Source organism: Oncorhynchus tshawytscha, linkage group LG16 (assembly GCF_018296145.1).
Source record: "Oncorhynchus tshawytscha isolate Ot180627B linkage group LG16, Otsh_v2.0, whole genome shotgun sequence".
In the NCBI taxonomy this organism is placed as follows: domain Eukaryota; kingdom Metazoa; phylum Chordata; class Actinopteri; order Salmoniformes; family Salmonidae; genus Oncorhynchus; species Oncorhynchus tshawytscha.
In genome coordinates, this window is record NC_056444.1 from 64,883,624 (window position 1) to 64,955,524 (window position 71,901).

Genomic DNA, 71,901 nt, shown 5'->3' on the forward strand with positions numbered 1-71,901 from the left:
CGAAGTGAGTAAGACATTTAAACGTGTTAACCCTCGCAAGGCTGCAGGCCCAGACGGCATCCCCAGCCGCGCCCTCAGAGCATGCGCAGACCAGCTGGCCGGTGTGTTTACGGACATATTCAACCAATCCCTACACCAGTCTGCTGTTCCTGTTACATGCTACATGCTACATGTTACATGCTTCAAGAGGGCCACCATTGTTCCTGTTCCCAAGAAAGCTAAGGTAACTGAGCTAAACGACTACCGCCCCGTAGCACTCACATCCGTCATCATGAAGTGCTTTGAGAGACTAGTCAAGGACCATATCACCTCCACCCTACCTGACACCCTTGACCCACTCCAATTTGCTTACCGCCCAAATAGGTCCACAGACGATGCAATCTCAACCACACTGCACACTGCCCTAACCCATCTGGACAAGAGGAATACCTATGTGAGAATGCTGTTCATCGACTACAGCTCGGCATTCAACACCATAGTACCCTCCAAGCTCGTCATCAAGCTCGAGACCCTGGGTCTCGACCCCGCCCTGTGCAACTGGGTACTGGACTTCCTGACGGGCCGCCCCCAGGTGGTGAGGGTAGGCAACAACATCTCCTCCCCGCTGATCCTCAACACTGGGGCCCCACAAGGGTGCGTTCTGAGCCCTCTCCTGTACTCCCTGTTCACCCACGACTGCGTGGCCACGCACGCCTCCAACTCAATCATCAAGTTTGCGGACGACACAACAGTGGTAGGCTTGATTACCAACAACGACGAGACGGCCTACAGGGAGGAGGTGAGGGCCCTCGGAGTGTGGTGTCAGGAAAATAACCTCACACTCAACGTCAACAAAACTAAGGAGATGATTGTGGACTTCAGGAAACAGCAGAGGGAACACCCCCATCCACATCGATGGAACAGTAGTGGAGAGGGTAGCAAGTTTTAAGTTCCTCGGCATACACATCACAGACAAACTGAATTGGTCCACTCACACAGACAGCATCGTGAGGAAGGCGCAGCAGCGCCTCTTCAACCTCAGGAGGCTGAAGAAATTCGGCTTGTCACCAAAAGCACTCACAAACTTCTACAGATGCACAATCGAGAGCATCCTGGCGGGCTGTATCACCGCCTGGTATGGCAACTGCACCGCCCTCAACCGTAAGGCTCTCCAGAGGGTAGTGAGGTCTGCACAACGCATCACCGGGGGCAAACTACCTGCCCTCCAGGACACCTACACCACCCGATGCTACAGAAAGGCCATAAAGATCATCAAGGACATCAACCACCCGAGCCACTGCCTGTTCACCCCGCTGTCATCCAGAAGGCGAGGTCAGTACAGGTGCATCAAAGCTGGGACCGAGAGACTGAAAAACAGCTTCTATCTCAAGGCCATCAGACTGTTAAACAGCCACCACTAACATTGAGTGGCTACTGCCAACACACTGTCAATGACACTGACTCTACTCCAGCCACTTTAATCATGGGAATTGATGGGAAATGATGTAAATATATCACTAGCCACTTTAAACAATGCTACCTTATATAGTGTTGCTTACCCTACATTATTCATCTCATATGCATACGTAGATACTGTGCTCTATATCATCGACTGCATCCTTATGTAATACATGTATCACTAGCCACTTTAACTATGCCACTTGGTTTACATACTCATCTCATATGTATATACTGTACTCGATATCATCTACTGTATCTTGCCTATGCTGCTCTGTACCATCACTCATTCATATATCCTTATGTACATATTCTTTATCCCCTTACACTGTGTATAAGACAGTAGTTTTTTTTTTTTTTTTTTTTGTGTGTTTTTTTTTTGGAATTGTTAGTTAGATTACTTGTTCGTTATTACTGCATTGTCGGAACTAGAAGCACAAGCATTTCGCTACACTCGCATTAACATCTGCTAACCATGTGTATGTGACAAATAAAATTTGATTTGATTTGATTGATTTGATTGATACCCCCCCTACACCACTGCTACTCTTATCTATTCATAGTCACTTTAAAAGCTCTACTTACATGTACATGTACATGTACATACAATTACCTCAACTAACAAGTGCCCCTGCACATTGGCTTTGTATCGGTACCCCCTGTCTCTATTGTTATTTTACTGCTGCTCTTTAATTATTTGTAATTTTTTTATTACTTATTCTTTTTTAGCTATTTTTTATTTTTTAAAATTGCTTTGTTGGTTAGGGCTTGTAAGTAAGCATTTCACTGTAAGGTGATGTTGTAGTCGGCACATTTTGATTTGGGAAGTTTCTCCTATTCTTCTCTGCAGATCCTCTCAATCTCTGTCAGGTTGGATGAGGAGTGTCTCTGCACATCTAGGTCTCAGGTCTCCAGAGATGTTTGATCAGGTTGAAGTTCGTTCTATGGCTGTGTCAATCAAGGACATTCAGAGAAGCTACTCCTGCGTTGTCTTGGCTGTGTGTTTAGGGTCGTTGTCCTGTTGTAAGGTGAAACTTCACCCCAGTCTGAGGTCCTGAGTCACCTGGAGCAGATTTTCATCAAGGATCTCTCTGTACTTTGCTCCGTTCATCTTTGCCTCGATCCTGACAAGTCGCATGATGCTGCCACCACCATGATTCACCATAGGGATGGTGCCAGGTTTCCTCCAGACGTGACGCTTGGCATTCAGACCAAAGAGTTCTATCTTGGTTTCATCAGACCAGAGAATCTTGTTTCTCATGGTCTGAGAGTCTTTAGCTACCTTTTTGGCAAAAGCCAAGCAGGCTGTCATGTGACTTTTACTGAGGAATGGCTTCCGTCTGGCCACTCTACAATGAAGGCCTAATTTGTTGGAGTGCTGCATAGATCGTTGTCCTTCTGAAAAGTTCTCCCATCTCCACAGAGGAACATCTCCACAGAGGAACTCTAGAGCTCTGTCAGAGTGACCATCAAGTTCTTGGTCACCTCCTTGACCAAGGCCCTTCTCCCTGATTGCTCAGTTTGGCTGGGGGGGCCAGCTCTAGGAAAAGTCTTGGAGGTTCCAAACTTCTTCCATTTAAGAATAATGGAGGCCACTGTGTTCTTGGGGACCTTCAATGCTGCAGACATTTTTTGGTACCCTTCCCCAGATCTGTGCCTCGACACAATCCTGTCTCGGAGCTCTACAGACAATTCCTTCAACCTCATGGCTTGGTTTTTGCTCTGACATAAACCGTGGGACCTTATATAGACGGGTGTTTGCCTTTCCAAATCATGTCCAATCAATTGTATTTACCACAGGTGGACTCCAATCAAATTGGAAAACATCTCAAGGATGACCAATGGAAACAGGATGCACCGTAGCTCAATTTCAAGACTCAAAGCAAAGTGTCTGAATACATGTAAATAAGGTATTTCTGTTATAATTTTTTTATACATTTGTATACAAATGTCTAAAAACCTGTTTTTTGCTTCATCATTATGGGGTATTGTGTGTAGATTGATTTGAATCCATTTTAGAATAATTGTGGAAAAAGTCAAGGGGTCTGAATACTTTCCGAAGGCACTTTCCGAAGGCACTCAAGATTTTATGCTCATATATACAGATGGATCAAAAGATCCATGGACATGTCACACTGGGTCAGCCTTTGCTGTACAGGGAAGTGGTTTTGCAGTAAGGAAACGTAATACAGACCACCTGGCTGTATGCATTGCAAAACTGATGGCTGTACTGTTGGCCTTGCAGTGAGTGGTGGAAGTCAAGACAAACATAATGGATATATGCTCTGATTCATGTACTGTGCTGATGAGTATGCAAACACAGCTCATATAACTTATAAGTTTTTGCTTGGGTCCCAGCCCATGTGGGGGTGAAAGGAAATGAGGAAGTAGATGTGCTAGGTAAACAGACCTTTAGGAGAAAGGATGTGGAGTAAAACATATTAAGAGTGTCTCAACATTTTTAAGAGAACCGGAACTACGGATTTACTTCCTCCCTGTCTCTGGCCCACATTCCAGTACAGTAGGTGGCGGTAATATACCATAAAGTTGGATGCCAACCGCAGATAAACACCACAGAAATAGTATGCGCGCGCACCACCTTGTTTCGGTCACGTGAGACGATTACGAATATGGTGGAAGTGTATTTCTTGAAGTGAACCCTCAAAAGAACCAAAACAGACCGGGATATTAAGGAAAGTTGCCTGTCACGTCTTGAACTTCTTCTGCCCTTGGATTCGGGTAAGCATAACATCCGAGGTGGAAAGTCCTCAACCACAATATTTAGCCTAAACACTGGGTCAGTCAGCCACGACACAGGCTAACCTGCCAGCTTTTTATTTAATTTATTTTTTGTATTTCGTGCTCTTGTGTTGTCACGAGCAGTTGTGAGTAACCCATTCATAGATGGTATAACTATTCATAAGTTGCCAGCTGATATGTAACACGTAAACAACACAAATATTGCATCCAAGCTCTGTATCCCGGAGCAGAACGTAAATAACATTTCGCTAGCTAGCAGATAGCGGAGTCTCAAGGTTGTAATTTCACTCGTTTTGACTTAGACTACATCTAATTTAGCCACTCAGCTAACTAGGCTAAACGCGTTAGCCTTCTTCATTGTCAAACATGTCGGAGATACCTACACTTTGCCTTTTGCTAATGTCATGCGACTGATGGTTAACATCTAATCCTAGCGATTGCAAACAAAATGCTATCAAAGTTAGCTATGTTTATGTTCTCCAGACATATTGTTATTGCGTAAAATGACGTTGGGGTTCTCTTGCTGTCATCCAGTCACATGTGTTCATAAAGCATACTGTCATTTCAACAACTCCACCCTTCCAATTTGTTTGAACTGAGGGGTGGGGCTGGGTAAATGTAGCTAACCTTTCTCAATGCATTGTGGTTAATGATTGGTAAGGAAGTTATTTGGCATTTATAAGTTGTATTCTTCAAGAAACAAAGCTCTTCCTGGAATGTTGCACTCTAACCAATACTTTAAAAACAAGTTAAACATGCCTGTGTGTATATTATACTAAACAACAATATAAACTCAACAATTTAAAAGATTTTACTGAGTTACAGTTTATATAAGGAAGTCATTCAATTGAAATACATCCATTAGGACCTCATCTATGGATTTCACATGACTGGGCAGGGGTGAGGCCTGGGTGGGCATAGGCCCACCCACTGGGGATCTAAGCCCAGCCAATCAGAATGAGTTTTTCCCCCCACAAAAGGGCTTTTATTACAGACAGAAATATTTCTCCGTTTCATCAGCTGGCGTGTGGCAGGTCTCAGTCGATCCCGCAAGTGAAAAAGCCATATCGGTAGGTCCTGGGCTGGCGTGGATACAAGTGGTCTGCGGTTGTGAGGCTAGTTGGACGTACTGACAAATTCTCTAAAGCAAATATTTGATTTCAGCCCATGAAACATGGGACCAACAATTATATTTGTGTACAGTATAGTTGATTTTGTCAGTTCTTATGTTAACTATTAACTTGGTAGTCGTTAGCTAAACCCAAAGACATAACCTAACCCAAACAGTAGTTTATGTGGAAAGATAGTAGCCTACTAGCCTTGTCAACAAGAACCTCGGCGGCAGAGCTTTCCTGAGGTCGTGTACAGTTGCGTAAACTGCTATTTAGCCTTTAATCAGGATCTTTTCGTCTAACCTTGGCAATACTTAATTCGTTCTCGATTTGGACGTCACCGGTATCTAAACTCCCAAGGCTAGCTTTAGGGGGAAAGTTGGAATTTATTTATGCTCAGTTATTAAATATGTTTTTGCTGCATGAAGTAATCCAACAAGACTAGATGGCGGTGTATACCTTGTTGGATTATTTCATGGAGAAAAGGATTTTAATTTAATTAAGGAGCATTTTCTAATTTCCAACTTTCCCCCTGCAACTAGCCATGGGAGTTTAGAAGACATTTGTTGTTAGAAAATCTCTTTTGAATAATTCAACATACCAGCTACAACAGCAAATGTTACATAGCTGTATTATCTAGTTAGCCTTGCATTGTGTAACAATGTAACATGATGTAGATACAAAAATGGTTGAACTGCAGCTTTTAACACTGACAAGGGCCTTGTGACTCGAGTATAAAGGACTGACTCGTACTTGAAACCTAGGGACTTGATTAGGATTTATGGTTTATTGACTTGACTACTGCCATCCGCTAGCCTACTTCTAGCCCTGAAGCAGGACTAGATTGAAACATTACAAATAGGCCTATCCTGTGGTGTAGGCATTCCAAAATTCACAACCACCTGTAATCAACTCTAATGGCCTAGGCTGTGTTTCCACTTTTTTTTATTCATTTGTGCATTATCTGATATTTAGCTGAGGGATGTAATCATTGCCTTAAGGTGAGCCTGATCCTGGTCGTAGCTGATGAGTTTCTGACTAGTGAGTTACCTGGCACACAAAGCAGTCGCTCACTGTATGCCCAGGATCAGCAGTAATAAATTATTGACTCCGGGTACAACCAAAGTTAGTTGGTCAAGAGCTTTTTCCTCTCATTTGCATAGGGGAGAAAGGCAAGGAACATACTTTTGTGTAATATAGTGTATGTAGACACTGCTTCAAATGAGTGGATTCTGCTATTTCAGCTGCACCGGTTGCTGACAGGTGTATAAAATTGAGCACGCAGCCATGCAATCTCCATAGACAAACATCGACAGTAGAATGGCCTTACTGAAGAGCTCAGTGGCTTTCAACGTGGCACTGTCACCTTTCATCGGTTTGTCAAATTTCTGCCCCGGTCAACTAAGTGCTGTTATTGTGATGTGAAAACGTCCAAGAGCAACATCGGCTCAGCCGCGAAGTGTTAGGCCACAGAAGCTCACAGAACGGGAACTGCGAGTGCTGATGCGTGTAAAAATCGTCTGTCCTCGTTTACAACACTCACTACCAAGTTCCAAACTGCCCCTGGAAGCTACATTAGCATAATAACTGTTTTGTCAGGAGCTTTATGAATTGGGCTTCCATGGCCGAGCAGCCGCACGCAAGCCTAAGATCACCATGCACAATGCCAAGTGTCGGCTGGAGTGATGTAAAGCTTGTCGCCATTGGGCTCTGGAGCAGTGGAAATGCGTTCTCTGGAGTGATGAATCACGCTTCACCATCTGGCAGTCCGAAGGACAAATCTGGGTTTGGCGGATGTCAGGAGAACCCTACCTGCCCCAATGCATAGCGCCAACTGTAAAGTTTGGGAGGAGGAATAATGGTCTGGGGCTGTTTTTCATGGTTTGGCCTAGGCCCCTTAGTTCCAATTAAGGGAAATCTTAACGCTAAGGCATACAATGACATTCTAGACGATTCTGTGCTTCCAACTTTGTGGCAACAGTTTGGGGAAGTCCCTTTCCTGTTTCAGCATGACAATGCCCCTGTACACAACACAAGTTCCATACAGAAACGGTTTGTTGATCGGTGTGGAAGAACTTGGAATGGCCTGCACAGAGCTTTGACCTCAACCCCATCAAACACCGTTGGGATGAATTTGTACGCCGACTGTGAGCCAGGTCTAATCGCCCATAATTTTGTAATGATATGTTCGAGCAGGTGTCCACATACTTTTGGTCATGTACTGTGCATTTTGAAAGTATTCAGACCCCTCGACTTTTTCAAAATTTTGAAATAAAACATTTACATAAGTATTCAGACCCTTTACTCAGTACTTTGTTAAAGCACCTTTGGCAGCAATTACACCCCAAGTCTTTTTGGATATGACGCTACAAGATTATTTATTTGGGGAGTTTCTCCAATGCTTCTCTGCAGCTCCTCTCAAGCTCTGTCAGGTTGGATGAGAAGCGTCACCGCACAGCTATTTTCAGGTCTCTCCAAAGATGTTGGATCGTGTTCAAGTCTCGGCTCTGGCTCAGGCACTCAAGGACATTGAGACTTGTCCCAGAGCCACTCCTGCCTTGTCTTGGCTGTGTGCTTAGGGTCTATGTCCTGTTGGAAGGGGAACCTTTGCCCCGTACTACTGTCCTGAGCGCTCTGGAGTGTTAATCTTTTCCTCAATCGTGACTAGTTTCCCAATCCCTGCCACTGAAAACATCCCCACAGCATGATGCTGCCTCCATGCTTCATCGTAGGGATGGAGCCTGGTTTCCTCCAGACGCTTGGCATTCAGGCCAAATAGTTCAATCTTGGTTTCATCAGACCAGAGAAACCTTTTTTCTCCTGGTTTGTTTTGAAAACTTCAAGATGGCTGTCATGTGCCTTTTACCGTGGAGTGGCTTCCGTCCGGCCAATCTACCCTAAAGGTCTGATTGGTGGAGTGCTGCAGAGATGGAAGATTCTCCCATCTCCACAGAGGAACTCTAGTGCTCAGTCAGAGGGACAGTTCTTGGTCACCACCCTGACCAAGGCCCTTCTCCCCCGTTTGCTCAGTTTGGCTGGAGCAGCCAGGTCTAGGATGAGTCTTGGTGGTTCCAAATCTCTTCCATTTCAGAATGATGGAGGCCACTGTGTTCTTGGTCACCATCAATGCTGCAGAAATGTTTTGGTACCCTTCCCCAAATCTGGGCCTCAACACAATCCTGTCAACTGTGGGACCTTTTTATATAGACAAGTGTGCCTTTCCAAATCATGTCCAATCAATTGAATTTACCACAGGTGGACTCCAATCAAGGATGTTTAATGGAAACATGATGCTGAGCTCAATTTCGAGTATCATAGCAAATGTAAATAAGATATTACTGTTTTTTATTTTTAGTTAATCTTCAACAATTAAAAAAAAAACTGTTTTTGCTTTGTCATTATGGGGTATTGTGTGTAGATTGAAGAGGAAATAAAATACTTTAAGAATAAGGCCGTAACGTAGCAATATGAAAAAAGCCAAGGTGTCTGAATGCACTTTAGTGTACATTATGCACAATGAGGTAACCACAAACCAGGAATGAGGACTAGGTTATGATTCCTGGTGGTACTTTCACCAGTTTGATTTTCCCTAGAAAGTTACTTGTGGGATGGTATCACACGCGAGGCATTTTCCAGAGAACAGTTATTTGTAAATGGGCAATTCCACAGTAACAGACTGACACTGGGACTTTTTCACTTTAAAATAAATTTCAAACAAACCACTGATTGCCAAGTTAAACAAACCATACTATGCATAAGGACTAGCTTCAACAATTTCCACTGAGATTTTTACAAAAACACATTCACTTCAAGAACAGTGCAGATGCAACGTTGGGTAATAGAATGAGGACACAAACAGCACAAACCTTCATTCTGTTAAGAACAGTTGGATCTGCACTGTTCTTCAAAGTAGTCCTTGTGCATGGATTTGTATGGTTTCTTTAACTTTGCAATTGTTTTTGTTTGACATGCATTTTAAAGTGACACATCTGAATCTGTTACTGTGGAATTACCTAAATGACTCTTAGGAATCTTATAAATATACATCTGAGCTCGGTAAGTTTGACACCGACTTCCATGTACTTATAGAGAAGTCTAGCCTCGTCAGAGAATGGTAGGTACAAGCATAACCGTATTACACCTTTTTAACTAACTTTCATTACCATTCAAAAGAGGTCTGTGTTAGTTGCTGGGTGGTAATAGTGTAACTAACAGAATGCTGACCATGATATTTTGTTTCATTACAATCAGATAACATCACATTTTAGATAAGCTCACTGTAATATCATAAAGCGTCTCTCACAATGCAGTGAGACAGAGGATAGAAAGGCTGTAACTTGCATTGCATGGAATGTACGTTGGTTGACCGAGTGTGGTGTTTTGTTGCAGGTATGTCATGGCCTCCAGCATTGCTAAACCAGGCCCTGGGAATGGCTACCCCATGAAGGCACAACTGCAAATTATGGGTAGGTTCTTAATCCTGATCCTTGTCATTTATTTTGGGTGTTGAAGGGCTTAATCCATACCAAACATAGGAAACGCTCTCTCAGGGTGTGGGCGATGTTCATAAAACAGAATTGACCTGAAGTGACCTATAATATAGTCAAATATGTCATTTAGTCATGTGTGCATACATTTGTATGTATGGGTGGCAAAATCGAACCCACTACCCAGGCATTGCAAGCACCGTGACTACTAACTGAGCTGCTGTCAAACTTCCAACAGACAGTTTTCCTTCTAGCTCTGCCCTAATTCACAACACTCTTCATCTCCTCAGTGCTATCAGCAAAACTGAAAGAGAACAAGAAGAACTGGTTTGGCCCCAGTCCATATGTTGAAGTTGCAGTTGACGGCCAGTCCAAAAAGACCGAAAAATGCAACAACACCCACAGTCCCAAATGGAAGCAGCTGCTCACTGTGTAAGTTGTCATCGTGTTATTGTTGAGAACAAGGAACAGCCGCCTATTAATTTAACGAGTACAAATTCTCTCGCAAGTGTATAGGGTTGACTGAGGATCCACTCATGATTTAGTAGTGCCAAGTGCCAACACATCTACACAATCAATCCCTTCTTTATATAGCTCTGGAGTCTTACTCTGCAGTCCCTTCTTAATTTAAAGTCCCTCTCCAATTTCAGTATGTCTTGGTGTGGAGAATTCAGAGCAGTTATACTATGGTTGAGTAAGCTGATGCGCTTCCATAACTGTCTTTTCATGCAAATATTCAGGGTTTAAATAGGCAGCTGTAATAGTGGGTATGGACACTTGCTTCTATTTGTCTCCATGCTAACGCTGTTTGTTTTGTCTTCAGATATTTGATAATAATTATCTTTGACTATTTCATGTCTGATCAACTCTCACCTAAAATGTATGATATATTCCCAGTGAATTAACCAATGTGATCTTCATTGTATGTTTTTCTTTTATCTCGGCAATAGAATTGTCACTCCTTTCAGCAAGCTCATCTTCCGGGTATGGAGTCACCAGACCTTGAAGTCGGACGTATTGTTAGGCATGGCAACTCTGGAGGTCAGCGACACACTCAAATCCAACGACATGAATAGTGAGTGCCTTCCTTGTATCATGTTATGCATACCTTGCTTGGCTGTATGATAAGGTCCTGTACTGTGTCTGTGCTCTCTCTTACATAACACAGCCACAAGCACCTCCCTCTGCTTTGACTGTGTGATGTCACAGATGAGATTACTTCCCCTTCATAAAGAGTTCATTCAGTCCCCTGCCAATTTTCTAAATACAGTTTAAGACAAACCAGATTGAACATGTCACACCAGTCTCCTATTTTGACAAAGCAGTAAACAATGACAGCTTAGTTTTAGAGTAGGGTAATTACTCTGTTTCTTATGGCTGTATATTTGTTTGACTCTCCTTGTATTCCTTTTATGGGAATGATCTCTCCATGACTTTTTTTCCACTAGTTTGTTGAAGATATATTTCATAAGGTGACAACCGAGATAATCATTGGGCATAGCCTATGCGGTATACTATCCAAGCAGTTCGTTAATGTCCCTCTTGTGTCTCAAACTCAAGGTTATCATCCTGGTGCAAAGTGGCAGGATGACTCAAAGTGCTGATAAAGGCTTTTGACAGACAAGGAACTGAGTGGAAGGAGGCTTTTTATTACATAACCAATAGTGCTGGGAATTGCCAGGGACCTCACGATACGACATTATCATGATACTTAGGTGCTGATATGTATTGCGATTGGATAATGTGATTTTATTGCAACTCGATATTCCAAACATATTGCTCACCATATGTCTGCTGCAGAGGGACAAGAGAGAGACATGAGAAAATAAGTTTTGATCAGTCATGGAAATTAAAGTGCTGAAAACAAATTGGCTCCTTATTTAAAAAGATGGAGAACAAGCTATGAAGGAAAAATACTATAGTTTTGGTGCAGATACAGCCAAATAGCGCAAACATAATATTCAGCTTATTGACAATACGATATTTTGTGAAAAATAATATCCCGATTTGTAACTAGGTTCTTTCCCCCATCTCTGATAACCAATGATTTTGTTCCATGGTGTTTTTCCCTTCAGTCTCTGAGGTGGTGCAGACCCTGCAGCTGAGTGCAGACAAAGACCAGAACGATGTGGTGGGGGACCTGTCTGTCTGTCTGGACGGCATGCAAGTCGACCCAGAGATGTTTGCCTCTGCTGTCGAGGCCAACAGCCGAAGTGTGTCTGCTCTGTGCAATGTTATCTGTATTGATTTATGGGAGAGTTATGGTTTTCCCAACCTGCCCAGAAAATAAGCTCCAGCTTCCCGTCAGTATGTTCAGTTCACAACTCTGTTTGTGTTTCTGATCTCAGGTATGTCAAATGGGGAATCGCAACACAACGGGGATCATGATGTGAGGTAAGCCTATTATTCCTGGTTACTATGGTAATGATGGTCTTGCTTATGAACGGAGTTAATAGTTGACCTTGTGGCAGGAGGAGTAGAGACGGCTCTCCTTCTGTGGATGGTTTGGAGCACAGAGCTTCCCCAACTGGGCATGTGGTCGCAGTGAACGGCACAGGGTCTCCCGCTCTGTCAGCAGGGGGCTCCAAGGGGAATCCTCTACGGCCCCCCAGGCCCTCCCGACCCCCACCACCCACCCCGCGCAGACCAACCTCCTCTCCAGGTGAGTGATTTCTATGGCATGGTGTTTTGCTTTATGCTTCGTTTTGTATGCATTTGTCAGATAATGTGGTAGAAAACAACCATTTAGTGTTGTTTTCTCAAACTCACCCAATCTTTTTTCTCATTCACTGGTTTTCGGCAGCATCCTCTAATAGTTCCATACCAACTGAAGGAAGCGATGGCCCCAGCTCAGAAACCCCAGTCCGTATGCCTGCACCTGCAGTACCAGCCGCAGACCCCAATGCCCCACCCCCTACACACGACCAGAGCCAAGCAATAGCAGCCAGACAAGCAGCCAGTGTTGCTCCAGGCCCCCCCAGAGTCCCCACTGTCGCTGCAGGCCCACTGCTTCCTGGGTAAGGGTCAAGCCATCCATGTTGATCGGTCTGGCAGTAACACTCAGTTAGTCAGTTAGTGGTGTCAATACAACTCAGGAGTTCATCTGACATGTTCTGTTAAACTGAAGATGTGAGCAAGAGAGCTGTTTGAAATATGTCTGCTGTGACTGCTTACCAACTGCAATTACCTGTTATTATTGCTCCAGGGTTACTTAGTCTCATTTTTATACTGTAACTCTACACTACCTGATGTGATTTGGATTCTAGCTTTTTTAGCTGGTGGACTGTTTAAAAAAAAAAGTGTAAACATTTTATTGTGTTGCTGTGAAGATGGGAGCAGAGGGTGGATCAGAACGGAAGGCTGTATTTTGTAGATCATGTGGAAAAGAGGACGACGTGGGAGCGGCCTGAGCCTCTACCTTCTGGGTAACTCCCCTTACATATCCTGTATCTTCAAACTCAACTGATACTCCAACTACAATATACATTCTACATACAGTATTCAAATGCATTTTTCCAACCTCCATACTAACACAGAGAATGGTGTCTTTGTTACTAGAAGATACTAAATGCCAAAGCTCTTATACTGTCTCCCCTGTTCCTCTTTGCCCTGTGTGTAGGTGGGAGCGGCGAGTGGACCCCATGGGCAGGGTCTACTTTGTAGACCACATCACCAGAACTACCACCTGGCAACGGCCCACCATGGAGACGGTACGGAACTATGAACAGTGGCAGCACCAACGCAACCAGCTACAGGGTGCCATGCAGCAGTTCAACCAGCGCTTCATATTTGGGGTGAATGGGGTAAGTGAGAACTCTGACTGATCAAATCAAGTGCTCAGTTCCTTCAATAACAGTACTGAACAGTTGTGAAACACTCAAGAGATGAAGATTTTAAATAAATGGGGAAAGCTGCTATTTGCACTGTGACATGATAATGCCATCAAATGGATTGGGTAATTTACAGGATTTTATTAGGAACTAAAGAACTAAAAGGGGATGCTACCCCATCCCTGGCTTTATTTAGCCAAATGAGCTAGCTGGCAAGCCAGACATGATATTATCTTCCTATAACGGCTCTAACTATGAAATGTAATTAATTGGGCCTTGCTGTTGTGTCCAGACAATCTATTAGTGTTTGTCAGCCTTATCAGATTGTCTGCTTCTCTTAATTCTTTACATATTGTGCCGTAAACAGTTTCCCCTCTTTCAGTTGGTGATATTTAACCAATCTTGATCAGTTGAATATTTTAACTTTGTTCAAATATTATTCCTTATTTTCTCTGGTACACTGAAGCTCCAGGACCAGGTTCCAGCCACTGAGAATAAGCAGTTTGATCCCCTGGGCCCGCTGCCACATGGATGGGGTAAGATCTCACTACCTCACATCGCACAGATTCATTAAATGTTTTCTAGAATTTTTCATGAATTGCTTTACGTCCTCAGAGAAAAGAACTGACAGCAACGAGAGAGTGTACTTTGTCCAACACACCACACGGACTACACAGTGGGAGGACCCTCGCACTCAGGGGTGAGAAGTTCATCTGTGCTACTCTTAGTGCAGATATGTATTCTAACAGCGACTTTTAACCTCCGTGGGGGCTATCCTGGCAAGATTAGCTCAGCCCCTGGTTCTAGTACTCTCCACATGCCCATGTGCTGGATCTGAAGTGTTAATTCAGACATTGTGCAGATCTGTGTCTGACTCTTGGTCCAAGTGATGACAGACACTCTCTCTCTCTCTCTCTCTCTCTCAGGCTGCTGAATGAAAAGCCTCTTCCAGAGGGCTGGGAGATGAGGTTCACTGTCGACGGCATCCCATACTTTGTGGACCACAACAGGAGAGCCACTACATACATCGACCCTCGCACTGGAACATCCTCACTGTACGTCACAAGATTCCATTCACTTGATATAAAAGCATTGGGCTCCCACTCTGACTAAATCATTTTTCTTGAGGCCATATTTTAGAATAAAACTAGGCTGTATGTAGCAAACACGGTTCTGTTTGAGACTAGTTTTGACCTAAAACAGACTGGTGATGGAAGTGTTGCTACTAATAACAGCCCTTTATGTTCTAAAAATGTCAAATAAGGATGACTAAAATGGGCGGAACCGATACTGTACTGTCTATCTTTTAGTATTGTAATGAGCCACACCTGAAGGATGATGGTGTACTGTCAACATGACTGTTCTCTGTGCAGCAGTGACTTTGCTTAGCTCTATTCCCCAACTAACAGGAATTACCTGTTTGGTGCCTTTTCACAGGACTGAGGTTATTGATATTTCCCCTCTAGCTGTTTGTCTGCTCACATGTAGCATGTTTTGGCTGAAACAATTGTCATTATCTAGCCATTTGTTATTTCTGAAGAGTGTAGTGAACACATACCATTGTCTGTCTGGGGTCTATGATTTGACAGTATTGTATAGTTCTCAAACTATAATAAAAGCCAGGTAATCTGACAAGGCTGATTTGTGTTTTGGCCATGATGTGTGACAATGTGTGCCTTGTTCCTTCCCGCTTACTATAAAACAGTGAAAATGGGCCCCAGATTACTTACGTTCGAGACTTTAAAGCCAAAGTCCAGTACTTCAGATTCTGGTGCCAGGTAGGTGGTCATGCCTTCTGAGTTTCAGTGGTTAAACATTGTCATTGTTTTTATGATCAACAGAACCACATGAATTCCAATACAGTGACCCAATTAAATGAAAATGATGACCTGTTATTTCTGTTGGCCCATTCTGAAAAAAGTCACATGCTTCAAAATCACTTATGATTTCCTCTTCTTCTTGTCCAGCAATTGTCAATGCCTCAGCACATCAAGATCACTGTCACCCGCAAAACCCTGTTTGAGGACTCGTTCCAACAAGTGAGTAAACATCCTCCCAAATGATCATGCTGACACTGACATGTTGTCCATATTAATTTGACTCTTTCCGTTGTAGATAATGAGCTTCAATGCACAGGACCTCCGCAGGAGACTATGGATCATATTCCCTGGGGAAGAAGGCCTCGATTATGGTGGGGTGGCAAGGTAAAGCTCTAATGTGCTCTTGTACAGTCATTGCACTCCAATAAATAATATGTCGACGTAGTGATGAAGTTGCCTTTGGTCAAGGTTTCAGCTTTTTGAATCTCCTTGTAAAATATCCTAAATAAGTGGTTGTCTACCAGTTATTTGACCACGTTATAAAGTATGGTGTTAGTTGGATGCTTGCAGAGAGGTATTGTGATGAGTTATCAATTTCTTCCTCTGTAGGGAGTGGTTTTTCCTGCTGTCTCACGAGGTGCTGAACCCCATGTACTGCCTATTTGAATATGCTGGGAAGGACAACTACTGCCTGCAGATCAACCCTGCCTCATACATCAACCCTGACCACCTTAAATACTTTAAATTCATTGGACGCTTCATCGCTATGGTAACTATTTTGAGTCATTAAGTTCAACTTCTACTGCAATGTGATATGTTTGCAAGTGCGAAGATCTGATGCAGTTCTATATTTTTAGATGTTAACCTCCTGATCTCTTTCCCCAGGCTCTTTTCCATGGGAAGTTCATTGACACAGGCTTCTCGCTGCCGTTCTACAAGCGCATGCTGAACAAGCCATGGGCACTGAAAGATCTTGAGTCCATTGACACAGAATTCTACAATTCTCTTATCTGGATTAAGTGAGTCTTCTACGGAAGCTGTACTGATATTAACTTTGGTTGTAACGGATGTTAATGTTTGTTCAATATTTTGGTCCCATTTTTCTTAATGGAAGTTGTTGTTTTCTGTGTTAAGTCGCTGACACATGTCTTTGTCATCTTTTTGTATACTTTAGGGAGAATGACATTGAGGAGTGTGGCCTGGAGATGTACTTCTCTGTGGACAAAGAGATTCTGGGTGAAATCACCACTCATGAGCTCAAGCCGGACGGTGGCGAGGTCCTGGTCACTGAGGAGAACAAGGGAGAGTATATTAGGTCTGTCTCAGCGTATGGCCGCCTTCTCCCCTCTTGGTACCTCTGACCCCTTTTCACTACTGTCCTGGTGTGTGGTGCCTTGATGGTCTGTGTTTCTCCCCCAGGCTTGTAGCAGAGTGGAGGTTGTCCAGAGGTGTGGAGGAGCAGACCCAGGCCTTCTTTGAGGGTTTCAACGAGGTCCTCCCACAGCAGTACCTGCAGTACTTTGACGCCAAAGAACTGGAGGTATGAGTCTTAGTTTAGCATACTTATTTACACCAGATTCCCAATATTCACTCTGGTAAAGATCAGTTGTTCCATTGAACCAATTGTGACGTGTCCACTTCCTGCAGGTGATGCTGTGTGGGATGCAGGAGATCGACCTGACAGACTGGCAGAGGAACACCATCTACAGACACTACGCACGCAGCAGCAAGCAGGTCCTCTGGTTCTGGCAGGTCAGTGTTACTCCTCACCTGTGCTACAGTCAGATGCCACATCTCCTTGGTATCATTCCATTCAGATCACGCACTAAAGAACATGCCTGGACATACTGTACCCTCCTGTACTTTCCTTCCAGCTCATCAAAGAGATGGACAACGAGAAGCGGATGAGACTCCTCCAGTTCGTCACAGGCACCTGTCGCCTTCCTGTTGGAGGCTTTTCTGACCTATTGGGTAAGCTTGAGGCTGTTCCTTCCCCTCATGGGTGGATGACAAATACAATCTGCAGAGGTAAAAGATAATGAAACAACATTGTGCCCTTTTTACCTGTAAGTAGATGGGTTAGTGACTTGCATATTTGGTTTTGTAGGAAGCAATGGCCCGCAGAAGTTCTGCATTGAGAAGGTGGGAAAGGAGAACTGGCTGCCCAGAAGTCACACCTGGTAAGTACTGTATGGAAGAGTCAAGGTTAAAAGGCTTCATTCGACAGATAACGAACCTGCCCCTCTTTCCCCCTTTTCTAGCTTCAATCGATTGGATCTGCCTCCTTACAAAAGCTATGAGCAGCTGAAGGAGAAATTGATGTTTGCGATTGAAGAGACTGAGGGCTTTGGGCAGGAGTGATCTAGCAACTGATCGATAGACACAGGAGTGTGATCTTTGTTTGTCAGTGTTTAAGCCAGGGAGCCTCTCGAAGACTGGCATCTGTGTAAGCGTGTTTGTGCGTGCGTGCTGTTGAAGGGAGAGACCTTGCTCTAAAATATTGGAAGCATATTAGAGGTGGTTATTGATCCACAAGAGTAAACTGCTCCTGTCTCATAGAATGTGTGCCCCTCCCCCATCATGTATTAACGCTGGAAACTCACCCTCAATAACATCATATCATATATGGGACAGGGTTATCAGCAGCATCGGCCCCAACACTATTTCTGACTATCCCAACACTGACTTTGAGGAAAATGTTGAAATAAAATTGTTACGTCTGATAAGACAATGGCCAGATCCAGAAGGTTCTCTGCACATGCTTTAAAATAGAACAGTTCTTCCGTTCAAGGTTCCTTAGCATTTATCTGTGAATCAATAAAATATTGCACGGGACAATATTGGCCCCTATATTTATAAAGGTACATGGATGTGGCTCTACTATGACCCTAGTTTTATAGGGCATTGTGACATGATAAAATGTAATCTCTAAGTATTCTGGGGAATAGGAAGTGTGAAATGTTTGTGTCCAGAATATTGCCTTGATGTCTTGGCTGATTTGCGATTTAACCAAGTTGTGTGCTGAGGTTGTGCCTGTGAAGACTAAACAGGTAGCTTTTAAAAGAGATTTTTAACAAACTGATTTATCCATTTTATATTAATGGGAGATGTTTTTCTGGCCGTGGCAAAGGCATGGGAACGTCGGTGGAATACATTTAGTTTGTTTTTCTGGGTTGATTTTTGAATGGAAATCCTAGGGTAGTTAATGTGTAAATAATGATTTATGGTGCATTGCAAATAAAGTTGGCTCCTATTTTTGTCTCCAGATGTATCCTTAATGCAACTTAAACTGCTCTCCCTGTATATGAAACCATGTTGTAAATTGTGTTAATAACAAATTAATTTCATAAAATAAAAATGGTGTTTAGTAATAAGGGGTGTGTTGTGAAACGCCATTTGAAAGATTTTTTTTCCCCCCTTTTGATTTATATGTACATTATGAATTTGTGTAAAAAAAAAATATATAAAAAAAATATCAAATTAATTCTATGGGTTTAGTGTTTTTCCTTTTGTGGTGTTACTGTGGTAGTGACATCAGTGAAGAAATCTAAACAATCTAGTTAAACGAGTGAAAGGCTTCAAATCATGGCTAATCCATTTAGAATAGTTTCATTTTAGCTAAATGCAGTGTATTATAGAGTACATGTCTTAACATTCATTCATAGAATGTTATGTACAAAAATAGAATTGGTACCTCCAAAGGAAGTCAGGATATCTGCACGATAGATTTACTGTACATGCGGCAGGTGAAAAAAGACATCTGCCCATGGATGAGATGCAGTGCCTTCAGAAAGTATTTTATTTACTTTACCACATTTTGTGTTACAGCCTGAATTCAAAATGTGTCAAATGTTTTTCTTACACATCTACATACAAAGTAAAAACATGTTTTATAGATTTTTTTTATTAAAAATGAAATACAGAAATCAAAATGACCTAAGTATTCAGACCACTGAGTCATTACTTTGTAGAAGCACCTTTAGCAGTGATTACAGTGAGTCTTTATGGGTAAGTCATTAAGAGCTTTTCACACATGATCGTGCAGCGTTTGCCCATTATTCTTTTCAACATACTTCAAGCTCTGTCAAATTGGTTATTGATCATTGCTATACAAACATTTCCAGGTCTTGCCATATTTTCAAGTAGATTTAAGTCAATTGTAACTCAGCCACTCAACATTCACTGTCTTGGTAAGAAACTCAAGTGTAGATTTGGCCTTGTGTGTTAGGTTATCCTGCTGAAAGGTGAATTCATCTTCCAGTGTCTTGGAAAGCAGACTAAACCTGGTTATCCTCTAGGATTTTGCCAGTGCTAAGCTCCATTCTGTCTTTTTAATCCTGAAACTCACCAGTCCTTAACTATTACAAGCAAACACATAACATGCAGCTGAGTGATACTCAGTAATGTGTTATTTGATTTACCCCAAACATACCACTTTATATTCAATGAATTATTCAGACAATTTTTATGCAGTATTACTTTAGTGCCTTGTTGCAGGAAGCATTCATGTTTTGTAATATTTGTATTCTGTACAGGCTTCATTTTCACTGTCAATTAGGTTAGTATTGTGGAGTAACTACATTGATCCATTCCCAGTTTTATCACAGCCATTAAACTCAATTTTTTTAAAGTCACCATTGGCCTCTTGGTGAAATCCCTGAGCAGTTTCCATCTTCTCCGGCAGAGTTAGGAAGTACGCCTGTATCACTGTAGTGACTGGCTGGATTGATACTCCATCCAAAGTGTAATTAATAAGTTCTCCGTGCTCAAAGGGATAGTCAATGTCATCTTTTTGTCCCATCTACCAATAGGTGCCATTCTTTGCTAAGCATTGGCAAACCTCCCTGGTCTTTGTGGTTCAATCTGTGATTGAAATTCACTGCTCGACCTTACAATTATCTATGTGTGGGGTAAAGAGATTTTTTTTGTATGACAACCTCATGTTAAACACTTATTGCACAGAGTCCACGGAACTTGACCTAAGAACATTTTTACTCCTGAACTTATTTAGGCTTGCCATACAAAGCGGTTGAATACTTGACTAAAGTCATTTTAGCTTTTCATTTAAATATTTTTTTAATAAAAAAAAAAAAAATCCACTTTGACAACATGGGGTATTGTGTGTAGGCCAGTCATTTTGACCATTTTTAAACTCAAGCTGTAACACAATATGGAAAAAGTCAAGGGGTGTGTATACTTTCTGAAGACACTAACTCACTGTTCTGAATAACAATCATTAATGAAAGACAAAGTGCCAAGCTTCAATGTTTTAATATAAAACAAATAAACCCCCTTTAATTTAATTGGAAGGATATAGTGAGATTCAAATCCCTTCCATATGCAAAGGTAGTCTCAGGACAATCTTTTCAAGATTCTGCTTGAATAACTCAGGCCTAGTCTTGGCACCAGTCTGTTTAGCTATCATTCTACTCCTGTCATGCAAAACTTTGGCATTTGACAAGGAGACAAGGTGTGGAATGTTAACCTGGGTACCAGTCTGTTTAGCTAACTCAGGCCTCAATCCACTGTCTCTATGAACATGGGTGCTCTGCTGTAACCAGCCAGTCTCACTCAGCAGTCTCCAAAGTGTTCCTCTAGCTCTGCCTCTCCTCCCACCGACAGATCCTCAACTGGGACAACTGACTGCCTGAGGGTCCTCGATCCTCTCCTCGTCGCCCTCCTTTTCATCCACCTCTCCCCTGCTCTGTTCCATATCTGACTCCTCGTTCCCCTTTGACCCCTCTGTTCCGTGTCCCTGCCTCGTCACTCTTTTCTCTGCCCTGTCCTTCTCCACCGCAGTCCCTGCCATGGGGCACTTGTGGTCTCTGTAATACTTCTGTCGGGTGAAGCCCTTTTTGCAGGTGGCACATCGGAAACGATAGTTGTTTGTGTGGGAGCGTTGGTGCTCAAGCATGTGGGCTCTTCTGCTGAAAGCTTTCTGGCAGTACCCACATTTATAGGGCTTGATACCTTGAGACAACAGAAACAAAAGTATGGCTCTAAATGGTTTTGAATCATCACTTTAAATGGCCGTCAAGAGCTGCAACAAGGTAAATTATGTTTACAGTTGTGACTGGTATAGTAATCATTTACTACAATAGACAGGAAATACTCACCAGAATGAGACAGTATGTGTGCCTTCAGCTTGTCTGGTCTGTTAAACTCTTTAATGCAGCCAACATGTGTCCTGAAAGCACAAAACAATGCTTTGAATACACCAATAAAAACACAACTTTCTGTTACATTGACGTATCCCCAGGTTTCTATTGGAATCTTTTGTGGCTCAGGTTTCCAAATAGGCTCAAATATGATCTGTTAGAAAAATATACACCTCACTTACCTAAATGGACATTTGTATTTCTTAAAGGGCTCATGAATGAGCATGTGCCTCTTCACCTTGTCCTTCCTGTTGAACATGGCCTCACAAACAGAACATTGGTATGGCTTTTCTCCTGCAATGAAATGACAGTGTTGCCATAAGCACAGCAGAGAGAATCGAGTGAAAGTTATTTGCACCATAGGGTAATGTGTCTGCATGCCTCACCTGAGTGGATACGAGTGTGCAGCTTGAGGTAGTGCTCTGTTTTGAAGAACTTTGTACATATCTGACATTTGAACCTTCCTCCGATACCATGTGTGGGCAAGTGCCGCCGGAAATACCTCTCACAAGGAAAAACCTGTTAAAAATAAATGCATTATTTAGAATGACTTATTCTAACATAGCAGCGAGTGACATCCATTTATTTTCTAGAGCATACCTTTTGGCAATGTGGGCAGGGGAAGTTATGTGAGGCGGTTAACAAATGCTGCTCCAAGGCCTCTTGCGTGGAGTACCGGCTTTGGCATTTCATGCACCTGAGTGTGACAGAAACACTGGTGAAACCCATAACCATGGGGTCAAACTAAAGGCCATATAAAACACAGAGAGAAGCTGTGATCACACTGAAAAGAAAGCAACTGACTGAACTTTGTCAGCATTAGTATGACCTAATTAGGAGACTGGAGTTCGTGACGCTAACCTATAGAAAGTTGTCTCCTTGCGTGTGTTCTGCTGGGGACAGAAGCAGTGGGAGTACTGGTGCACCCCCAGCTCAAACAGCGAGGGGAACACCTTGCTACACAGGTGGCAGCGGTAGGTGAGCTGCTCCTGGTGCATCCGGGTGTGCTCCAGGAACAGATCCAGCTTCTGGAACGTCTGGGAACAGGTCTTCACCACACACTTATATACCTGAAACACAGCAGAAAGGAACATTAGAAGGATGAGTGGTGAGGACAGAGCTCTTAAGGAAGACATCTGACAGAATAACATTTCTATTTGAATACCTGTTCAAAGGAGAACAAAAAAGTTTTCCAAATAATATGAACACCGATTGCCCTCTGTGCTTAATAATGCTCGTGCTTCATTATTGTTCTGGGTAGATCCTTCCCTCTGGCCATGTGGACTCACCTGCTCTCCTTTGTGCTGGGTCATGTGAGATTTGAGCTGGAAGTAGGTGCTGAACTTGCCAGCACAGAATTGGCACTGGTAAGAGCTGTCGATCAGGATTATCTGCTTGGTCTGAGCCTGCTGACCATTGTGCTTGCCGTCACCATCACCCAGGCTGTCTACATCAGTCTGGGTTTCACAGTCTCTCTCCTCAGGCTTACCTGGGGCTTCTGAACACACAATCTACATTTATAATACATACTTAGGCCCTTAATAATACATTCATTATGACATACTTCATTGATTTTGGATATTATTATCACTATGTCATCCACAAAAGGTCTGAATGGCCTATAGAGAAAAGGATTCCACAGTGAGATGATTACCTGGCTGCTCCTCCTCCTCCTCCTCATGCTGCTGTTCCTCCTGTTGTTCCATGACCTCCTCTGCACACAGTGGGACCACCTTAACTGTGATGGGCAGTCTGGACACTGTACTGGCCACGCCCGAGGGCCACACTTTGTGTGTCTGCATGTGCTTCTTCACATTAGACTTCTGGGCAAAGGCCCGGCCGCATACGATGCACTGGAAAGGCTTCTCCCCTGTATGACTGTAGAGACATCAAAGATGACAACGCATATGGATATTGCTTTTCTGTTTGGGCTGAATGGTACATTTGGTTTGTTAAGCTCACCTTCTGATATGTTGCTGGAGATCAAAGTTTTTGGAGAAGACTTTGTCACAGAAATTGCACTTCAGCTTCTGCGACTTTCCTTTCATTTGTTCTGCTGAAGAGCCAATGGATATTAACAATGGACAACATTATTTTATTTAGCCAATGATGAGAAAACAATGTAAAAATATATTTGTTAGGGTCAGACCAATATGTACTGTATATTGACATTTGTTTTCAAAATCATACCCACTGCTCCATCCTGGCCTTTCTTTCCATTTTTGGGTCGTTTAGGAATGATCACTTTGTCAAACTCCTCAAGCCCAGTTAGGTTTGCAGCGATGCTGCAGGTCTTGGTCTTGGTGCCTTGCTTCCCAGGGCTGTATATTGGAGGAGTGTTGAATGACTGGCTCTCCACACACTGACTCGGGACCTGTGGGCAGAAAAAATGTATAGTGTTAGTGAACTACTGAGCCAAACTGTTTAGGAAGTTGCCCAAAGACTGCAGAGTACAAGTCTGTCATCCACCTCATTCTCTGCAAATCACAGATTGCATTAATTAAAGCTCACCTGTACAGATTGGAACAGCTGCAAGCCCAAGGTGTGAATCTCTGCACTACCACTCCCAGACATTTGAGGCATTGTGCTGTAGACCTGGACCACTGAGTTGCTGATACTGGGTGGCACCTGGGAGGACAGAGGCTGAGACTGTCCGGGTGGGAGAGAGTGGGAGGACTGCTGATGGTGCTGAAGGTAGGATGCACCTGTGTGCATACTCAGGTTACTCTGAGAAGGAAAGGTAAACACGATATGCAGTGAATAAAGGATAAAGGAATATACTTATTGAGAAGAATAGTTAAATTCGGGATGCAAAGTTACATGAACAATTCCGGGAAAGCATCCAAGTTAGGCAATAAGCAAGGAAATCCAGAATCCTCCAAAAATGGGATTTCTGGAAAACCAGGGAATCTTGGGAAAGTTACTGGAATTGTGCAACCCTATACTTAATTGAATGAAAACAACTTACCTGAATAGGTGGCTGCATTGCTGCCATGGGTTGGTCAATGGATGTGAAGGCGGAGATGGCAGACATCAGAACATCATCGCTCACTAAAACATTGCCTTGGACCAGTGTGTGATTAAGAGGAGATGGAGGCACTGTGATGTATGTGGATACCTGATGTGGATAGCGAAACAAAGAAAAAAGGAAGGCTGCATTATTGCATTTACATTGCAAGTGAATTATTGTTCTGGTGCATGCTATGATACTGTATGGGCTGGGAGTAAGTACAGGAGATAGGTAACTAGTTTATCTTGCCAGACTCATGGTGTGGGAAAAGACTAAGTGACCAACAACAAAAAACATCTTAGTTATCAATCAAAACCATACGTCATAAGCCAGTAGTGCTGCACCCACCTGTCTGTTGGGGGTCTGTGGCACAGAGCTAATGGAGGGCACAGGGGTGTAGGCGTTACTAGATGCCAGTGATACTGTAGACAGGGAAGGGGCATTGGACTGGCACTGCTCTCGCTTGTGGGTCATAAAGGCAGGCAATGTGTTGAACTGTTTCTTGCACTTCCCACAAAGAAAGACATCTTCATCATCTGTAGAGGACAATTGGGAATATACAGTACCTTCAGAAAGTATCCACACCCCTTGACTTTCTCCATATTTTGATTAATTACAGCCTGAATTTAAAATGGATTAAAATGTAGATGTTAAGACACTAGCCTACACACTATACCCCATTATGTCAAAGTGGAATTATGTCCCGGAGTAAAAATATGATTAACAAGTCACATAACAAGTTGCACAGACTCACTGTGTGCAATAATATTGTTTAACATGATTTTTGAATGACTACCTCATCTCTGTACCCCACACATATAACTATCTGTAAGGTCCCCCAGTCAAGCAGTGAATTTCAAACAGATTCAACCACAAAGACCAGGGTGGTTTGCCAAAGCCTCAAAGAAACACACCTATTGGTAGATGTGTAAAAATATATATATATATACCCAACATTTAATATCTCTTTGAGCATGGTAAAGTTATTAATTACATTTTGGATGGTGTATCAATACACCCAGTCACTACAAAGATACAGGCATCCTTCCTAACTCAGTTGCCGGAGAGAAAGGAACCCGCTCAGCCATTTATAGTTTAATGGCTGTGATAGAGGAAAATTGAGGATGGATCAACAACATTGTAGTTACTCCACAATACTAACCCAAATGACAGAGTGAAAATATGGAAGTGTGTACAAGTAACCGATGCGAAATGGCTAGCTAGTTAGCGGTGGTGCGCGCTAATAGCGTTTCAATCAGTGACGTCACTCGCTCTGAGACCTTGAAGTAGTTGTTCCCCTTGCTCTGCAAGGGCCGTGGCTTTTGTGGAGCGATGGGTAACAATGCTTCGAGGGTGGCTGTTGTTGATGTGTGCAGAGGGTCCATGGTTTGAGCCCAGATAGGGTGAGGAGAGGGACAGAAGCTATACTGTTACATACAGAATAAAAAAATATTCCAAAACATACATCCTGTTTGCAATAGGGCACTAAAGTAAAACTGGAAAAAAAACTTGGCTAAGAAATTAACTTTGTCCTGAATACAAAGCATTATGTTTGGGGCAAATCCAACACAACGAGTACCAATCTCCATATTTTCATGGTGGTGGCTGCATCATGTAATAGGTATGCTTGTTATCGGCAAGAACTAGGGAGTTTTTTTATGCTAAAAAGAAACAGAAGAGCTAAGCACAGGCAAAATCCTAGAGGAATAGCTGGTTCAATTTACTTTCCAACAGACATTGTTAGACAATAACCTAAAATACAAGGCTAATTATAAACTGGAGATGACACTAAATGTTCCAGAGGAGCCTAGTTACAGTTTTGACTTAAAATCGTCTTGAAAATCTATGGCAAGAATTGAAAATGGATGTCTAGCAACCAACTTGGCAGAGCTTGAAGAATTTTTAAAAGAATAATGTGCAAATATTGTACAATCCAGGTGTGCAAAGCTCTTAAAGACTTACCTAGAAAGACTCACAGCTGTAAACACTGTCAAATGTGATTCTAACATGTATTGACTCGGAATACTTATGTAAAATGAGATTTCTGTATTTCATTTTCACTTTGTCATTATGGGGTATTGTGTGTAGATGAGTGAGACAAAACATATACTTTGAATTCAAGCTTTAACACAACAAAATGTGGAATCAAGAGTATGAATACTTTCCGAAGGCACTGTATCCACCCTTCCATATTTAAACTGCAATCAGTGGAGACACAGAACAGATCCTTGTTTTGAGTTACTGTAGTACCTAGTTCTCCGATCAACACAATAGAAATTGCAGTGAGACAAAAATTAAGTGGATAAAAGAGAAGTACACACCCATTGCCTGAATGGTAGATGAGCCTGAGATGTTCTGGTTGTTTGGGTCAGGGACACCTCCCTGGCCATCCAACAGAGACTGGACAGCCAGGACTGTCTGGTTGTCCATCCCTAGAAGAGAATAATAGATCTGGAGGTCAGAACGGTGCAGATCATGGTGATGATATACCATAGTACGACAGGAACAAAATAAAATAGGATTGGTGCGCTACTGCTATTTTGACAACAAGCAGCCTCTCAATGGGTTGAAGCTAGCGCAAGTGGCTGTTGTTTCAATGCGACATACTCCCTCTTCTCAAGAAATCCCCAAACAAAAGAAATAGCTATACATTACCATAAGCAAATTTAAAGAACAAATGCAAAATTATCCAAATTTACTCAACGAAATGATAACTAGCTAGCTCTCTGGCATCGATTATTATAATACAAATTGTGCTTTACCATATTACATTACCATAATTACACCTCCCAGATAACCCAAAATAACCTAACTTTTTCGAGAAAAAGTTGTCTTACAACACATTCATATGTTGTTAAATTAAAAGCGTGGTATATGATCAACGTGTCGATACCTTCCAGGACTTCAAATATAGCCTGCGCCATCTTGTAGTTCTTCTGTGTGTAGGCTTTCGATGAATATGACTGCGTAGCCGATAACGTTATGTAGGCGGATTCTCTCTGCCCAACAGCTGGTCCAGGGCCAGTTTCAACAGTTTTTGTCATATTTTTGGTTTTGGATTCGGGTAGGAAAGGCTGATCCCAAGTCAGACGTTAACTCATTCATCACCCCTCTCGATTTTCTTCACAAAATAGTTACCAAAGAAAAAGCTAATCAAATCACTTATGACATATTCAAAGGTACACTTTCTCACAGTTGATCTATTAGCCAAAAACATGTTTTCCCATTCATAACAATGAAAAGCGTGGCATCACAGAGAGTGGCATTTCATGGGAGCCAATGACAAGTCTCGGAAATTCTGACGTTAGAGGGACGCAATTCGCCCAACCAATTGAAATCGTGATTTTCATGCACGTGCATGTTTCGCGGCAAAAATATTTGGCGCGTAAACCTCAACACTTGTTCTGATCAGCTGGAACAATAACAACAATAACACAGTCGGTTTGGCGCTCAGATTATAACTTTTATGGATGGACTTCAGTCAAGGTGATCAACAAGATGATCCATATAATTTGTTTATAGGATATGTAGATTTTTTGTGGGGGAATTATTTGCCATTATTTCGGTTTTGTCGGATTGGTTCCTCGGTATGCTGACCAAACGAGATGGTGAAGAACTGAGTTGGCTGGTAACGTTACTGCAGCAAGCTAGCTGAGCATTCTAAGGTGCCCTAATTGTCATTTGAAAGGATGCGTAATAAATCCAGTTATTCGTCCAAGGTAGCTGAACTAAAAGTTCAGGTTAGTGCAATATTGCGTTAGGAAGAATACAAACTATTTAGGTTCCTGATTTGTTTGTAGCTAATATGTTGCTGGTACATTTAGTCTGAAACTGAATTGGCTTGTGTCTTCTGTCCCATCCTAACCCTGAAGCGAACACAACCACTTTTCTTGGCTAACAATACCAGCTAGGTAGCTAACTAGAGTAGCTAAGTTTTTCTAGGTCGTTGCAGTATTCAAGGAACTCTGCTTGCTAGCAACACAGTAAGCAAATGATGAGTTGTGTTTACAAACGGTACCAAACGAACGTTATTTTGATGTCAACCAACGTTAGGTAGCGAATTAGCAATTAACAAAGGGAAAGTAGTTGATAGATGTGGCCAGGCCTCACCGCACTCTCATTGTAAAGATGAAAACAATAGATTGCATAGAAAAGCTAGCAGCGAGTTAGCACGCTAGCTAACATTGATGCATGTTTATTTCACTTTTGTAAACTATAGATAAATTATTCAATTATAACGATTTATCTTGTATAGCTACGGACTGTAACTACAGTCTGCAGCTGTCAGAAAGCGCAACAACTGTCTCTAAGGTTATTTTATAGCTGGCTAATTGTGAGGAAGCATTACCATGCATTTTTGATTTTGTGAGTTTTAGTTGTTGAAGCTTGACTGTCAGTAAGCTAATGTTAATATTAGACATGCTTAACCTCAGTATTTGTAAACCAACTCTTCTAATACGTTTGCACTATTATTCTCCCAAATTAGAGATGACTTGTGTCAGAAGGTGCTGAAAGTAGCATATCAAGCCTTTGGACTTGAATTCTGCCACAAAAGACAATTTAGGGGACTAGAGCACCCCGGCTGTGTGTGCCATGTCAGAGGCACTGGTATCAGGTCAGACGTCGGAGGATCTTTTGGCAGACTTTGAGTCTCTTTTGAATGCTGGGAGTATTGACCTATCAGAGAACCACCAGATAGTCATAATTTCTACCCCCAGCAATGTGGGCTTAAACTCAGCTGTACCCAGCAACACTGGAGAGATCCTCCTGTTTGCTACCCCCCAAGGCCCTGCGGATGTGGTCCAGGACCAGCGACGGCCAACTCTGGGACGACCTCCGGTAGGTAGCTAGTTGACCATTTTCATATGGGTGTTGGCTGGGGTGGGAATATGATGTAAAGTTATCCCTGTACAATGATTACAGAAAGTGTTCCTGTGTGAGAAAGAATGATCTGTAGCATCCACACTAACTTTTTTCAGGTGAAGAGGAAGCTGGACCTGGACAGTGATCACCAGTATGTCAGCACCTCTCGCCCACCTTCTCTTGGGAGGGCCCCAACGTCCACACCAGCACCACCCAGAGGTACAGACCCCCGGTTCACAATTCAAATAGAACTATTCATTTGAATTCAGTTGAAACTATTATAATTTTGGCCAAAGACTTTTATTTATTGTATTTTCATTATTGTGTCCCGCTCTCAGTTCCAAAGCCTTCGACAGAGAAGTCTCGCTATGACACATCTTTGAACCTGACCACCAAGCGCTTCTTAGACCTGCTAGCCCAGTCTCCTGACGGGGTGGTGGACCTCAACTGGGCCTCACAGGTCCTGGAAGTGCAGAAGAGACGCATCTATGACATCACCAATGTCTTGGAGGGTATCCAGCTCATCTCCAAGAAATCAAAGAACAACATACAATGGCTGTAAGTCTGGATTCTCATACTGTACAGTATGACAATATCAAAAGTGTGTTCTGGCCTTTCTGGCTTATAATCCTTATTGTGCGTGCCTCTACAGATATTATTCAATACATACAATACACCATCATCAGTGATTCCACAGGATATGTGTATTAGCTAAAAAAAACACAAAAAACATTATCCTAACATTCTGTTTGTCACAGGGGGAACCGCATTGATGGAGCATCTGTTTCCCGTTACCAGGACCTACAGAAAGAGGTCTCTGATTTGACACAGGCTGAGGAGAAACTGGATGAGCTTATTACCAAGTGTAACCTCCAGCTCAGACTCCTTACTGAGGATACCCAGAACAAGAAATATCCTTTTGAGGCTTGTCTGTCTTTCTGTTTGTGTTTCTGTGCCTTTTCTATCTACTGTATGTATTTGAATATGCATTATAGGTCAGTGTTTTTTCTTTAACATAATTGCACGCTGGGTTATTTGATGTGCCAGGATCTACGGAAGTCTTTTGACTCTCCTGACCAGCTGGTGATGGTCATCAGAGCCCCTCCAGAGACCCAGATGCAAGTGTCAGAGCCCAGTGAGGTATGTGGGAGGATAATAGACCAATGGACGCTTGCTCAAGACTCTCTTCTGGACCAAATACTGTATTCCAGCTAATGTGGTTTACATACCAACCACAACTATTGAATGGTATCCTCTCTGTTTCAATAAATGATTCCTTTGTTGTCTTCTGGCAGGGCTATCAGGTCTCCCTGAAGAGCACCCAGGGTCCTATTGATGTCTTTCTGTGTCCAGAGGACATTTCTGGTGTCTGCAGCCCAGTGACGGGCATCAGCCCTTCTAAAGCCACATACCAGATAATGCCCCAGCCTGCAGAACAACCACAGTGCAGTTCCACACAGGAAATGACATCGTCAACAGCTGCGTCCCAACAGAACTCCTCTCCACTGCCATTGGTTCGTGAAGTGGGTAAGCTGCTCTCACTAGTGTCACACTGTCACCCTGATAGGTTCAAGAATGTCAGGGATTTCTTTCAAGAAATCCATTAAAGCACAACTCAAGGCAATAAACAACCTATCAATAAATCTGATAGAAAACAGCTTATGGGAATCAATATTGGTCAGAAACACAAGGTGAGACAGACTACCCAGCAGCGTAGCGTATTGTACTTTGTTTACATAAGACAACACGTCGCATTTTTTTACATGAGAAATACTGCACCAAACACCTTAGGTAGATTTCAATTGCCCGACCAAAACCTATGCAATAATGTCAGTTAATTACAGATTTCTTGAGTTGTCTTACAGTGCATTTTGTTACGTTACAGCCTTATTCCCGTTACCAGGACCTTACAGCCTTATTCCCGCTACCAGGACCTTACAGCCTTATTCCCGCTACCAGAACTGTACAGCCTATTTCCCGTTACCAGGACCTTACAGCCTTATTCCCACTACCAGGACCGTACAGCCTATTTCCCGTTACCATTCCTAAAATTGAATATTATTTTTTTCCCCTCATCAATGCCCCAAAATGACAAAGCAAAAACAGGTTTTTAGAAATTTTTGCAAATGTATTAAAAATGCAAAACTGAAATCCCTTATTTTACATAAGCATTCAGACCCTTTGCTATGAGACTCCAAATTGAGCTCAGTTGCAACCTGTTTCCTTTGATCATCCATGAGATGTTTCTATAACTTGATTGGAGTTCACCTGTGGTAAATTAAATTGATTGGACATGACTTGGAAAGGCACACACCGGTCTATGATCCCACAGTTAACAGTGCATGTCAGCGCAAAAACCAAGACATGAGGTCAAAGGAATTGTTCGTAGAGCTCAGAGACAGGATTGTGTCGACTCACAATTCTGGGGAAGGGTACAAAAAAAAAGTCTGCAGCATTGAAGTTTTCCAAGAACAGTGGCCTCCATCATTATTAAATGACTCTTCCTAGAGCTGTCCGCCCAGCCAAACTGAGCAATCGGGAGAAAAGAGCCTTGATCAGGGAGGTGACCAAGAACCCAATGGTCACTCTGAGCTCCAGAATTCCTCTGTGCAGATGGGACAACCTTTGTGTAGCACAACCATCTCTGTAGCACTCCACCAATCAGGCCTTTCTGGTAGAGTGGCCAGACGGAAGCCACTCCTCAGTAAAAGGCACATGACGGCCCGCTTGGAGTTTGCCAAAAGGCACCTAAAGGACTCTGACCATGAAAAACAAGACTCTGGTCTGATGAAACCAAGATGAAACTATTTGGCCTGAATGCCAAGCGTCACGTCTGGAGGAAACCTGGCACCATCGCTACGGTGAAGCGTGATGGTGGCAGCATCATGCTGTGGTGATGTTTTTCAGCGGCAGGTGCTGGGAGACAAGTTGGGACCGAGGGAAAGATGAACGGAGCAAAGTACAGAGAGATCCTTGATGACAACCTATTCCAGAGTGCTCAGGACCTTAGACCGGGGCAAAGGTTCACCTTCCAACAGGACCACGACCCTAAGCACACAGCCAAGATGACGCAGGAGTGGCTTCGGGGCAAGTCTATGAATGTCCTTGAATGGTCTAGCCAGAGCCTGTACTTGAACCCGATCTAACATCTTTGGAGATACCTGAAAATAAGTGTGCAGCGATATTCCCCATCCAACCTGACAGAGCTTGAGAGGATCTGCAGAGAAGAATGGGAGAAACTCCCCAAACACAGGTGGGCCAAGCGTGTAGTGTCCTACCCAAGAAGACTCAAGGCTGTAATCTCTGCCAAAGGTGCTTCAACAAATAACTGAGTAAAGTGTCTGAATACTTATGTAAATGTGGTTTTTCAGTTTTATTTTGAATACGTTTTGTCATTTTGGGGTATTTTCTGTAGATTTGAGGGACGACGACTATTGAATCAACTTTAGAATAGGGCTGTAACAAAATGTGGAAAAAGTCAAGGCGTCTGAATACTTTCCAAATGCACTGTCGATTCATTCAGACTATTTTGAGAAAGTGATACTGGCTTTGTTCCTATTGTGTCTCATGGGGGACAAACATCACTAACTGCCACATCGAACCATACCCCCAAAGACTGAAATCTTGTTTTTCTTAATGAGCAACAGAGAAACTCATACAGAATCGGTGCATTCAGTCGCTCTTTAACATTCCTCAATGGCTATTGGCCGTGGTCACTAAAACTGCATTTACATTTTTTTTTTTTTTTTTTTTACAGGAGCAGTCCTGGAATGTTACCCGTTCACTAACTTGGGAGTGCTGCCAGAATTTGACCTTTCACCCTTGTCATCCTCTGACTTCCTCAGTGGGGAGGGCCTTGGTAACCCACTGGATGGGTTCATCAACCTGTCCCCTCCACAAAGCCACAGCTACCACTTTGGCCTAGAGGAGCATGAGGGCATCACTGAACTGTTTGACTCTGACTTTGGAGACTTCACCCCACTAGAGTTGGGGTGGAGAGAAACACCCACAGAACAAGAATGAGGTTGTATCTCTATGGAAACACCCAATACACACCCTTTTCCCCTCAGAAAAGTATTCCCATGTGGCTATAATACAGAATTGTACAGCACAGACAGTAATGGCACTTAAGTCGTCTAGCAAGAGGTTAGCTTTAGATGGCTATTTAATTTATTTCTATACAGATAATGTTTTTGTACCAAGAATGTTTGTTTTTCTTTTCCCCTAAGTGGCTTGAGAAGGTGTACTTGTGGGATATGGACTTATCAGCTTGGAAGCTAATACTGAATTGGTTAGGTAGGCATTTTTGCAATAGTCTCAGGTGTAAGGAAGAGTCAGACTTTTCCGCTAAGAGTTGGGTTTCAGATGCATTTTAAGAAGTCTTACAGTATGATGGCCAATGGTAATGGCAGGATATAGCCTATGTAGGTTAAGAGACCTTTTATAGATGAAGTTTGGGATGGGGGTTGGGATGTCATGCCTTAAAGCAGTGGTTCTCATTCCTGGTCCTGGGAACCCAAAGGGGTGCACATTTTTGTTTTTGCCCTAGCACTACACACCTGATTCAAATCATTAAATCCTGGTCCCCATGACCAGGATTGAGAACCAGTACATTAAAGGAAAGATTCACCCGTTTTGAATGTTATATCGTTTTTGTGCATCTCTGAGCGATGTTCTCTCGATTCCTGGGTTCCTTTCATGTCTATCTAAGCTATTGTCTTTTCAATCTTGAGATGCACAAAAACACTTACAATTCAAAATGGGCAAACATTTCCTTTAACATTGATTAGATCTGTTTGGTAATATAATTACCAATAAGAAAATATTATCTCTTTTAAAACCTGTCCATATTGGTCTACAGTTTGAATATATTGTTTTACCAGGCTTTACATTTGGTTGATTTGTCAGTCATACATTATATCACAGTTTGTCATTATCATGAACCTTATCACAGCTCCTTTTCTGCAGGTCTTATGCGGTGCGGTGCCTTACAACAACAACATAAAAGTGTTGGATGGATGCAATTCAGGTGTTATTCTGTGTCTATAATTGAGGTTTTTGAATGAAAGTGTTAGATTTGAATTTCCTAACAGTAAATTGTGGATTACTACTATTTGGGGCTGTCAGGCGACTTACTTTACTTGAGAATTCAGCCACTGTGTTAAAAGTGCTTAAGGGAATTTAACTCTGCAGTCAATTTCACATTGTTCAGCACTTTGTTTTGTAACAACATTACAAAATGAGCTTTTTTTCCACAAATTCAGTGGTGAAAAGAATAACTTGTACCAATCCGAGTTGTTTATCAAGCATGTCTTTTGTATCAAATGTGTTTTTGAAGAATAAAAACATTGCTATATGGGGTAGTTGATGATGCTAAAAATAAGGTGAAAACAAACTGAGTTCCATTAGCGTAAAACAGATATTTCTATCCATCCCGTTGTTTAATAAGTGAAAGACAGACCATTTATGACTGTCGGGCAAGTTGAACCTACGTATATTTTTACAAACAAAATACAAAGAATTCCAATACTGATCTTTCTGATTGGCCAGGTCGATGAAGACAGCTGCACAATACTGTCTTTAACCAATGGCGGTTATGATATCGTTTCGGACCTTGAGCGTTGCTGAGGTGCACCCATGAGCAGCTTGGAAACCAGATTGTGTAGCGGAGAAGGTACGGTGGGATTAAAAACTGTTTGTTAACTTGGCTTTTGAAGACTTTAGAAAGGCAGGGCAGGATGGATATAGGTCTGTAACAGTTTGGGTCTAGAGTGTCTCCCCCTTTGAAGAGGGGGATGACCGCGGCAGCTTTCCAATCTTTAGGGATCTCAGATGATACGAAAGAGAGGTTAAACAGGCTAGTAATAGGAGTTGCAACAATTGTGGTGGATAATTCTCGGCTTGGGTTATTGTTTTGGTGGAAGATCCAGGACCAGTGGAAGCTTAATTTGCTTCCACTGTTCATGGGGCCCTTAAGGTCAACAAACATCATGAACTTTACCCTGTACCAGGACATTTTATCCAAAATTCTGGTAGCCACTGCCAGGAGTCTGAAACTTGGCCGCAAGTGGATTTTCCAACAATACGATAACCCCAAGCACACATCAAAATCCACAAAAACATGTCAACATGGTCATCTCAGTCTCTGGACTTGAACCCCATTGAAGACCTGCGGTTTGAATTGAAGAGGGCAGTCCATAAGAGCAGACAAAGGATATCAAGGATCTGGAAAGATTCTGCATTGAGGAATGGTGTAAGATCCTTCCAAATGAGTTCTCTAAATTAATACATTTTTAGAAAAAGGCTCAGTGCAGTTATTCTCTCAAGGTGAGTTATTGAAAGGTATTGAAAATAGGTGGCAATCATTTTTTACCCCTCTTTGAGAGAGAGAAATATTACTTGTTAAACCAAATCCTTGTAGCTCAGTATTTGTATTATTTTATACAGTCTTTTCTGCTCATCTTTATCAAGGTTGCCAATAATTCTGGACCTCATTGTATATGGCAATATATGGCACTTCTGTGTGTACATAACTAATTTACATTTTTGCGTAAATTATCATTAAAATCAGGCAAGCAAAAAAATTATCCTGATTTGCTTGATCGGCAAGTGCCTTTCAGAATTTAATCTCAATCCCTGGTTCAAGATATACATAATTGAAATGTCACTGAGTTTTAATGTGTTCTTTTACTTCACTGAGTGTACAAAACATTAGGAACAGCTTCCTAATTTGAGTTGCACTCCCTTTTGCCCTCAGAACAGCCTAAATTTGTCAGGCATGGGCTCTACAAGGTGTCAAAAGTGTTCCAAAGGGATGCTGGCCCATGTTGACTCCAATGTTGACTCCAATGCTTCCCACAGTTGTGTCAAGTTGCCTGGATGTCCTTTGGGTGGTGGACCATTCTTGACACACACGGGAAACTGTTGAGTGTGAAAAATGCAGCACCATTCCTGTTCCTGACACACTCAAACCGCTGCGCCTGGCACCTACTACCATATCCTGCACTTAAATATTTTGTCTTACCCATTCACCCTCTGAATGGCACACTTTCACAATCCGTGTCTCAAGGCTTAAAAATCCTTGTTTAACCTGTCTCCTTGTCTTCATCTACACTGATTTGAAGTGGATTTAACAAGGGACATCAAAAAGGGATCATAGCTTTCACCTGGATTCACCTGGTCTCTCTATATCATGGAAAGAGCCAGTGTTCCGAATGGTTTGTGCAGTCAGTGTATATGTCATGTATTGGTGGATTCTCCATTGTTGAGCGGCCTGACTTCTAAGGTGTAATGTTTGCGCCAAGCCAACAAAATGCTCATCACATACAGCACCAAGTTTGGGAACAACTGTAACCTCTCTCTGTGTGTCTCCTCTTCCTCCTGCATTGCAGCCTGCCTTATATACATGATAATAATATTGTCTTTATATTTAAATTCTTTATATTTTAGGTCCCACGTGCTGTTCCAACACAAAGTGCGTTCTAACAGTGTAAAAGGCCCTTAGTTTACCCATTTGAAGAGAAACAAGTTATTAATGTATTTGATAAGATTAAAGATTCTCTCAGGGGACCCTATTTAAATTTCAGGGGACCCCACATGGGTCCCCTACCCCAAGTTTGGGAAGCACTGTACTACTAGCCTCGCTCTCTGTGTCTCCTTTCCCTACTGCATTGCAGGCTACCTCACCATTGTCTGTCTCACTATTCTCTTTAAAGCAAGGTTATTTTGTTATGAGAACTTATGTAGCCTATCTTTTGTAAATATTATAGTTAGCTTTGAAAAGGCTTTTGATAAAGTATGACTGGTATGTACGTGTATATAAATGCCTGGAATATAACAATTTGTACAATTGGTGAAAAAGAGTAAATAATGAAAGAAAGAATTAAGAGGAGTTAAACAAGGTTGTATACTATCGGCATATCTATTTGAAATATTAGCTATTAAAATCAGATCTAACAATAATATCAAGGGGCTAGAAATCCAGGGCTTATAAACAAAGGTGTCATTGTACGCTGATGATTCATGTTCTCTTTCAAATCCACAATTAGAATCCCTCCACTGCCTCAATAATGATTTAGATAATTTTTCTAACCTCTGGATTTACAATCAAATTATGATCTGTGTACTATATTGCGTATTCAATCACAAAAAAATTCAACTTTTACATTACTGCGTAGTTTTCCAATAAAATGGTCTGACGGTGAAGTGGAAATACTAAAATCAAATCAAATCAAACTTTATTTGTCACATGCGCCGAATACAACAAGTGTAGCCCTTACCGTGAAATGCTTACTTAGAAGCCTTTAACCAACAGTGCAGTTCAAGAAGTGTTAAGAAAATATTTACCAAATAAACTAAAGTAAAAAAGAATAAAGAGTAACACAATAACATAACAATAACGAGGCTATATACAGGGGGTACCGGTTCCGAGTCAGTGTGCAGGGGTACAGGTTAGAGGTCATTTGTACATATAGTTAGAGGTGAAGTGACTATGCATAGATAATAAACTGAGTAGCAGCAGAGACAAAACAAAAGGGGGGGGGGCAGTGTAATAGTCTGGTGGCCATTTGATTAATTGTTCAGCCGTCTTATGATTTGGGGGTAGAGCCTGTTAAGGAGCCTTTTCGTCCTAGACTTGTAGTCCGTAATAGTTTTCAAGCCCTGCCACATCTGACGAGAGGCAGAGCTGGTGTAGTTGGATTCAATCTTAATCCTGTATTGATGCTTTGCTTGTTTGATGGTTCGTCTGAGGGCATAGTGGGATTTTTTTATAGGCGTCCGGATTAGTGTCCTGCTCCATGAAAGCGGCAGCTCTAGCCTTTAGCTCGATATGGATGTTGCCTGTAATCCATGACTTCTGGTTGGGATTTGAACGTACCGTCACTGTGGGGATGACGTTGTTGATGGACTGATTGATGAAGCCGATGACTGAGGTGGTATACTCCTCAATGCCATTGGATGAATCCCGGAACATATTCCTGTGCTAGCAAAACAGTCCTGTAGCGTATCATCCGCATCATCTGACCACTTCCGTATTGAACGAGTCACTGGTATTTCCTGCTTGTAAGCAGGAGGATAGAATTCTGGTCAGATTTGCCAAATGGAGGGCGGGGGAGAGCTTTGTATGCATCTCTGTGTATGGAGTAAAGGTGGTCTAGAGTTTTTTTCCCTCTGGTTGCACATGTGACATGTTGGTAAAAATTTGGTAAACTGATTTAAGTTTGCCTGCATTAAAGTCCCCGGCCGCTTCTGAGTGAGCATTTTCTTGTTTGCTTATGCCCTTATAGAGTTGGTTGAGTGCGGTCTTAGTGCCAGCATCAGTCTGTGGTGGTAAATAGATTGCTACGAATAATATAGATAAGAACTCTCTTGGTAGATAGTGTGGTCTACAGCTTATCATAAGGTACTCTACATCAAGCGAGCAATGCCCTGAGACTTCTTTCATATTTGACATTACGCACCAGCTGTTATTGACAAAAAGACACACATCCCACCCCTCGTCTTACCAGACCTAGCTTCTCTGTTCTGCTGGTGCATTGAAAATCCCTCCAGCTCTATATTATCCTTGTCGTCGTTCAGCCACGACTCAGTGAAACATAAGATATTACAGTTCTTAATGTCCCGTTGTTAGGATAACCGTAATCGTAGGTCATCAATTCTATTTTCCAACGATTGCATGTTAGCAAGTAGAATTAATGGCAGTGGAAGTTTAATTGCTCGCCTACGGATTCTCAAAAGGCAGCCTGATCTGCGTGCTCTTTTCCTCTGTCTTTTCTTCACGCAAATGACGGGTATCTGGGCCTGTTCCCGGGAGAGCAGTATATCTTTCTCGTCGGACTCGTTAAAGGAAAAAGCTTCTTCCAGTTCGTTGTGAATAATCCAGTTGAGAAGATATTTTCGGTCATAAGAGATGGTAGCAGCAACATTATGTTCAAAATAAGTAGTAAGTTAAAAGAAGTTACAAACAACGCAAAAAACACGAACAAAATAGCACAATTGGTTTCAGGCATGTAAAACGTCAGCCATCCTCTTCAGCGCAATCTTAATCTCTAGGTAATCATATCCCAGAATAAATAAATAATCTCTCTACAATACATTTTAATAGAAAGTTATCACAAATAGATACAATCTTGCTACCATGGAAATTAAAATACCTGTCTGTTTTTCAGTTTACCTATTTGCTTATGGCCCTGTCTACACCTAAATACTTGTTTTCTTAATTATATGAGCTAAAAAGATTACATTTTATTTGTAATGGCAAGCCAGACTAAATTAAATAGGCCTATTTATATGACGAACATGAAACATGTTATCTTTCATTTACAATCTTGAAACTATGAGAATAGAAAGGTTCAGGACTTTTGTGAAACTTCACAGCACAGTTGAAAAATATATCTGTCTGGACAATTGTTCCTTTATGATCTAGCCAGGTCATTACATTGGTGTCAGAATTAAAAATGTAGATAAAAGTTAGCCAGCTAGCTAACTGACTACCATAGCTGGCTGACGTACATGAGAACGAGGGTTGAAAATGCTTTGAGAAAATCTGAAAGTGAAGGTGGAGTTAGGGTACAATTATGGCCAAGGAGGTGCGTCTGCATGGACGTCGGAGCATCTGGCTGAGGAGATTGCCAGGGCATCGGAGGACAGAGGCCGCTTGAGGGAGACCTCTAGAATGATGGCAGCTGAAGCGGGCATGAGTGCTTCGTTGACTGTGCTTCACGCAGATTCTGGTGGGCGGACCGAAGGGATGATGTCGACGCTGCGGGACAAAGAATCTGTGACACGGAACCCAAACCGGTTGCTCGCGTGCGCCATCGTGCATACATTTATTTTGTCCCCCTACACCAAACGCGATCACGACACGCAGGTTAAAATATCAAAACAAACTCTGAACCAATTATATTAATTTGGGGGCAGGTCGAAAAGCATTAAACATTTATGGCAATTTAGCAAGCTAGCTTGCACTTGCTAGCTAATTTGTCCTGGGATATAAACATTGAGTTGTTATTTTACCTGAAATGCACAAGGTCCTCTACGCCGCCAATTAATCCACACATAAAACGATCAATCAAATAGTTTATAGTCATCTCTCTTCCTCCCAGGCTTTTTCTTCTCTTGACTTTATATTGCGATTGGCAACTTTCATAAATTAGGTGCATTACCGCCACTGACCTCGTTCGTCTTTCAGTCACCCACGTGGGTATAACCAATGCTTCTATAAACCAATGAGGAGATGGGAGAGGCAGGACTTGCAGCTCAATTTGCATCAGAAATAGAACTGATTAGTTCTATTTTAGTTCTTGGCAACGCAGACGCTCGTTGGCACGAGCGAGCAGTGTGGGTGCAATAATTGAATAACATAGATTTCAAAATATATTTTGCAACGCTCGCGCACACGACGCTCGCGGTGTAGTCAGCCTGTCAGGATGTAAACAAGCATTGCTGCGCCCAGTTCCAGATTGCTTCTGTATCTGTTAAGACCCTGAAGTACTCCTGTAAGGCAGACTGGGAAGCTTTTCATGCTCATATTGAACTGTTAGCTCATTTTAGGGGGTGGTCGAATGAAGATAGGGCCCTGCAGTTGGATTTGTGCCTCACGGATGATACTCTGTCCTGTTTGATATTGATTAGCCCTGAGGACAGATGTGATTATGGGGCTTGAGGAGGCACTTTGGACAGTGTGTACAGCCTGGGCTGCAACACCCCAAGTTTGGTAATAAACACAGGCAGCCTGGAGAGCCACTACGGGTGCTAGCCTATGACATTGAGAGCCTCTTTCAGTGGGCATATGCTCACATGCCCCACTCCGTGAAGAGCGAGCTAGCACGGGAGCAGTTCACACATGTGCTCTCTCCAACGGAGCTGCGCATACAGACCCAGCTGGCTCATCCTGAGTCATTTCAGATAGACTTGGAGATGGCTTTGGAGAGGGAGCTTGTGTGGGCTGGCGCTTCAGCTGAGGATTCGGTGGGGGTGCAGGGAGACAGACCCACTGTGCGGGCTGGGGGGCAGAGCAGCCCAGAGCCGGAAAAGCCTGCATGGTTGGCTGAAATGACTGAACTTATTCGCGCTGTGTCGCTACAGGCGGCACAAAACACACGCCCTGGTCCCATGGTCTGCTGGGGGTGTGGCCAGCCAAGCCATCTGCGCCGGGATTGCCCCATGTCCCCCAGGGCTCAGGGAAACACCTCTGGGTCCGCATAGGGATGTGAGCCCAGGCCGCGCCCCCCCAGCCCAGCTACCCCGGGAGATATGGGAGAGGAACTGTGTTGGTCTTGACCCCGAGCAGCAGGAACAGTTGTGGCAGTTGCTGTTTCAATTCAGAGACAGCTTTGCACTGAGTGAGGAAGAGGTGGGTCAGACTCATCTGGTGCAGCATGAGATCGACAAAGGGGATGCTTGGCCCATCAAGATGCGTCCCCGCCGTATCCCGCTGGCACGCCAGGAGGCGGCAGACAAGGCTGTGTTGGAGATGCAGCGGGCAGACTTCATTGATCCCTCAGACAGCCCCTGGGTGGTGCCAGTCGTCATGGTTCCTAAGAAGGGGGGCAAGCTGAGGTTCTGTGTGGACTACAGGCAGCTGAATGAGGTAACCAGGAAGGACTCATACCCCATACTACGTATTGATGAGTCGCTGGACCTGGTTAGAGGGTCCGCCTCACTAGACCTCCGCAGTGGCTACTGGCAGGTGCCCCTCTCCCCAGAGGCCAGAGCCAAAACTGCATTCTCCACTAACAGAGTTCAAGTTCCTGTGCTTCGGCCTGTGAAACGCTCCAGCTACTTTTGAGCATTTGATGGACAGGGTGCTGGATGGCATCCGCCGACAGGAGTGTCTAGTATACATCGACGACATCCTGGCCCATGGCAGCTCCTTCCAGTCAGCCCTGGGGGTGCTACGGCGTGTGCTGGAGAGGGTGGCTGCAGCAGGCCTGAAGCTCCACCCCGAGAAGTGCCACTTCATGAGGAGAGAGGTGTCCTTGGGCCACCGAGTGGGGAAGGAGGGTATCAGCACTATGGAGGACAAGGTGGGGGCTGTCCGAGACTGGCCCACCATCACAGAGCAGCATCAGCTGAAGAGCTTGCCGTGGCCTCGTACTACAGGAGGTTTGTAGGGGGCTTCTCAAGCGTCCCTGCTCCCCTGAACCGCCTGCTGCCGAAGGACAAGGTCTTCACTTGGACAGTGGGGTGCGAGGGGGCCTTCAACACCCTCAAACGTGCATTGATCGAGGCCTCTGTGCTTGCCCCCCCTGACCTCACCTTGCCCTTTATCCTGGACACAAACGCGAGCAATGTGGGCATGGGTGGGGTGCTGGCCCAGGTGGGGAGAGAGTGGGGGCGTACTTCAGCAAAACATTCAACAAACATGAGCACCGCTACTGTGTCACCCAGCGGGAGCTCCTTGCTGTGGCTTCCATCAAACACTTCAAGTACTACCTGGGTGGCCTGCCCTTTACTGTAAGGACTGACCACTCTGCTCTCCAGTGACTCATGTCTTTCAGAGAGCCAGAGGGGCAGGTGGCACGTTGGTTGGAGGCCCTGTAAACCAGTCCCCATCCCCCCATGAGTACTCTGGAGCACAGCCTCCCGCAGTGCTTTTGGGACCACCACCTGCCACCTCTCCTCTCCTGTAGCTGACTCCTTCCATGCCCGCTGTAGCACGCCATCAGCTAGCCACAGTCTCTCAAACTTTGACCACAATCCTTTGGTCACAAGTGAAAGTGCTGCCACCTCTTCCCACGGTGGCCTCAGCTGCGCCTCTACCCACTGTAGCACTGGCTGGAGGTCTGTGTCCCGTCCCTGCTGCTGCCCCACGTCGACAGTCTACAGCTCACAACAGACAGGCCCACTCACCCGACACACTGTGGCACAGACCCCCTCTTCTGCACACAGCTCTCTCTCACAGCCCTCTCTCCGCTCACAGTGGTGACACCCGTCTGCAGTACAGGGCCGACGCGACACTTGTGTAAACTGGTGGAAAAGATGATAGCCAACAGATTGTCATATTTCCTGGAACATAGAGGTTTATTCAGTCAATGTCAAAGTGGATTGATTCCGTAAAGGTAGATCTACTTTGGATGCGGTAGTAAGCAGTGAAGTTGAAAAAAAAACTCTGGTCATGAAGAAGTAATGGCTAATGTCTTTTTTTTGACATTGAAAAGGCTGATAACAGTATGTGGAAAGAAGGCCTACTGATTTAAGACAGAAATACTTGGTATTGGTGGGAGATTAGAGGGCTTGAAAACTAAATGGTGCATTTAAATCAACATCTGTATGTGCTTTACTAGTGGAGACAGGTGAGATGCCTTTAGATATACGGCATACAAAATGGTCATTAGCTTATTGGGTTGAAAGACTGTGAGGTTGAGCATCACACTGCTACTGTTCTAGCCTGTTGGGAATATACTAGTTGACAAGGCAGTGGTTTTGGTTGGACAGTTGGCCCTTCTGTGGTGATAGAGGGTTTTCTTCCATGGTTACTCCCAGATCCTGTTGTTGATATTACCTTGGTAGAGAAAAGGAACGATTGGTCAGAAGTCAGTGATATAGGGAAACTGGTTGAAAATTACATTGGTTGAAGTTTTGATGCTTTTTTACTACTTTTCACAGATGGCCCACAGGAGCAAGCATTTATGTTCCTGAATTTGATGTGCAGATATGTAGAAGACTAACAGATGAACTGTCAGTATACTCAGTGGGACTGTTGGCGATATTAGTTGCCCTCCAGTGAGTCGAGAACGTACAACCTGTTAGAATTATAGTAGGCTCAGATTCTGTGTCTGTATTGAATAGTTTATCATCTGGTAAATCTAATTATAAATCTAAAATTAAATCTAGAATCGGCTTCCTATATCGCAACAAAGCATCCTTCACTCATGCTGCCAAACATACCCTCGTAAAACTGACCGTCCTACCGATCCTCGACTTCGGCGATGTCATCTATAAAATAGCCTCCAACACTCTAATTAACAAATTGGATGCAGTCTATCACAGTGCCATCCGTTTTGTCACCAAAGCCTCATACACTACCCACCACTGCGACCTGTACGCTCTCATTGGTTGACCCTCACTTCATACTCATCGCCAAACCCACTGGCTACAGGTTATCTACAAGTTTCTGCTAGGTAATTCCCCCGCCTTATCTCAGCTCACTGGTCACCATAGCAGCACCCACTTGTAGCACGTGCTCCAGCAGGTTTATCTCACTGGTCACCCCCAAAGCCAATTCCTCCTTTGGTCGTATTTCCTTCCAGTTCTCTGCTGCCAATGACTGGAACAAACTGCAAAAATCACTGAAGCTGGAGACTCATATCTCCCTCACTAGCTTTAAGCACTAGCTGTCAGAGCAGCTCACAGATCACTGCACCTGTACACAGCCCATCTGTAAACAGCCCATCTGTAAACAGCCCATCTATCTACCTCATACTGTATTTATTACTTATCTTGCTCCTTTGCACCCCAGTATCTCTACTTGCACATTCATCTTCTGCACATCTACCATTCCAGTGTTTAATTTCTATATTGTAATTACTTCGCCACCATGGCCTAACTCCCTTATCTTACCTCATTTGCACTCACTGTATAAAGACTTTTTGTTTTATTTTTTCTACTGTATTATTGACTGTATGTTTTGTTTATTCCATGTGTAACTCTGTGTTGTTGTATGTGTCGAATTGCTATGCTTTATCTTGGCAAGGTCGCAAATGCAGTTGCAACTAGCCTACCTGGTTAAATAAAGGTGAAATAAAAATAGGAGTGACCTACTATTGGAGATATTAATGTTATTATGGAGAATTGAGAGACTGGGTGTAGTAGTGAGATCCTGCTGGGTCCCAGCACATTCGGGTGTGGAAGGGAATGACATTTAAGACCAGTTAGCCAAAAGAGCTTTGAAACTCGATAAAATAGCTATTAATGTTCCTCTGGTTAGAAGTGAGGCCAAATGTAAGATCAGAGACATTTTGATAGATGTGTGGCAGAAGAGATGGGACTCTGAGCCCAAGGGCCGGCATTAAAATAGCCTCCTAAGAAAGGTCGGTGGACCAAGATTCAAAGGTCAGATTAGGAAGGAAGAGGTGGTGTTTGCTCGATTGTGCTTAGGACATTGTACATTGAACTCGTTATTACATCTGGTTGGCAAGCATGTGAATGGTTTGTGTATGGTCGATGAAACGGTGGAGAATGTTATATTGTTTTAAGTATGTTGAAGAGAGGGAAAGATTGAAGTGTAGGTTCATTGAGGTTGGACGGGGGTAAAATATTTTTTAAGGGATTTGGGTGTGGGGAGGGTATATTTGAAGTTAGTAGGGCTCTTTTTATTTTCTCAGAAGTACTGAGTTAGGTAGGATTAGAAATGTTGTAAACCGTGGTTGACAACACACTCCAGCACAGTAGATGGCGGCATGCACCTTTAACGTTTATTTGCGCACCACCATTTATAAACGCAACATAAAAAGGATTGTCCCTATTTCAGGGCCCTGTCTTTCAAAGATAATTCGTAAAAAATCCAAATAACTTCACAAACCTTCATTGTAAAGGGTTTAAACACGGTTTCCCATGCTTGTTCAATGAACCATAAACAATTAATGAACATGCACCTGTGGAACGGTCGTTAAGACACTAACAGCTTACAGACTGTAGGAAATTAAGGTCACAGTTATGAAAACGTAGGACACTAAAGAGGCCTTTCTACTGACTGAAAAACACCAAAGGAACAATACTCAGGGTCTCCGCTCATCTGCGTGAATGTGCCTTAGGCATGCTGCAAGGAGGCATGAGGACTGCAGATGTGGCCAGGGCAATAAATTGCAATGTCCGTACTATGAGACGCCTAAGACAGCGCTACAGGGAGACAGGACGGACAGCTGATCGTCCTCGCAGTGGCAGACCACGTGTAACAACATCTGCACAGGATTGGTACATCCGAACATCACACATGCGGGACAGGTACAGGATGGCAACAACAACTGCCCGAGTTACACCAGGAACACACAATCCCTCCATCAGTGCTCAGACTCTCCGCAATAGGCTGAGAAAGGCTTGTAGGCCTGTTGTAAGGCAGAAACTCGATAAAATAGCTATTAAGGTCCTCACCAGCCATCACCGGCAACAATGTCGCCTCTGGGCACAAATGCACTGTCGCTGGACCAGACAGGACTAGAAAAAGGTGCTCTTCCCTGACGAGTCGCAGTTTTGTCTCACCAGGGGTGATGGTCGGATTCGCATTTATCGTCGAAGGAATGAGCGTTACACCGAGGCCTATACTCTGGAGCAGGATCGATTTGGAGGTGGAGGGTCCGTCATGGTCTGGGGCAGTGTGTCACAGCATCATCGGACTGAGCTTGTTGTCATTGCAGGCAATCTCAACGCTGTGCATTACAGGGAAGACATCCTCCTCCCTCATGTGGTACCCCCCCTGCAGGCTCATCCTGACATGACCCTCCAGCATGACAATGCCACCAGCCATACTGCTCGTTCTGTGCGTGATTTCCTGCAAGACAGGAATGTCAGTGTTCTGCCATGGCCAGCAAAGAGCTCGGATCTCAATCCCATTGAACACGTCTGGGACCTGTTGGATCGGAGGGTGAGGGCTAGGTCTGGTGCAGTCCATGAGGAGGAGATGCACTGCATTACTTAATGCAGCTGGTGGCCACACCAGATGCTGACTGTTACTTTTGATTTTGACCCCCCCCTTTGTTCAGGGACACATTATTCCATTTCTGTTAGTCACATGTCTGTGGAACTTGTTCAGTTTATGTCTGTTGTTGAATCTTGTTATGTTCATACAAATATTTACACATGTTAAGTTACCCAGATGGAATGGACTTGCAGTTCCAACTGGAGCTGATCCAATTTCAGCGCTGTGCATTATGGCCAATGCTGGGTCTTTGCCTCTGCCATGTGTACAGTTAACTGAAATTTGACTATCCACTTGAATATCATTCACCATTAGAGGTCTTTCCAGTGGCAATATACATATCATTGTCTTGAGTTGTCTTTGCGTGTTTCTTTCTTTTTTCAGTTCTGACAGTTTTGGGGGTCCCATCAAGAGTTGTCACTATCTTTAACTTGTTATGGCTGGGGGCAGTATTGAGTAGCTTGGATGAATAAGGTGCCCAGAGTAAACTGTCTGCTACTCAGGCCCAGTTGCTAATAAATGCATATTATTAGTAGATATGGATAGAAAACACTCTGAAGTTTCTAAAACTGTTTGAATGATGTCTGTGAGTATAACAGAACTCATATGGCAGGCAACTCTTTGCCTATCAAATATACAGTGTCTATGGGGTCATATTGCACTTCCTAAGGCTTCCACTAGATGTCAGCAGTCTTTAGAACCTTGTTTGATGCTTCTACTGTGAAGGAGGGGGGAATGGGAGCTGAATGAGTCAGTAGTCTAGCAGAGTGCCACGAGCTGGTCACGCGTGTTCACGTGAGAGTTAGCTGCGTTCCATTGCAATTCTACAGACAAAGGAATTCTCCGGTTGGAACATTATTGAAGATTTATGTTAAAAACATCCTAAAGATTGATTCTATACTTTGTTTGACATGTTTCTACAGACTGTAACAGAACTTTTTGACTTTTTGTCTGGCCTGCGTATCATGAATTTGGATTACTGTGCTAAACGCGTGAATAAAAAGGAGGTATTTGGACATAAATTATGGACTTTATCGAACAAATCAAACATTTATTGTGGAACTGGGATTCCTGGGAGTGAATTCTGATGAAGATCATCAAAGGTAAGTGAATATTTACAATGTTATTTCTGACTTCTGTTGACTCCACAACATGGCGGATATCTTTATGGCTTGATTTGTAGTCTGAGAGCTGAACTCAGATTATTGCATGGTGTGCTTTTTCGGTAAAGCTTTTTTGAAATCTGACACAGCGGTTGCATTAATGAGAAGTGTATCTATAATTCCATGCTTAATAGTAGTATCTTTTATCAATGTTTATTATGAGTATTTCTGTAAATTGATGTTGCTCTGCAAAATCACCGGATGTTTTGGAACTACTAAACATAACGTGCCAATGTAAACTCAGATTTTTGTATATAAATATGAACTTTATCGAACAAAACATACATGTATTGTGTAACATGAAGTCCTATGAGTGTCATCTGATGAAGATTATCAAAGGTTAGTGATTAATTGTATTTCTATTCTGCGATTTCTATTTTTTGTCTGAAAAATGGCTGTTGTGACTAGGTGCAGACCTAACATAATCATTTGGTGTGCTTTCGTCATAAAGCCTTTTTGAAATCGGACACTGTGGTGGGATTAACAACAAGTTTATCTTTAAAATGGTGTGAAATACTTCTGTGTTTGAGGAATTTTAATTATGAGATTTCTGTTGTTTTGAATTTGGCGCCCTGCACTTTCACTGGCTGTTGTCATATCGATCCCGTTAGCGGGATTCAAGCCATAAGAAGTTTTTAACTCCGCCCATGACACCAATGGAAACATGGTCATCGAGGAATATTACACCAACACTGGGGGGGAAAAGAAAATTTAAACAAATTATATCTCTAAGGACAGCATATGAATTGGTGTTCAAAATAAAAATGTAATATGTTTTGGTCTGCAAAAAAGAACACTGTTTTCTCTGTCATCTGAGATGGTTGCATCACTTCTTATAGTATTTAGCTTTTTATTATTTTGGGGTGTGCAGTCATGTACGTACATGTATGGCCTAAATGTATACAAATATTTCCAGGAACTGACCTGTGTCAAGGTTTTGGCGGTTGGCAGGTATTTGGATCCAGGTCAAATACCTTATTCTATTCAATAATCACTTTCTGTTAATTAAATCATTAAGATGACAGATTGAAAGCTAATTAAGACTATGCTGTTTTAATCTCATTTTGACCTTTGATTCTCTGAAATATCTGATCGTCAAATGTTTGCCCTTTCAATAGATAGCCTATGATCATTCTGACATGTCTTTAAGTGAATAGAATGATAACATCTGCAACATCTACAGGAATATTCAGCTGTAGTCCGTGTCCAGTGAAAGGCCTCAGAAAGCGATGTTATGACTCTTTGATCGATACTCCAGTCATCTATGCGTCGGTCAATGTGGAGGTTGTCATGGTGATAGTGAGGAATGGTGTTGGGGACGAGTGTGTACACACAGAGGGTCTGTTCTCACTAAGAACGTGCTTACAAGTGTACTGAAAGTAAGACAGTGCTAACATCAGGAAATACCACCCAACTAAATCACAACTATACAAAAATGATTCTGCTGTCAAGCTACAGAGGTCTGCCATACTTACAGTATACTTGTTCCAGAAACCCATGCAACGTACCTGTAAAAATGTAAAAGTGAATCATTTTGGTTTTAGTTTTTCCATTATGTATTTTGTTGTTTGTCACACCTCATCCTCTGTCCATTTCTCTCCGTAGCAACAGTTCAGAGTTTGTAGGTTTCCTTGAAGATTGAGACAGTGGCAAGGTTGGGGGAGAACATTTACTTGTGCACAGTGGTGTAAAGTACTTAAGTAAAATACTTTAAGTACTAAAGTCGTTTTTTGGGGGTATCTGTACTTTACTATACTATTTATATTTTTGACAATTTTTACACTTACTTCACTCCATTCCTAAAGAAAATGATGTACTTTTTCCTCCATACATTTTCCTTGACTCCCAAAAGTACCTTGACACCCAAAAGTGAAATGGTCCAATTCAGGCACTTATCAAGAGAACACATGGTCATCCCTACTGCCTCTGATCTGGCGGACTCACTAAACACATGCATCGTTTGTAAATGATGTCTGAGTGTTGGAGTGTGTCCCTGACTATCCATACGTTTACAAAACAAGAAAATGTTGCTTGAAATGATTTATACTTTTACCATTTGATGCTTAAGTATATTTTAGCAATTACATTTACTTTTGATACTTGAGTATATTTAGAAACAAATACTTTTAGACTTTTACTTAAGTAGTATTTTACTGGGTGACTTTCACTTTTACTTGAGTAACTTTCTATTACGTTATCTTTACTTTTACTCAAGTATGACAATTGGGTACTTTTGCCACCACTGCTTGTTTGTCACTGTCACCAACAGGGTGAAAGACCCCAAGGTTCCGAAAGAAAATCTCAATGCTCAAACAAAGGAATACAATGGCAGCCCACGGAACTGTTCTGGGAGGCACACAAGCACTTTCATATGGCACACGTGCAGGTAACAAGTCACAACCAGGGGTTTCAATTGGGATGGCAGTCGCCATACCCTAGCTCAACACCAACCATTTTAAAAAGCCTACTAAAATCATTACAATCCTGATTTAAGAAAAATGTTTCATCTGTTTTAATTTTGACACCCTCTATGCTCGACACCAAATCTAGTAGTCCCCCATAATAAAATAGTTTGTTGTTCTTTTCATTACTACTTTGTTTACGTTGTTACTGTGTTACTTCTGGTTCTGACAGTTCATCACCTGATCCCACACCCTGAGTATAAGAACATGCTTGTGGATGAGGGTTTGCTTAAATTGGCGGTAGTCATAAAGGATGAGCGAGTCCCAGTGTCAGAAGAGTTAAACATCATCCCAACACATATCTCTATAGTATGCTCTCTAACAACTTATCTAGTCTTTAACTGATGTACCTCCAAGGCAGAGTCAGAGTTTCTGAAGTGCTTTTATTCCACAGGTCACTGGTGGAGATAACATTCAGCTGGAGAAGGAGCACAGGAGCCTGGTTTCTTCCACTGATGGTTTGGCTAACCCTTTGAGCGGTGCTGTGCTGACAGTGGAAGGCTCAGGATTGATCAAGGGCAAAGACCAGACAAAGTAAGTGATCGTGCACCGGAAGACCAAGAAACTGATTATATTCTAAACTATTCTGAAAAACCAAATAAGACATTGAGCTCTCTGTCTCTATGGGTTTTCTTTGGCCTCTCTGATTAATGCCCTCCTTGTCTGGTCCATGAGTTTTGGTCGGCGGCCCTCTCTTGGCAGGTTTGTTGTGGTGCCATATTCTTTCCATTTCTTTAATAACGCATTTAATGGTGAGCCGTGGGATGTTCAAAGTTTCTGATATTTTTTTATAACCCAACCCTGATCTGCTCTGTACTTCTCCATAACTTTGTCCCTAACCTGTTTGGCGAGCGCCTTAGTCTTCATGGTGTTGCAGACTCTGTGGCCTTTTATATACAGAAGTATATATACTGAGATCATGTGACAGATCATGTGACACTTAGATTGCACACAGGTGGACATTATTTAACTAATTGTGACTTCTGAAGGTAATTGGTTGCACCAGATCTTAGTTAGGGGCTTCATAGCAAAGGGGGTGAATACATACGCACACACCACTTTTCTGTTTTACTTTTTTTTTATTTTTTTATTTAAACAAGTTATTTTTTTTCATTTCACTTCACCAATTTGGTCTATTTTGTGTATGTCCATTACATGAAATCCAAATTCAAATCAATTTAAATTACAGGTTGTAATGCAACAATATGAAAAATGCCAAGGGGGGTGAATACTTTTGCAAGGCACTGTAGAAACCTGTCTCTGAGCCTGTTGATATCAGACCTCATGCTCTGATACCGTCTGCCTGACAGAAAGGGAGTGAACCACTTGTGGCTGGGGTGTGTGGGGTCCTTGATGATGCTGTGGGACTTCCTCAGGTACTGTTTCAAGTAACTGTTTGTTATTTGGTATTTTATTAAATGAACCATTAGCTGTTGCAAAAGCAGCAGCTACTCTTCCTGGGTTCCACACAAAACATGACATAATACAAAACATTAATAGACAAGAACAGCTCAAGGACATAACTACATAAAAACATTTTTAAAGGCACATGTAGCCTACATATCAATACATACAAACTATCTAGGTCAAATAGGGGAGAGGCATTGGGCCGTGAGGTGTTGCTTTATCTGTTTTTTTGAAACCAGTTTTGCTGTTTATTTGGGCAATATAAGATGGAACCTAGTTCCATGCAATAATGGCTCTATAAAATACTGTACATTTTCTTGAATTTCTTCTGGACTTGGAGATTGTGAAAAGACCCCTGGAGGCATGTCTGGTGGGCTAAGTGTGTGTGTCAGAGCTGTGTATAAGTTGACTATGCAAACCATTTTAGATTTTCAACACATTAATGTTTCTTATAAAAGTGATGAAGTCACTCTCTCAACTCTTTACCAACAGAGACTGACATATTATTTACAGCGCCTTCGGAAAGTATTGAGACCCCTTGAATTTTTTCATTTTTTTTTTACATTACAACCTTATTCTAAAATGGATTGAATGAAAAAATGTCCTCAGCAATCTACACATAATACCCCATAATGACAAAGCGTAAACAGAAATACCTTATTTACATAAGTAATTCAGGCCATTTGCTATGAGACTTGAAATTGAACAGGTGCAACCTGTTTCCATTGATCATCCTTGAGATGTTTCTACAACTTGATTGGAGTCCACCTGTGGTAAATTCAATTGATTGGACATTATTAGGAAAGGCACACACCTGTCTATATAAGGTCCCACAGTTGACTGCATTTCAGAGCAAAAACCAAGCCATGAGATCGAAGGAATTGTTCGTGGAGCTCTAAGACAGGATTGTGTCGAGGCACAGATCTGGGGAAGGGTACCAAAAAATGTCTGTAGCACCGAAAACAGTGGCCTCCATCATTCTTAAATGGAAGAAGTTTGTAACCACCAAGAATCTTCCTAGAGCTGGCCACCCGGCCAAACTAAGCAATCGTGGGTGAAGGGTCTTGGTCGGGGAGGTGGCCAAACACCCAATGGTCATTCTGACAGAGCTCCAGAGTTCCTCTGTGGAGATGGGAGCACCTTCCAGAAGGACAACCATATCTGCAGCATTTCACCAATCAGGTCTTTATGGTAGAGTGACCAGACGGAAGCCACTCCTCAGTAAAAGACACATGACAGCCCTCTTGGAGTTTGCCAAAAGTCACCTAAAAGACTCTTAGACCATGAGAAACAAGATTCTCTAGTCTGATGAAACCATGATTGATCTCTTTGGCCTGAATGCCTATCGTCACGTCTGGAGAAAACCAAGCACCGCTCATCACCTGGTCAATACCATCCCTGCGGTGAAGCATGGTGGTGGCAGCATCATGCTGTGGAGATGTTTTTCAGAGGCAGGGATTGGGAGACTAGTAAGGATTAAGGGAAAGATGAACAGAGCAAATTACAGAGCAATCCTTGCTCCAGAGTGCTCAGGACCTCAGACTGGGGCGAAGGTTCACCTTCCAACAGTTCAAAGACCCTAAACACACAACCAAGACAAGACAGGAGTCGCATCGGGACAAGTCTCTGAATATCCTTGAGTGGCCCAGCCAGAGCTCAGACTTGAACCCAATCAAACATCTCTGGAGAGACCTGACAATAGCTGTGCAGCGACGCTCCCCATCCAACCTGACGAATACAGGTGTGCCAAGCTTGTAGCATCATACCCAAGAAGACTCGAGGCTGCAATCACTTTCAAACATTGCAAAATTGTGCTTTGTAATTATGGGGGATTGTGTGTAGATTAATGAGGGAAAAAAACATTTAATCCTTTTTAGAATAAGACAGTAACGTAACAAAATGTGGAAAAAGTCAAGGGGTCTGAATACTTTCCGAATGCACTGGATATCAGCCCTCGGATTACAATGAAGAGCAAGATGTGTCGCTTTGTTCTGTGCCAGATGCAGCTTAACTGGGTCTTTCCTTGCAGCATTCGACCACACAACAGGACAATAATCAAGATAAGAAAAACTAGAGCCTGCAGAACTTGCTTTTTGGAGTGTGGTGTCAAAAAAGCAGAGCATCTATTTATTACTGCCAGACCTGTCCCCGTCTTTACAACCATTGAATCAATATGTTTTGACAATGACAGTTTACATTCTAAGGTAACGTCAAGTAATTTAGTCTCAACATGTTCAACAGCCAAACCATTCATTACGAGATTTAGTTGAGGTCTAGAACTTAGGGAATGATTTGTACCAAATACAATGCTCTTAGTTTTAGAGATGTTCAGGACCAGTTTATTACTGGCCACCCATTCCAAAACAGACCAACTTTGTTTCAGTGACATCATTAGCTCTGGTTGCTGATGCTTATATGGTTGAATCATCAGCATACATGGCCACACATGTTTTGTTTAATGCCAGTAGCAGGTCATTTGTATTTATCATGGATCCCCATTAGATGCTGCCAAGACAGCAGCTACTCATCCTGGGTTCCAGCAAAATGAAGGCAGTTTTTACCATTTTAAAAACAATACAATACATTCACAGATTTCACAACACACTGTGTGCCCTCAGGCCCCTACTCCACCACTACCACATATCTACAACACACTGTGTGCCCTCAGGCCCCTACTCCACCACTACCATATATCTACAACACACTGTGTGCCCTCAGGCCCCTACTCCACCACTACCACATATCTACAACACACTGTGTGCCCTCAGGCCCCTACTCCACCACTACCACATATCTACAACACACTGTGTGCCCTCAGGCCCCTACTCCACCACTACCACATATCTACAACACACTGTGTGCCCTCAGGCCCCTACTCCACCACTACCACATATCTACAACACACTGTGTGCCCTCAGGCCCCTACTCCACCACTACCACATATCTACAACACACTGTGTGCCCTCAGGCCCCTACTCCACCACTACCACATATCTACAACACACTGTGTGCCCTCAGGCCCCTACTCCACCACTACCACATATCTACAACACACTGTGTGCCCCCTCAGGCCCTACTGTGTGCCCTCAGGCCCCTCCACCACTACCACATATCTACAACACACTGTGTGCCCTCAGGCCCCTACTCCACCACTACCACATATCTACAACACACTGTGTGCCCTCAGGCCCCAGGCCCCTACTCCACCACTACCACATATCTACAACACACTGTGTGCCCTCAGGCCCCTACTCCACCACTACCACATATCTACAACACACTGTGTGCCCTCAGGCCCCTACTCCACCACTACCACATATCTACAACACACTGTGTGCCCTCAGGCCCCTACTCCACCACTACCACATATCTACAACACACTGTGTGCCCTCAGGCCCCTACTCCACCACTACCACATATCTACAACACACTGTGTGCCCTCAGGCCCCTACTCCACCACTACCACATATCTACAACACACTGTGTGCCCTCAGGCCCCTACTCCACCACTACCACATATCTACAACACACTGTGTGCCCTCAGGCCCCTACTCCACCACTACCACATATCTACAAGACACTGTGTGTCCTCAGGCCCCTACTCCACCACTACCACATATCACCACTACCACATATCTACAACACACTGTGTGCCCTCAGGCCCCTACTCCACCACTACCACATATCTACAACACACTGTGTGCCCTCAGGCCCCTACTCCACCACTACCACATATCTACAACACACTGTGTGTCCTCAGGCCCCTACTCCACCACTACCACATATCTACAACACACTGTGTGTCCTCAGGCCCCTACTCCACCACTACCACATATCTACAACACACTGTGTGTCCTCAGGCCCCTACTCCACCACTACCACATATCTACAACACACTGTGTGCCCTCAGGCCCCTACTCCACCACTACCACATATCTACAACACACTGTGTGCCCTCAGGCCCCTACTCCACCACTACCACATATCTACAACACACTGTGTGCCCTCAGGCCCCTACTCCACCACTACCACATATCTACAACACACTGTGTGCCCTCAGGCCCCTACTCCACCACTACCACATATCTACAACACACTGTGTGCCCTCAGGCCCCTACTCCACCACTACCACATATCTACAACACACTGTGTGCCCTCAGGCCCCTACTCCACTACCACATATCTACAGTACTAAATCCATGTGTGTGTGTATAGTGCGTATGTTATCGTGTGTAGGCATTTGTCTGTGCCTATATTTGTGTTGCTTCACAGTCCCGCTGTTCCATAAGGTGTATTTTTATCTGTTTTTTAAATCAAATTTACTGCTTGCATTAGTTACTTGATTTGGAATAGAGTTCCAGTCATGGCTCTATGTTGTACTGTGTGCCCCCCCCTGGACTTGGGGACTGTGAAGAGACCTCTTGTGGCATGTCTTGTGGGGTATGTATGTGTGTCCGAGCTGTGCGCCAACAGACAGCTTGTGCATTCAACATGTCAATACCTCTCATAAATACAAGTAGTGATGAAGTCAATCTCAAATCAAATCTTATTTGTCACATGCACAGAATACAGCAGGTGTAGACCTTACCGTGAAAGCTTACATAAAAGCCCTTAACCAACAATGCAGTTTTAATCAATGCAAATAGTCCGAGTAGCCATTTGAAAAGTTGTTCATGAGTTACGGCTTTTAAGAAGCCTTTTGGATTGATACTTGGCTCTCTGGTACTGCTTGCCGTGTGGTAGCAGAGAGAACAGTCTATGACTACGGTGGCTGGAGTCTTTGGCAATTTTTAGGGCCTTCTTCTGACACCGCCTGGTATAGAGGTCCTGGATGGCAGGAAGTTTGGCCCCAGTGATATACTTTACGGAATTCAAAATGACAGTGCTTGTCTTTCTTAATATATTCAGATATACTTAGATGTGTAGTGTCAGCATTTGTTGCTGGCATGTCATGCCTAAGTTTGCTAATCTTGCCAATGAAAAAATAATTCAAGTAGTTGGCAATATCAGTTGGTTTTGTGTTGAATGAGCCATCTGATTCAATGAATGATGGAGCAGAGTTTGCTTTTTTCCCCCAAAATGTCATTTAAGGTTATTCAAAGCATTTTACTATCATTCTTTGTCATTTATCTTTGTTTCATAGTGTAGTTTCTTCTTCTTTTTATTCAATTTAGTCACATGATTTCTCAATTTGCAATATATTAGCTGTGCAGCCAGACGTATTTGCCATTCCTTTTGCCTCATCCCTCTCAACCACACCAGTTTTCAATTCCTTATCAATCCACAGGGATTTAACCATTTTTACAGTCCATTTCTAAATAGCAGCATGCTTATTAGTAACTGGAATAAGCAATTTCATAAAAATGTCAAGTGCAGTGTCTGTTTGCTCTTCATTACACACCACAGACCAACAAAAATTATTTACATCAAAAAAAAGGGAATCACTACACAACTTCTTGTATGACCTCTTATACACTATATTAGGCCTAGCCTTTGGAACTTTGGTTTTCCTAGATATGGCTACTATATTGTGATCACTTCATCTGATGGATATGGATACTGCTTTCAAGTTAATTTCTGCAACATTAGTAAAGATGTGCTCAATACATGTTGATGATTTCATTCCTGTGCTGTTTGTAACTACCATGATAGGTTGACTGAACCATGTTAACCTGAATCATGTTGCAGGCACTGGTTACAGTGTAAAGCTTTTTCTTGAGTGGGCAGCTTGGTAAAATTAGAAAAGAGTAGAGGGCCTAGAGAGCTGCCCTGCAGTACACCACACTTTACATGGTTTGACATTAGAGAAGCTTCCATTAAAGACAACCCTTTTAGTTCTATTAGATAGATAGCTCTGAATCCATGATATGGCAGAGTTTTAAAAGCCATAACACATATGTTTTTCAACAACAGGTTATGGTCAATAGTATCAAAGGCTGCGCTGAAATCTAACAGTACAGCTCCCACAATCTTCTTATTATATATTTATTTCAACCAATCATCAGCTATTTGTGTCAGTGCAGTACATGTTAAGTGCCCTTCTCTATAAGCATGCTGAAAGTCTGTTGTTAATTTTTTTACAGAGAAATAGCATTGTATTTGGTTTTTAAAAAATCCAACAGTTTGCTAAGAGCTGGCAGCAAGCTTATAGGTCTGCTGTTAGAACGAGTAAAGGCCATTTTACCACTCTTGGGTAGTGGAATTACTTTGGCTTCCCTCCAGACTAGAGGACAAAGACTTTCTTCTAGTCTCAGAATAAAGATATGACAGATAGGAGTGGCTATAGAGTTAGGTACCATCCTCAGTAGCTTTCTATCCAAGTTGTCAATGCCAGGAGGTTTCATTATTGATCGATAACAATAACTTTACAAAATTAAAACTTGCAATGCTTTTCTTTCATTTTTTTATTTTTATGCATGAATATGATGGCTCACTGTTCGATGTTGGTATTTCCTGCCTGCTCTTTAACAAGCCTATAACGACCAGGGGTATGGATCAGCTTATAGGACTTGAGGTGTGTGTACCGTGGAGTATTCCTACCTGTTATGATCTTGAGTCGTCACTAGATGGCAGTATTGAAGTCTCAAAATGAATGTGACCTTCTTGTCTCTGTGTGTGTTTGCCTTTGTATCCCTTCTGTGTGAATATGGCAAGGTGTCATATTTCAAATTCTTTCTAATGTCAACATTGTTTTGACAAATGTTCTGCTGTGGCATAGAAAATAATAAGCATGATTTTTGCTGAAGTCAATTTGAAGTCTATAACCTAGGCTAGGTGTAACAGAAATGTTGGGTGAAGGCTGATGTTTTGAACATCCTTGCGAACTCTCTCTTCTGGTGCCGTGGAGCTTTCACACGCAGTCATATTGGCAGATGTGTGCGATAATCAGACTGCACGGTTGCTGATTTTCAGACAAATTAAATGTCAGGGGGAAACCGGGGAGTGGGACCACTCCAGTGTTTGAAAAGCTGAGGCAACCATAAATTATTAAAGGCATAGTGCAGTCAAAAACGCGATTTCCCTGTGAAATTGGGAAAATTATGATCATGCCCTTTTAGTGTAAGAGCTGTTTAAAAAGACCGCCTGAAATTTTAGCCTGTTTTGGTGGGATGAAATTTTGGCCTGCCTGGTGACACCACCAGGCGATAAATGAGTTAATAGACCAACAAGAAAGAGAGTTCCAAACCTCTCTGGCAATATGAGCTAGTTTTCCCCTTCCCATTAAGACCACTCACAGGCCATCCTAACAAAATTCTTGCTTGAGAAATTGATATTTGCTAACAGGCTATTTTTGTTTCTTTTTGACCATTTTAATTGAAAACAATCACAGTAAGGTACTTAATTGTTACCCAGAAATGATTTGATATTGATATAAAAATTGCTGCATTGGACCTTTAACAGCTTCTTCTCTCCCTCCTTCTGCCATTTCTATAAGAGCTTCACACTGAGATTTGAGTTGAGAGGTTCTGAACTTCACAGAGGAGTGGGGGAAACAAAGTGAGAGAGCAGATATATAGTAGATGTATTAAACTGAACAATGACGAAGCTGCAAAGTAAAGTGTCAGTCCAATAACTCTTATGGACAAGCAGAGAGGGTGCTAGGTTTCATAGTTTGGGATAAAAAAAGACTGATTTCTCTTTACTTTTCATTATTCTGTAGTCTATATAGTGTATGATTTTGAAGTATGCCCTATCTTTCCAGAGAACAGTTCAATGAAGCCTTTACAGAGTTCCACTTCCAAATGATGTCCCTTATTACAAATATGGACATATAATGGGGAATTCAGAGTGAAATTATTCAAGCTATTGCATTGGTGGTAATAATAGTCCCTTAGCAGCCCAGCTCCCAACCCCTGATTGAGAAATGTGAGTAATCAGACTTTAATGACTGTGATAATGAATCTAGTAGCGACCCATCCGTCGTCACCCGTTAATGGGATTTTCCCTGAGGTCACAGCTTCAATAGCTAATTATTAACATTGGCTTATGTGCCAGAAGCGCCACGCATTGGTCAAACAGTCCATTCTTTTAGCTCTGCAACTATGTCACTGCCTTTGCCTTGCTTCCTCTCACGCCATTGATCTCTGTGTTTCATTATGATCTATGAATGCTTGGAGAGGTGAGTGAGGGTATTTCCAATGCTACCGATACTAACTCTGCATTGTTTCATTAGCCAAGAGAGGGTCGCCTGTGGTCATTCGAATTACTCTGACACAAAATGTTTCAACTCCTGGCCAGGCAAGGTAATATGAGTGGAATTACTGGGGGCTGTGCTAATAGGTGCAGATTGATGGAGATGTAGCCAGGTCTAGCAGAGACCTTTGTTCTGTGTTTGCTTTGTTGTATTGGTCATGTTTACACTGTCCATGGTACAGTCTGCTGGGTAGAGGCACCCTGTGGATAAAGCCTGTGCTATTTTTCCTGAGTGCTTAGCTTATCTCTCTTGGAGCTTGTTTTTGTATTTATTCAGAATGCTATTCTCTTATAAAGGCTATTGTAGTTGACTAACACTCATCTTGAATCACTGGGTTTTCATGGCTCCATAGCCACACCTGTAGAGAGACAGGTCCTCAGGCTGGTGATATGGTGACTGGTCTGGGATGACGTTTGTGGAAATGGCTATTTTCATACCACCATATATCACAGGCAGGATTGAGGTCTGGATGACAACAGCGATCTTTCTCAATAGTTTACTGAAATACCAAAGGGGAAATGAATTGATGGGAACGTTGCCATTATACACCCAGGTCTCTGTTCTTCGGCTGGAGGAAAGGATTGGGATGGTCACCTGCATTGACATGAATTGTAATTTGAGTGTTTGTCTCCGTATCCGCAAAGTATGATACCCCTAAAATGACAACTTATTTGTTGCCATGTTCATGGCCAAATCAATACTCGCCACAAACTGTTTTTGACCTCTGTCCAGCCCACCTTGTCCTGCCTTGACTCGCAACACATTCTCATGTTAATGCTATTACTTCTCTGTAGAACCACAGGACATGATAGGCCAAATTGGCCTCTGGGCATTACATAGGATTTGGTATGTACATTTGTATCCCTCCTTTTAGTATCATAAATGATGTTACGTTACAATAGAGGGTCATGTGATACCACACTGTCATGCTCTGTGCTGTAGAATAGCAGCATGTATTTATACATACAGTATGTGACGCAATACAATATTGCAGTAGAGAAATAGAAAACTTGCATCATTCCCATCTGTAACATGCAAGTCAGCCATTTATTTGTAAGCCACTATATTTATAAGGTTTTAATCAATCAATTAGATCAGCGGATGATGAATATGGCAGGATTGGCAGAACTAGAGCCAACACAGAATTTGGCCAACCAACCAGTATCATCCCACTATTAATTACAGTAAGTGGGCTGTGAGTTGGGACCATTTTGTATGATTAAGTCAAGAAAGAAAACAGGATACATACACACGACATAAGTGCATACCAAAATTCAATTCAATCCAAACAAATATTGGTAGCTAAGTATTCATGTAATCATCAGTTAAAATATAAGCATCTTGTTAGGAGTTGGTGGGGCTTAGATCAATTCAAGAGATCAACTTCTTGATAATCCATAACCTTCCCCATGGTTGATTCAACGTTGTTTCCACGTCATTTTAATGATAGGATGTTGAACCAACACGGAATAAATGTTGAATTGACATCTGTGCTCAGTGGGTTGGGTCATATAGGCTGCTGAGCATTGATCAAGTTTCTCTAGTTAATGTTCACTACATTTCATTAATATTCTAATAATACCTCACTGTTTCCTCCAGAAATAAGTACAGTGTAATACATTTTCCCGTAGAATACAAAGGGAGCTTTAGGATAAGCAGTGTCTGTACAAATGGAGCAGCATGCCATGAGGTTTAATTAATTCCCCGGCTCTCCCATTTTAATATAGAGGGATTATTAATCAGAATGTGACTTTACAGGTGAGCCAAACAGAGCCTGACGAGTTTGTATATCAGTCCCGTCCCCCTGGGGTTATGACATCAAACTACACAGTGATAGCTCGTCTGAATGATTATGTAGCCATTTACACTCGTACCCGTATATGGGTTGAAAATGGCAGATTTGGGCACTAATACTGTAAGTGCCTAAATTGGAACGTAGTGGCTGTACATTAACATGGAATACATGACATCAGAGCTCTGGCTCTGCGTTTCACAGCGTTGTATTGGTTTTGACTGACAGCCGTTCTGAACTTGAGCACCACACATGACAAGACGTTGCCCCCATCCCTCCCGGTAATTGGGCAACTTTTGCAACAAAACATGTTGTCTGAGTAAGGGAAATGCTGTAAATTGTGATGTATCGGTGTATTTTGAAAGATGAGATGTTGAGGATTATTATAAATACTGCTTTGATGTCATACAAGTAAGCCAAACACAAATGTGCACTTCACATTTCCATATCATAACACTCATGTCATATACATTGTCAACATTTATGATCACTATGTTTGATGTACAGTTACAAGATGATATGGCGTCATACCATGGATTGTTCTGAACAGAAAAGGCCTATGTTTGTTTATTGTGAAGAACATTTGCAACAGTATCCACACCTGAATGCACTCATGACTCCTTTCTATGCACACCAAAATTACAATCTGTTTCCCTGAATTGCCTTGTGAAAAGCCTAACACTGTAAGATCATATTTTATAACTTAGCTAGTCATGTTGGCAATAGAACAAGCTTTCATATCATGCCCACCTGACCCAGATTCTTCTAATCATAAAAGTGCATTGAAATTGCCACTTGAAGACACCAGTTAGTCCTCTCACTCAAACCCTTGTAATTTATTTGTCTTATGTTGCACTTACCCCATATTTTCTATGAATATTCATATCCTGTTACTGAATGTATCCAGTGTATTTTCTGATTTCAATATCAGTAAATGCGGCAAAATATACAGGAAATGTAAAACGCACATACAATCATCAGTGTAATGTGAAGACTCAGACTTATTTCAGGGGAACTGTTATGTACTCTGATCTAATCATTTTCCCATTATCTCCAAACTGTTCCCTTTCAATTGCTACAATGGTTATGCATATGCTTTTTATGTTCTTTAACAGGCAACATGCCAAGACTATCTACCTATTCTAGAGGTAAATCTATATAATTGTCAGAATATATAGTAGCAGTCAAAAGTTTGGACACACCTACTCATTCCAGGGTTTTTCTTTATTTTTACTATTTTCTACATTGTAGAATAATAGTGAAGACATCAAAACTATGAAATAACCCATATGGAGTCATGAAGTAACCAAAAAAAGTGTTAAAAAAATTCTAAATATATTTTGTATTTGAGATTCTTCAAAGTAGCCACCCTCAGCTTTGCACACTCTTGGCATTCTCTCAACCAGCTTCATGAGGTAGTCACCTGGAATGCATTTCAATTAACAGGTGTGCCTTGTTAAAAGTTAATTTGTGAAATGTCTCTCCTTCTTAATGTGTTTGAGCCAATGTGTTGTGTTGTGTATACCCCCTATGTTGTGACATAGGGTGTATACAGAAGATAGCCCCATTTGGTAAAAGACCAAGTCCATATTATGGCAAGAACAAAGAGAAACATTACCTTAAGACATGAAGGTCAGTCAATGTGGAACATTTCAACAACAACATTTCAACAAACATCAAGCTCTATGATGAAACTGGTTCTCATGAGGACTGCCACAGGAAAGGAAGACCCAGAGTTACTTCTGCAGAGGATATGTTCATTACAGTTACCAGCCTCAGAAATTTCAGCCCAAATAAATGCTTCACAGAATTCAAGTAACAGACACATCTCAACATCAACATTTCAGAGGACACTGCATGAATCAGGGCTTCATGGTCAAATTGCTGCAAAGAGACTACCCCCAAAGGACATCAATAATAAGACGAGACTTGCTTGGGCCAAGAAACACAAGGAATGGACATTAGACCTGTGGAAATATGTCCTTTGGTCTGATGAGTCCAAATTTGAGATTTTTTGTTCCAACCGCAGTGTCTTTGTGAGACGCAGAGTAGGTGAACGGATGATCTGTGCATGTGTGGTTCCCAGCGTGAAGCATGGAGGAGGAGGTGTGATGGTGTGGGGCTGCTTTGCTGGTGACACTGTTTTTGATTTATTTAGAATTCAAGGCACACTTAACCAGCATGGCTACCACAGCATTCTGCAGCGATACGCCATCTCATCTGGTTTGCGATTAGTGGGACTATCGTTCGTTTTTCAACAGGACAATGACACAAAACACCTCCAGGCTGTGTAATATTTGACCAAGAAGGAGAGTGATGGAGTGCTGCATCGGATGACCTGGCCTCCTCAATCACCTTTCCTCAACCCAATTGAGATGGTTTGGGATGAGTTGGACTGTAGAGTGAAGGAAAATTGCTCAGCATCTGTGGGAACTCCTTCAAGACTGTTGGAAAAGCATTCCAGGCGAAGCTGGTTGAGAAAATGCCACGAGTGTGCAAAGCTGTCATCAAGGCAAAGGGTGGCTAATTTGAAGTATCTAAAATATGAAAGCACTGTTTTGTTTACTACATGATTCCATATGTGTTATTTGATCATTTTGATGTCTTCACTACATCACGTTTGGGAAGACCCAGATGCAGACAGTGTCGAAGTAACAAAAGTTTATCACTAGAACAGGGGCAGGCAAAACAACAGGTCAAGGGCAGGCAGAGGTCAGTAATCCAGATCAAAGTAATACAAAAAACAGAAGGCAGGCAGGCTCAGGGCAGACAGAATGGTCAAAACTGGGAAAATTTGAAAACGGGAACTATAGAAAAAGACAGGAGCAAGGGGAAAACCGCTGGTAGGCTTGACAGACAAAACAAACTGTCAACAGACAAACAGAGAACACAGGCATAAATACACTGGGGATAATGGGGAAGATGGGCTACACCCGGAGGGGGGTGGAAACAAGCACAAAGACAGGTGAAACAGATCAGGGTGTGACACACTATTGTTCTACAATGTAGAAACTAGTAAAAAGTAAAGAAAACCCTTGAATGATTAGGTGTCCAAACTTTTGACTGGTACTGTACATGACACCAAATTAGTTGTAGTTTACTATAGATGTTGACATTTAGCTATTTCATCTGTTGTGATGAGCTACACTGAATTTGCAGGAATGGATAGTCTTTACAGAAGCGCATTATATAATGTTATAGGTTATCACCCAAAGAAACCATTTACTGTAAATTAATGGATGTGTGCTACTACTGTAGATGTGTATTCACAATTTTCAAAGGACAAAGATTACTGTGAGAATTTAGGACTGAGCTATAATGCTATACAAAATAGAAATGTGGAAAAGCTGGAAATAAAGTGATTTTGTGAGTAGTCAATTGTAAAACTCTCCAAGTCTGATTTCCTCCAGTAAGCTCCCTTTGGCACAGAGTTCCCTTTCCCCAGAGAAGGAATCATGAATCGTGAACAATAATAAGCAGGAGATCATTTTCCTATGAGGGAAATAAGTGTAAAAGCATTTCATCTCAGTGGCTTGGAAGAACTCCAACCTCATCAGAGGAGCACATTTATTTTGGACTCAGAATGCATTCCCTTTAATTTCACGCTTAATGCCCTGATACCAGCCAGAAGAGAAAATATAACGTTTAATTTTCTGTCAAGAGTTACTAACAGAGAAAATGTAAGTGCCACACACAAAGGAGAGAGAAGAAGAAAAAGTTTATTTCAGAGGTTATTTTTTTGGCATTTGTTTACTTCACTTGTCTTAGATGTTTTTTCTTCTGCTTTAGAAGGGGTATAACTGATGTTTGCTCTGTCTGCTGTGTCAGATATAATATGAAGAGATTGACTTTGAGGGCATTCCACTTTTGTGTGGCATTCATAATCCTCTGTGTTGTCTGGCCTGTTGATTCCTCCATGGTGTTGGGTCTTAAAACCTCTTAGATGTAAAGTCCCCTGTTTAGGGGAACTGCGTGGTTTCCGCTTATACATCGATCTGTGGACACTGTAATCGAAATGGCTTTCATTGAGCAACAGCCCTGGTTCCCACAGACACAGCAGCATGTATTCTGAGCCTGTAGGACGTGAAATCTGAAATCACTTGAAGCTGGGATGTCCCTCCTACCATTTAATTCGTTCTTCCGACTGTCCATCAACTCCTGGCTGAACCCTATGTCACAGCCACTGACAAAACCATTACATTGTAGCACATCCAGAGTTCGAAACATAGCTATTCATCTAAAATAATTCATACATTAAAATAAAATAAAACATTGAGTTCCTACCGAGTTCAAGAAGCTAAGCTAGAGCTCTGTGAGACGTTCACAGCGACGAGGGCAGACATTTTGATCAAGAGAGACATTTAGAAATAGGCACATTTCTAAACACAAACATACAAATATGTATTTGACAGTTATAAGAAAGGTGAAGTCTTATAGTTAGTCATTTTATAATTTGATTATACTATATTTAGAAAGTATACAGGTATAAGTAATTTCAAGCTTTATTCATACAGTTTTGTTGAAAAAGAAATACATCGTATAAAATATTTTAGATTTGTATCATCTGTGTACTTGAGTTTGTGTCCTCAGACTACACATCAGCAAGTTAGAACTATTTTCACCAGAAAGGTGAGATTTTAACATTTCTTGGAGTATGCAGCATTAATAGTTATTGTTTATGGCCCTCTTATGATAAATAATTACTTTTGTGGATTACGCAGGTAACATTTTCGATTACATTTAGTCTAATTTAACTGGTTTTAAAAAACAATTAACACAGAGTTTGGAGTTTTTCTTCATTCCAGCTAGCTGCCTGAAGGATAGTTGAAATGTTCTATATAAATTCCCCTTAGAGCAGGAAATCTCATCAACAAAACAAAGACGGTTCTGCCAAGTTGCTCTGCGGAGTTATTCGAGGAAGGAAAGAGAGGAAGGCTCCACACCACTCTCTCACTTGAGTATCTTACCTAGTTATTTTCAGATGACTTAATTTTGCTCATTGTAGCTTTATCAACTATGTGTGTGTTTTCTATACCTGTTCGCTCCTTCCCCTGTAGGGTCTCCCCACCTCTTGCCTGCAACCCTTCTAATTTAGTATACCCTCCGCACACAACCCATGTGGAATTCCTGGTCTCCAGAAACATTTGGAACTGCTGATCAGTGGTCAAGAACACAGAGTTCATCGCAGCCTATCTATACTGCCCTTCGGTTCTTAGACTTTTTGGCCCTGACAGAGACATGGATCACCCCAGAGAACACTGCTACTCCAGCTGCTCTCTCTTCATCTGACTACCTGTTTTCTCATAGTCCGAGAGCATCTGGTTGTCACGGTGGTGGCTACTCATTTCACCTAAGTGGAGATTTTATATTTTCTCCCTCACTCACCTGTCCATCTTCACATTTGAATTCCATCTGGCGCCCATCAGGTACCCTTAGAGAGTTCCTCAATGAGCTTGACACTGGTTTTAAAAAATAAGCTCATTTCCTGAAGATGACTCACTTCTCATTGTATTGATTAACTTCAACCTCCTGACATCTGCACTCGCAAAACAAAATCTACATTTTCTGTCCCCTCCTTGCCTCTTTTGACTCCTTGCCACTCTTTCCTAGTCCTCTCCAACTCAGGCAATACACTTGACCTCATCTTTACTAGAAGCTGTTTGCCTACAAATCTCACTGCAACACCCCTCCAAAAAAAAACTAAATTGAATCCATTTTAAATGCAGGCAGTCACAGGGGGTGTTAATACTTTATGGAGGCACTGTAGGTGTGTGATTCTGCAACTGCAGGCACTTCTATGTCCTCTGAGTAAAACATTGTTTTAGATTCTTTATATGTTAAGTTCACACTACAATCCCACCAGACTTTTTTAACATCTCTCTATCAAGGATTTTTTCTACTTTTCAGATGCATTTTATACCTAAATTTCACTGTTACACTCCTGTCCCTTACCCAGACTTTTGAGATACTACTATATTTTTATATGAGAAAGCATTAAAAATTACACATTCTATAAGGTTATCTACTAGAGAAAGAGTCAATTAAAATAAAATCCATATCAATATTTATTGTGAGTATGCCCTTTACATGGTTTTTTACACAAGATATACCTGTCCTTTGTTAGTGGTGTCATTTCAACCACTGAGGACATATTCCTCATTAATATATATTTTTTTCAAGAGAATGTTAATTTAGTTACCATGGAAACGTATTGTGACACTGAAGCACATGGCTGCTGCAGACAGTTGTTCTAGATGTGATGTTCAGAAGTTAAAGAAAAATATAAGTAAATATTGCTCGTAGTAGAGAATATTTTTATTGTCAGTAATTTCCAAACAGGCTATAATTCATTTAATTTGTGGAAAAATGTTGTATATTTTATGTAATTAGTGTAAACTATATGCTAGCTGTAATACTAGCCAAAGAATGTTAAGGAGCCTGTCATTTTTCTCCAAAAACTGTAGAAGCGTCATTCCCATCACAAACTCAACTGTTGTGGAAATGACAGAACGTGGTAGAAATGACAAAAATCCATTATCTTATTAGTTGTAACTTTTTTTTTAACTTTAGGCTTATTTAATGTTTTAAGTTCATTTCATCCAGAACATGTTACAAAAAACTATTAGTATTTTTCTTTGTTTTTAGAAGATGCCACATAAAATAGCACAGAGATCACAGACATATAGAAATAAAATAAAAACATATCCTATATGATACCAGGAACATCTGCAAAAAGACAGGGAGATATACTGGAAGAAAAAAGAAAAGGGAGAAGTGAAATTGTCACGTTCTGACCATAGTTCTTTTGTGTTTTCCTTGTTTTAATGTTGGTCAGGACGTGAGCTGAGTGGGCATTCTATGTTGTGTGTCTATGTGTAGTGTTTGTGTCAGCACTATTGTTTATTAGCTTCACGGTTGTCATTTTGTTGTTTTGTAATGTTCAGTTTTTTTCAATTAAAATGACGAACACTTACCACGCCGCATCTTGGTCCTCCTCTCTATCTCCAGACGACATCTGTGACAGAAATCTATCTCTGAGCTTACAAAGCGAGAACAAAGAAGCAAGAGAAGGTAGCGGAAATGCAACGGAATAGAAGACAGACTTTAAAGAGAACAGATGCAATGGACACCTACCTATCAAGCAACACACCACCTCAGTCACCAGATAACTTGCAGCCAGAACATGAGGCCCACATACCTGCCCCTAACTTACCTGACACTGATGCACGCCCTGATACCCCTTCCTCATCGTCTGCAACAGGAATGAGTAGTCGAATACCTGCTGGAAGGAAAAAGGTTGGAAGAGGTTGCTCAAAAACAAACAGAGATCTTTTCATGACAAATGTCAAACTTGCTTTGTGGAAAACTGAGAAATACAAAAAAGGTATGATTGACTGATGAAGTAAATGGAGAGACAAGCTTCCCCAAAGACCAAGACAAAACAGCAAATGAAGGGAACTTCAAAAAACTTGAGAAGGATTTTATAGTTTCAAAATGCCAGTATCAAAAAATGTGCAGTGTCAAGGACAAACAAGTGTCTTCAAAAATGCTCAGAAGCAACATCCTGAGAAAGTATGGCCTGGTCAAAGCCGCAAACAGAGAATTTGGATTTTCAACAAAAGCAATGAGAGCAAATAAAAACAGCCCAACAAGTCTTCAATGCTCCAGATAAAGCAATGTAACAGAATTAGCACAGCCGCAGAAGGGAAAATCACTAGATTATATGAACGTCATGACAACATTAGAGCAATAACAAGGAAAAGGGACTATGAAGCTACATCAGTTAAAGTTGTGGGTTATTTTATGTCAAATCTCACATTTGTTATACGAACATATTATCACTACACTCTGTATCACTAGGCTATGCTGTCATTACATATTTTGAACTGCATAACTTTTAGAATTTCCTGTGTTTCCAGATCATCACCCACAGTCCAGGAGTGATAACTTGGGCGATACTCAGTTGCTTCTGGTCCTTTCCACATCACTGCAGCTGTTTCAGCCCACAGACCGTGACTCTGGTTGAAAAATCAGAGTCAGACAAAAATGGAAAATCCAACACATCTCACAGCGCCTTCCAGCCTATTGAAGATCTAAGTGAAGCATTGATCGGAAAGTGGTGAGTGGTGGAACATAATCAGGACGTTTACCCTGGCATCGGGCAATGTGTTCATGCAGAGAGTGGTGCTCTTGTGAAAACCTTGAGTCGCATTGGCCCCAACCGCTTTTTGGGGATGATGAGAGATAGCGTCATAAGGTACAGACCACAGCATGTGCTTGGACTTGTCCCTGAGCCCCATCCAGTTACCAAAAGGCACATGGAGCTGGATGCCTTGGTCTGGGAGGAACTCTTTCTAAGCCTTGAAAACTCACTATACAGTACATACAAAGCAGGACATAAAATCATACATTAAATAAAACATGTGCAGCTCTCAATTAACTCTTCCCTCAACATATAGTGCATTCGGACCTCCTTTACTTTTTCCACATTTGTTATGTTACAGCCTTAATCTAAAATAAATTGTTTTCCTCATCAATCTACCCACAATACCCTATAATGACAAAGCAAAAACAGGTTTTCAGAACAGAAATACCTTATTTACATAACTATTCAGACCCTTTGCTATGAGACTCAAAATTGAGCTCAAGTGCATCCTGTTCCCATTGATCTTCCTTGAGATAGTTCCACAACTTGATTGGAGTCCACATGTGATAAATTCAATTGATTGGATATGATTTAGAAAGGCACACAATTGTCTACATAAGGTCCCACAGAGCAAAAATCAAGCCATGAAGTCGAAGGAATTGTCCATAGAGCTCTGAGACAGGATGTGTCGAGGCACGGATCTGGGGAAGGATACCAAAAAATGTCTGCCACATTGGAGGTCCCCAAGAACACAGTGGCATCCATCATTCTTAAATGGAAGAAGTTTGTAACCACCAAGACTCTTCCTAGAGCTGGACGCCCAGGGAGGTGACCAAGAACCCAATGGTCACTCTGACAGAGCTCCAGAGTTCCTCTGTGGAGATGGGATAACCTTCCAGAAGGACAACCATCTCTGCAGCACTCCACCAATCAGGCATTTATGGTAGAGTGACTAGACAGAAGCCACTCCTCAGTAAAAGGCACATGACAGCCCGCTTGGAGTTTGCCAAAAGACACCTAAAAGACTCTCAGACCATGAGAATCAAGATTCTCTGGTCTGATGAAACCAAGATTGAACTATTTGGACTGAATGCCTAGAGTCACGTCTGGAGGAAACCAGGCACCGCTCATCACCTGGCCAATAATATCTCCATAGCATGATGCTGCCACCCCCATCCCTGGGGTGAAGCATGGTGGTGGCAGCATCATGCTGTGGGGATATTTTTCAGCGGCAGGGACTGGGAGACCAGTCAGGATCAAGGGAAAGATGAATGCAGCAAAGTACGGAGAGATCCTTGATGAAAACCTGCTCCAGAGCGCTCAGGACCTCAGACTGGGAGCGAAGGTTTACCTTCCAATAGGACAATAACCCAAGGCATACACTCAAGACAACGCAAGTGTGGTTTTGGGACAAATCTCTGAATGTCCTTGAGTGGCCCAGCCAGAGCCCGGACCTGATCCTGATCGAACATCTTTGGAGAGACTTGAAAATAGCTGTGCAGCGATGCTCCCCATCCAACCTGACAGAGCTTGAGAAAATCTGCAGAGAAGAATGGGAGAAACTCCAAAAATACCGGTGTGCCAAGCTTGTTGCGCCATACTCAATAAGATTCGAGGCTATA

General features: G+C 42.3%; 3 protein-coding genes across 6 annotated transcripts; 2 read left to right on the plus strand and 1 right to left on the minus strand.

Moving 5' to 3' along the window:
- Positions 1–4,024: 4,024 nt before the first annotated feature.
- Positions 4,025–18,821, plus strand: LOC112244983 (E3 ubiquitin-protein ligase Itchy). Its single transcript, XM_024412902.2, has 24 exons — positions 4,025–4,176; positions 9,699–9,775; positions 10,087–10,228; positions 10,747–10,871; positions 11,872–12,009; positions 12,145–12,190; positions 12,268–12,458; positions 12,600–12,813; positions 13,126–13,221; positions 13,416–13,599; positions 14,093–14,162; positions 14,242–14,326; positions 14,553–14,681; positions 15,332–15,404; positions 15,594–15,665; positions 15,742–15,830; positions 16,056–16,215; positions 16,332–16,465; positions 16,621–16,761; positions 16,866–16,986; positions 17,094–17,198; positions 17,321–17,417; positions 17,554–17,626; positions 17,708–18,821. Exons 2-24 carry the CDS (start codon positions 9,706–9,708, stop codon positions 17,805–17,807), a joined length of 2,655 nt encoding a protein of 884 aa, XP_024268670.1. The 5' UTR covers positions 4,025–4,176; positions 9,699–9,705; the 3' UTR covers positions 17,808–18,821.
- A 1,880-nt stretch (positions 18,822–20,701) lies between these two features.
- LOC112244984 (zinc finger protein 341) lies at positions 20,702–27,620 on the minus strand. 3 transcript variants are annotated; one of them, XM_024412904.2, is made up of 15 exons: positions 27,508–27,620; positions 26,936–27,046; positions 24,963–25,150; positions 24,573–24,722; positions 24,116–24,331; positions 23,795–23,978; positions 23,567–23,657; positions 23,259–23,482; positions 22,894–23,102; positions 22,466–22,674; positions 22,205–22,301; positions 21,991–22,123; positions 21,787–21,898; positions 21,563–21,633; positions 20,702–21,416 (listed from the first exon to the last, which is right to left on the minus strand). In XM_024412904.2, the coding sequence occupies exons 1-15, from the start codon at positions 27,536–27,538 to the stop codon at positions 21,073–21,075; spliced, it is 2,370 nt and encodes a 789-aa protein (XP_024268672.1). In that variant the 5' UTR covers positions 27,539–27,620; the 3' UTR covers positions 20,702–21,072. The 3 variants fall into 3 exon arrangements, with proteins under 3 accessions (XP_024268672.1, XP_024268671.1, XP_042155428.1); XM_024412903.2 differs by having other exon boundaries at positions 23,567–23,660; XM_042299494.1 differs by lacking the exon at positions 27,508–27,620 and adding an exon at positions 27,390–27,503 and having other exon boundaries at positions 23,567–23,660.
- Positions 27,621–27,992: 372 nt separating this feature from the next.
- Positions 27,993–34,833, plus strand: LOC112244985 (transcription factor E2F1). 2 transcript variants are annotated; one of them, XM_024412905.2, is made up of 8 exons: positions 27,993–28,279; positions 29,101–29,453; positions 29,594–29,696; positions 29,816–30,035; positions 30,236–30,388; positions 30,503–30,617; positions 30,773–31,004; positions 33,235–34,833. In XM_024412905.2, exons 2-8 carry the CDS (start codon positions 29,208–29,210, stop codon positions 33,498–33,500), a joined length of 1,335 nt encoding a protein of 444 aa, XP_024268673.1. In that variant the 5' UTR covers positions 27,993–28,279; positions 29,101–29,207; the 3' UTR covers positions 33,501–34,833. The 2 variants fall into 2 exon arrangements, with proteins under 2 accessions (XP_024268673.1, XP_024268675.1); XM_024412907.2 differs by having other exon boundaries at positions 27,993–28,100.
- Positions 34,834–71,901: the final 37,068 nt, after the last annotated feature.

Bases quoted from the DNA above. Each gene is read 5' to 3' on its own strand.
- LOC112244983 (XM_024412902.2), top strand. From the start codon at position 9,706: ATGGCCTCCAGCATTGCTAAACCAGGCCCTGGGAATGGCTACCCCATG. The intron at 12,191-12,267 runs GTAAGCCTATTA...ACCTTGTGGCAG, and splicing joins AACGGGGATCATGATGTGAG to GAGGAGTAGAGACGGCTCTC. The intron at 15,831-16,055 runs GTAAAGCTCTAA...CTTCCTCTGTAG, and splicing joins GATTATGGTGGGGTGGCAAG to GGAGTGGTTTTTCCTGCTGT.
- LOC112244984 (XM_024412903.2), bottom strand. From the start codon at position 27,538: ATGGCGCAGGCTATATTTGAAGTCCTGGAAG. The intron at 27,047-27,507 runs GTATCGACACGT...ATTCTCTTCTAG, and splicing joins TATATTTGAAGTCCTGGAAG to GGATGGACAACCAGACAGTC. The intron at 22,675-22,893 runs GTGAGTCCACAT...GCTGTGTTTCAG, and splicing joins CCCAGCACAAAGGAGAGCAG to GTATATAAGTGTGTGGTGAA.
- LOC112244985 (XM_024412905.2), top strand. From the start codon at position 29,208: ATGTCAGAGGCACTGGTATCAGGTCAGACGTCGGAGGATCTTTTGGCA. The intron at 29,454-29,593 runs GTAGGTAGCTAG...AACTTTTTTCAG, and splicing joins CAACTCTGGGACGACCTCCG to GTGAAGAGGAAGCTGGACCT. The intron at 31,005-33,234 runs GTAAGCTGCTCT...TTTTTTTTACAG, and splicing joins GCCATTGGTTCGTGAAGTGG to GAGCAGTCCTGGAATGTTAC.